The sequence below is a fragment of the Gigantopelta aegis genome, chromosome 11 (assembly GCF_016097555.1).
Source record: "Gigantopelta aegis isolate Gae_Host chromosome 11, Gae_host_genome, whole genome shotgun sequence".
NCBI lineage: Eukaryota > Metazoa > Mollusca > Gastropoda > Neomphalida > Peltospiridae > Gigantopelta > Gigantopelta aegis.
The window spans coordinates 13245315-13317403 of NC_054709.1; the positions used below are offsets into that span (position 1 = coordinate 13245315).

Sequence of the window (72089 nt, forward strand, 5' to 3'; positions counted from 1 at the left end):
CTGTACTTGTTTCCAGGCACATTTCCAAAGTCAGAACGTTGGTCACAACTGGTGCATGTGTGTAACGTCACGTGTGCGTTCAGATTTGGCAGAAAGTCAAAATCAGATTATGGTATGTAGTCTAAATCAGATTACGATACCTACAGTCAATATCAGATTATGATACATAAGAAATATAATCTTCCAGAATGCCACCATCGTGTACAGCGTGATTTTGTGCATGTTCTTTGGCACATTTCCAAAGTCTGAATCGTTGATCACAACTGATGCATCTGTAGGGTTTGTGTGATGTCACGTGTGCGTCCAGATTGGGCAGGTAGTCGAACTCCTTCCCACACACATTGCACAAGCAGAACGCCCTCTCCCTATGTCCCAGCATGTGGTTGGAAAACGTCTCCAAATAGGAGAAGGTTTTCCAACAAAGACCACATCTATACAGCTTATCGTTGTCCGACACTTCGTCATTTCCAGCAGAGCTCAATGACGTTTTGGTCGGATTTTCTTGCTGAGCAACATCTCTGCTCTCCTCTTTTGATTGAAACTGCACAGCGATATAAGGTTTTGGACTAGGTAACAGCTGCGCAGGAGCGGAAGTGTTAACGGCAGTACTTAACGTTTGATTGGCTGTTGAAAACGGCGCAGACACAACAGTATTTGATGTCTGATTGGATGCTGCCGTAAGCGGTATAGTTTCTTGATAGCCGATTGGTTCCTTAGAATCGTCAATTTTATTACTGGGCCATGTTATGTCATCACAATGTGACATCACCGGCACATTCTGCTGGTACGCCTTCGCAGAGGGTTCATTGTAGCACCAAGTCATTCGGCTAGGTATGAATACATTTGGGTGTGCGGGCTTAGTCGGTTCGGTGAATCTTTTGAAGTATTCCGGATTGTACGGCCAAGAAATATTTTCACTGGAATATCGTACTCCATCTTTGGTTAGGTCTGCCTCTCTTTTAGGTGGTTCCACGTGATAGGTCCAAGTAGGAGAAGATATGTCGCCGATTACTACTTCGTGGGAAACAGTTTGTCCAACAGCCAGGGATTTGTCTGGGACTATTTTTTCTGGAGACTGACGTCTAATGTAAGGGTGGTGTCCTTCGGTTCTTGCTTGCGTTTTGTGCACTCGTTTGGCCTTCTGCTTGTTGTGTGACGCCTTTGCCTTGACTGGAGTCTCATGCATAAGCTGGTGATTCGCTAAAGTTTCCGGAAACGAAAATGTTCGGCTGCAGACACTGCATCGTAACATCTTCTCCTCGTCCTGAGCTGGATCCATGTTAGGCATCAACCTTTAAAGAAAATAACGAAATATGAATTAAGTATATTACTAGGAAGGAAGGAAATGTTTTATTTAACGACGCACTCAACACATTTTAATTACGGTTATATGGCGTCAGACATATGGTTAAGGGCTACACAGATATTGAGAGAGGAAACCCGCTGTCGCCACTTAAAGGGCTACTCTTTTCGATTAGCAGCAAGGGATCTTTTATATGCACCATCACACAAACAGGATAGCACATACCACGGCCTTTGATATACCAGTCGTGGTGCACTGGCTGGAGCGAGAAATAGCCCAATGAGCCCACTGACGGGGATCGATCCCAAACCGACCGTGCATCAAGCGAACGCGTTACCACTGGGCTACGTCCCGCCCCTATATTACTAGGCGCGTATTCAGGACTTTTTTTCAGGCCAATTCTTGAATTGGAGGGGGGGGGGGGGGGGGTCTACATGCAGCTTCTTAAATGGGAATCTTATATTAGCGGTAAAAACTTCCCTTATACGATTTTGATTGTGATAACTAGTTTGTCCACATTTAATATCCACTCCGCCCCAGCATTATGACACCAAAATCAAAAACAACGTACACCATGCAGGGGCGTAGCGGGGTCTAGACATGGGGGTAGGGGGGGGGGGGGGGGGGGGGGGAGATACGAACCTAGCGGAACCTACCATTTTCCCTGGATTCCCTGAAAAGCTTCATTCAAGCACACACACACACACACACACACACACACAACCTACGCCACTATCAATGTTTGTAAACTTTTCGAGGTCTTAAATTCCTCGTCATAGGCGGATTGTTGCCCGGTTTAAACGAAAATGTCATAATTGGGATAACAACCTGTAACACTTTATATTTGTATATAACATTGCTACCAAACAGCTATAGTGTTTCAAACGAATCACCACACATTTTTTACACTGATTACAACTAATATATTACTGCTAGTAAAATTATGGAAATATATGGTGAAATGTTTTTAGGCCAGCTCATTTTGTCTGACCATCTCTATAGTTTTTGCCCAAATGCATTTGCATGCAAAATTTTGCTAATGCACTTGACACCACCACCCCCAACGACCAGTATCGTAAGCTATGTTCTCGTCACTCACCACCAAACTGAATTAAGCTAGATATAGCCCCGACTCCTGGGAATCGATTCGAATTCCGTCATCGATTGTCGGTTATAATCGGTTTTCACTAACCTATGAACGTTAAATTAGACAGTCGGTTTGAATATATATGAACTTAGGAAGGATTTGAATTATTAGAAATAGGCGTACGGTCTTCCATTTTTGTAGGGTGTGGGGGCAGATGGAGGGAGGAAGGCTTATGTTTGCCCGAATTAAACGAAAATGCCCGAATCTGGATAACATTTATTCATATTAGCATTACTGCCAAATAGCTATGTAGGGTTGCAAACAAATCACTACACAGTTTTACATGGATTACAATATTATGTGTAGAATGATGGAAATACAAGTGAAAAGGTTTCCGGCCAGCTCATTTTACCCGAATATCTCTATAATGTTTGCCCAAATTTGAGGATTTGCTGAAGAACATGTGTGTGTGTGTGTGTGGGGGGGGGGGGGGGGGGGGGGTGTTTGCATTTACCTCCAGCCTCTACCCTCTCCGTCTCGTACGAATCATACATTTAATTTCCCTTTATTACCTATTTAAAATTTTAGTGTGTTTTCTTGGTCTACGTTACGCATATATTAAAATAAACCCAACCCCAAACAGATTTTACCTACATTTCTACTCAAAAAAACGACTCAGTGGGTAGGTGTAAGGCCACTATACCCTCTTTTCTCTCACTAACCACTAACAACTAACTCACTGTCCTGGACAGACAGTCCATGTAGCTGAAATATGTGCCCTTGACATCGTGCTTGGACCGTAATTACATAGAAGCACGAAAATAAGTTAAAATGAAAGTAAAGTTTGTTTTATTTAACGACGCCACTAGAGCACATTGATTTTTTTATCTTATCATCGGCTATTGGACGTCAAACATATGGTCATTCTGACACTGTTTTTTTTTAGAGGCAACCCGCTGTCGCCACATAGGCTACTCTTTTACGACAGGCTGCAAGGGATCTTTTATTTGCGCTTCCCACAGGCAGGATAGCACAAACCATGGCCTTTGTTGAACCAGTTATGGATCACTGGTCGGTGCAAGTGGTTTACACCTACCCATTGAGCCTTGCGGAGCACTCACTCGGGGTTTGGAGTCGGTATCTGGATTAAAAATCCCATGCCTCGACTGGGATCCGAACCCAGTACCTACCAGCCTCTAGACCGATGGCCTAACCACGACGCCACCGAGGCCGGTAAGTTGAAATGAAATGAAAGACCTAAATTTCATCATCTAAACTATAAGAAAAATTACAGTTAACACTTCCCACGACGATCGATTATGGATTTTATAATCATTCATCACAATCGATCAATAAAATTGTGAAGTCCTATTCGTACACGCTTGTGTTGAAGTAGGTTCAATGTACATCGATTCTAAGTAACATTACGTCATCCATCACAAATGTTGAGTCATCCAACGTTTGACATCGACAGATCAATACCTCGTAATTCTGAAGAAGAAACTAAAAAAAATAATTAAAAAATGAAAAAAGAAACTAAAAATGGCACTTTATTGGGGCTTTTTTCTGGGGGAAGAGCTCAGTGCCTTCAGGGCTTCTAGAATTTATATAAAATCCACTAGCCATGGGATCAGTGATTTTTTTAATTTACTAGCCATGATTAAAAATTCACTAGCCCTACTTCTTTTTAAGTTAATACAATTTTACTAATTAATAGTAATAATCAAATATGTCACCTAAACAGGAAGATAGTGCTTAAAAACACTAACATTGGGGGGTTGGGGTGGGGCAGAATATTCATATTTACAAAATAAACTTAATTGCAACATTTGACCCAAAATATTCACTAGCCATCGGGCATGGCAACAGTAGTTATTTACTAGCCCAACATTGAATATCACTAGCCATGGGAGTGGGGCTACCATAATCTAGAAGCCCTAGTGCCTTTTACTGCCATCTCTGCAAGGTACGGACCTACATATTTGATATCAATGTGTATGTGTTATATTTGTAACCTACGAAACAAGAAAGAAACCCCTATATCCCATCCCATCTCTCTCTCTCTCTCTCTCTCTCTCTCTCTCTCTCTCTCTCTCTCTCTCTCCCACCCTCTCCCTCCCCACCCTCTCTTCCCCTCCCTCCCTCCCTCCCCTCTCTCTCTCTCTCTCTCTCTCTCTCTCTCCTCTCTCTCTCTCTCTCTCTCTCTCTCTCTCTCTCTCTCTCTCTCTCTCTCTCTCTCTCTCCCTTCTTAGACAATAATCGATCCAACAGCCATTCAAATTAACAGGGGTCAATATGAATCTAGCGCACTCTTGTCTATATTTTCATTTTACCTGGACACCTATGATATAAACAGCCTAATAGTGTGTGTGTGTGTGTGTGTGTGTGTGTGTGTGTGTGTGTGTTGCCTTTGAGCAGTGGAAGGGTTGGGGGATACTCCGAACATCCAGTCCCTAATTAAAATAAATTGAACATACGTAAAACACACACACACACACACACGCACACGCGCACACACGCGCACACGCACACACACACGCACGCGCGCGCGCGCGTATATTTATTGAGTACTTTTTTTTTCTTTTCTTTTTAACCTAAAATTTTATATATACGCATTATGAAGTCGATCCCATTCAATGATGATTAGACAGGCTAGCAATTTATTTTTAGATGAAGGACGGGAAGAACGCGATCAGTAGGCCTCCCACAGATCCATTTCCACCACACCCACTTTATGGTTTCTGACACATTCTGATGTGGATGAATCACCGAAAAAAAAGAGCGTCAAATGTAGTTGTTGATTTTAATATTAAATAAGAACCCAAATAGAGCCCCTCGTAAAAATCGAATTGAGGTCAAATCGGTTTCTGCTGCATATATTTTTTCATAAACATCAATAAATAAAATCAAAGTATAGAAGTGGTAAATTCGCTCTGTACACAACAAACAGAATAACATATATTAAATTATTACCTATTTTATTCCTCAAAAGAAATTCGTTTCTTTCCTCCTCCGACCCTCTGTGCGTAAACTGGTTATCGGTGCATACTCAGGAACGACTAGAAAAATGCGCTACACGGCGGTTTGTAGTAAAGATATCAGTGTGTATAACATTTCGTTGTGTTTCCGGTGTCAAATGTTTGTGCAGCACCGTACCGTGTGCATCGAATTTACCAGTTGAATTGTTTTAATTGACGAATTCTACTCATTAAAAAATAAAGACCAGATGCTATCCCTAAATTAAAATAAGCAGTATGGGCAGCTGCACAATTTTCTACGAATAAAAAGCAACGTCAAGGGCAGCGATGGGTAGGAGGATTCATGATTCAAGTATACACAATACAGTAAACAAAATCAAATCATGAGTAGGCACTAAGGGGCTTTGTCTCGTTCCAGCCAGTGCATCAGAAGTTTGCTTTGTTTAATGACATCACTAGAGCATATTGATTAATTAATCATCGGCTATTGGATGTCAAACATTTGATAATTCTGACTCGTAGTCATCAGAGTAAACCCGCTGCATGTTTTCTATGCAGCAAGGGATCTTTTGTATGTACACTTTCCCACATACAAGAAGACACATACCACGGTCTTTGATCAGTTGGTAGTGCACTGGTTGGAACAAGAAAAAATAATCAGCTGAATAAATCCACCGAGGTGGTTTGATCCTGCGACGCAAGCACCTCAAATGAGCGCTCAACCGCCAGTGCATCACGACCGTGGTATATGCTATCCTGTGGTATGGTGCATATAAAAGATCCCTTGCTACTAATGGAAAAATAGAGTAGGTTTCCTTTCTAAGACTACGTCATAATTACCAAATGTTTGTCATCCAATAGCCAATGGTTAATAAATCAATGTGTTCTAGTGGTGTCGTTAAACAAAACAATAGCCGATTATTAATTAATCAATGTGCTCTAGTCGTGTCGTTAAACAAAACAAACTTTAACTTTAATCAACTATTCAGTCTGAGTTAAGGTGATTCGAACAATTTGGAGATGGTGTTACTATGATGTCTCTATCTTGTCTTGGATGTGTTTGGTGAAGTGTTGCACAATTGTAATGATCTTCATTCATTCATTCATTCATTCATTCATTCATTCATTTCAACTTATTTTCGCGCTTATATCCAATTAAGGTTCAAGCTCGATGTCCTGGGCACACCCTTCAGCTATTGGGTATGTCTGCCGAGGAAAGTGGGTTCGTTGGTTAGTGAGAGAGGAGGGTGTAGTAGTCTTACACCTACTCATTGAGTCGTTAAAACTCACTTTGGGTGGGAGTCGATACCGAGTGCGAACCCTGTACCTACCAGCCTTATGTCCGATGGATTACCCACGACACCACCGAGGCCGGTGATGATCTTCAACAACCGGTGGATCCAAGCCCGTAGCCAGCTGGTACCACAAGCAGTGGCAGATCCAGAAAATCCATTTATGAGGGGCCCAAGTGACATGAGGTGGAATACCAAGGGAACTTTGGGGGAGGTTTGGAGGGGGATCGTAAAAAGAATGAAAATTAATATATAATAAAATTATAACTATCGCCAAATTTAGCCCCCCCCCCCCCCCCCAGATCCGCCTCTGACATGTCTAGATGGATGGTGGGGGAAAAACAAAGGACATGCACGTTATGTAATATATACGATATTGGAGATCATTATCTTTTTATATGTAATAAACTCAAAGAAGCGCGAATGAGAATGCTACAAAATATTACATTGTCACTCCCCGTCGGTGGACCCATTGGGCTATTTCTCGTTCCAGGCAGTGCTCCACAACTGGTGTAACAAAGGCAGTGGTATGTACTATCCTGTCTGGGGGATAGTGCATATAAAAGATCCTTTGCTGCTAATCGAAAAGAGTAGACCATGAAGTGGCGACAGCGAGTTTCCTCTCTCAATATCTGTGTGGTCCTTAACCATATGTCGGACGCCATATAACCGTAAATATAATGTGCTGAGTGCGTCGTTAAATAAAACATTTCCTTCACACAGTTGCCTCGTACACGTGCGTGGGGTGTCATTCTCGATCTTTGGTGGTCATAAAACCTACTGTAATACTGAACTACCGGTTGTAATGTTTGCCCAATTAATTCACTGTTATCATATAACCATTCCCCACAGCTAATATACCTTACAATTTTGGCAATTGTAAATTCTTATTAGAGTTCCTCTACTTTTTTGTGTTACATGTATTACCTCATTCTGGGACCGTCCTCGGTGGCGTCGTGGTTAGGTCATAGGTCTACAGGCTGGTAGGTACTGGGTTCGGATCCCAGTCGAGGCATGGAATTTTTAATCCAGATACTGACCACATTGTCAGCAACATACTGAACAAATTGACCTGTGAAGTCAGGGATGTCCGTGCCATAGGATAAGGCTGCATTTCGTTCAAACTCGCAAATCTCTTGATAAGAACAACAGAATCCATGCTTGTGAAGAGAGTCAATTAAGAAACGAGATGCGAAATGATGGTGTAGCTGCACGCCTAATCCAATCTGCAATGGTGCCAACAGAACACGTGGTCGGGAAGCTTGCATTATTGCTTGTCCAATGGCAGCAACTTTCATCTTGACAGATTTCCCAACAAAACGTCCTTCCAGGAAAACTCTGAGCGTTTCGGGAAGGAACTGGATACAGTCATCTTCAGATTGAAACGTTTCAAATGCCGGGTAGACCTCTGCTGATGTTTCAACCGCTTTGATGTCATCTTTGATGAACTTGACAGTCGTTTGTACCATTTTCAGCTTCTCTGTGTTCAAATCGACTGATTTACTTTGATTGTAAAACTCTTGGATCATAGTGGCAGCTTTAGTCCTGAATGTAACCACATTGGATTTGCCATTAATCTCAGTTTGCATAATCCTGCTTCCAAAGTGTTCATGGAATTTGCTTTTCATGTGCATGTAGGCGTATGCTTCATGTTCGGAATTGGCTAGATTATGTTCCATACGGTTAATTAGATCATTAATAGTGATCTGTTCATCATCGTTTTCTTCCAGGAAACAAGCAACTTCAAGGAAGGCATCTGTCCTTTCATCAGCTTGTGGGCGTCCCACCTTTGCCTTTTTGAGGCATGCTTCACTTGTTTGATGAACTGTTGGTATCTGTTTATTCGTACGGAAATTCACACTACACTCCTGATGGTAGATAGCATCTGCAGCAGGGAGGTCGTGAACATGCAAAATTCTTGCTTCTACAGTCTCTGCCCAAGCATCGCCTCTTCTGCAACATGCTTCAAGGACACTGTTCTTGAATTCAATTGTCCTCACTGATATTACATTATGCTTTCTATTGCTTCCCCCAGGTTGGCCACAAAAGAGACAGTCAGCATCGTAGTGAAACTGATCTTCACTCAACCGAAGAACACGCCTTTTCCTATCTGTATCATAACCATGCTGTTGCTGCTGCTGCCTAATATCTTTAGATATTTGTTGTGGATTGCAGTATTTTCGCCTACATTCTTGGTGTACCTTTTGCCCAGGTATAGAGGAGGTATTACTGTCATTCCGTGCAACACTTGCTTGATTTATGCTCTCACTCCCCTTCTCCCCAAGAATTGCTGCTGTTGAAGTATTTCCATCTAATGTCTCTTTACAAATTACACAAACTTCAGACACATCCATTAGTTAAGACTCAGACTTCTTTTACCATTACCATTCGGACGTGCTTGTTGCTGTCCTAGAAAGTTAAATTAATGTCCTATATCTAAAAATGTTGTTAAATATACTCAATAAAACAAATTAAGGGCCAGCAGATATTGTGTGGGGAAGCTTTCTATCAAATTTCAGAACTCGGCTTTAGGAATCTGGAACCATTATTTTTCAATGCTTATGCAAGTTACTGAAGAGAACCTGATGCCTGTATATGTTTGGAAATTCTTCATTGTTAAACTAATATACAGCTAAATTTATATGTCCAAAATGTCTACTGGCCCTTTCATGAATTTTATTGAGTATAGAATGTGGTTTAGAAAACACTACCGCATGTAAGATAGGTTATTTAGTTAAGTGATAAATTCAATAATGTGTCCCCTTTGGGCTTCCATACATTTTTTTTTGGACGTAATTCTCGTGATGTATTTGTGAACTTACTAATACAAAATATGACATCTCATCGCCTTTCAGTAGTTATAATCAAAGCTTATGTGTGTTACAAAAGCAACGAACGCAATTATCAGCGTTTGATTAGTTTACAAACGTGTATAGCAGCTGATCAGATCACCGCCAGATATGTAAACAAGGTCAAGGTCAACGTTAAAACGTTGATTGGTTGTTTATGTCAGAATATATAATTTTCTCTGTACTTTTATATTATAATTGTTTTGTGTAACTGTTGTATGTGTATATACTTACCAACATGTGTTTCAAATTCAAATTGTAACGACGTTGTATCGATGAATAAATCACGTAATTTAGAAAGTTCTACTGTTGTCGACAGCGTGGTTTATCTCCCTTTGTTTCTATGGAGCGCCATTAGATTGATCGTGCCATTTCGCAAATGTTGCAAACTGTGAGATTAAATTAAACATATAACGCACGCACCGATTAATTAAGACTTTTAATATGATGTTCTAGTGGTATCATAGATACCCTTAACACAGAGAAACCTTCTGTTGCAATTAATGTGAGGTTAAATATTATTCTGCCTGGACTATATTGAGATGGGGCCTCATTCACAAAGTTCTCTTAGGCTCTGCTAGACAACAAATCATCCTCTGTGCAAGTCTTTTTGCATTACACTGCGAGATCGCAAAGTTGCGAGAGTTTAGTGAATTAGGCCCATGGTCTGCTAACGTTGAACAATAACCTAAAGCTACGCACAGTATCGCTAACTCTGCTTGTTAATCCACAGTGGATTTTGTGAATGGGGCGTTTTGAACGGTTGCGTGCCCCTGTAAACAGGTTCCTGCTTGTTTTGTGTCTGGTATTCCTATCTAGCTACCCGGTGAGTGTGTCGCACGCAAGGGATTAACGGCAGATACCCCTTTTTATACTTTTGGCCTTAATATTCAAAATTGACCCTATTTGTTAGGTTATCCCTGTCCCGAGTCAGACCCCCGATCCTATCGGAGGCCGGACTCGGGATAGGCGTGTTCGAAATCCTAGTGGTATATGGACACGTTAAACCAGTTACTAAGTTAAGCTAAAACGGCAGATATATTCCTTCACTATTAGAGCAGTTTATGATCACTGAAATTAAACATTACTGATATTTTATTGTTTATATTATCCATTTTCGTAGAACCGAAGTGTTTCTGGTCATCCTGGTGTTTGTAATAACAGAAATTGCATTTTTTGTTTTTCATATTTTTTAAAACGCACGTGTTTCTGTTCTGTTGTATCCATTCTTGCTAGCTGGAAGTCCTGGCGATGTATTGTAACATGTTCCTGATGAACGTCAACAACCGGTGGATCCACTTGTGGAGGGGGGGGGGGGGGGGGGGGTCGGCATCCAATTAGCTCGAGTGTCTGCTGTGGTCTATCCACAGCTAGTACACACCCGAGCTAACATTCAATATGGCGATACCCCCTCCCCCCCATCATCTTCCCTGCCTAGACAAGCCTGGGTCAATTGTGGTTGCAATTATTTTTCATTCTGTGAGCCTGGAGGATGGATCGTGGTTGTAGCCATGCTTGCTAGCAGGCAGATCCCTTGTCCTGCAGTAAAATTTAAAGTTTGTGTATTAATCATCGGCTATTGGTTATTAAACATTTGGGGCGGATCTATCTCAGTCGGGTGAATGCTCGCTTGAGGTGCTTGCGTCGTATGATCGAACCACCTCGGTGGATCCGTTCAACGGATTGGAGGTTTTCTCGTTCCAACCAGTGCGCCACAACTGTCCAAAGCCCGTGGCATGTGCTATCCTGTCTGTGGGGAAGTGCATATAAAAGATCCCTTGCTGATAATGGAAAAATGTATCGGGGTTTTCTCTGATGACTACGAGTCAAAATCACCAAATGTTTGACGTCCAATAGCTGATAATTAATTAATTAATCAATGTACTCTAGTGGTGTTGTTAAACAAAACAAACTTTTTATTAAACATTTGGTAATTTTGACTAGAAGTTTTAGATAGCAAATCCGCTACTTTTTTCATTAGTAGCAAGGTTCTTTTATATGCAGTATCCAACTGACAGGACAGTACATACCACGGCCTTTGTTACACCAGTCGTGGTGTACTTATAACTGGATTGAACGAGAAATAAGCCAGTGGACCCACCGATGGGGGTCGTTATTCAAAACCCAGCTGTAAGGCGAATTAATACTCAATAAGGTGAAACAAGTATGTGACGTTTAAGCGGGAAAATACCCTCGAAAATAAACTAGAGTAACCCCATAACCGTTACTTTTCAGAGGTACGTGCGATTTTAGAATTAAGAAATAATTAGGCATTTCGTGGTATTGCAAACACCAGGATGTATAGGAAAACAATCAAATGATTTCAATTGTCAAAAACAGATCTAACAGTGAAGAATACGTAGTAGTGTTTAAAAACTATAGTATCTGTCATATTAATATATACCCCCACCCACCACCCCACCCTCCACAGTTTTTGGTATCTCCCGACACCCTGCCAAGAGGTTTCTGTTGCGTATGTTAAAAGCGCAGACCCTAGTTTTAACCCGTAAAAAAATGGACACTAAGTTTAGTTAATTTACAAACCTATAACTCATTAGATAAAGTTACAACAGAGTGAATGAAAAGTATGTGACGTTAAAACAGGAAATATCCTTAAAAATAGACTAGAACTCGAATCAATAAACCACTACTTCTCAGACGCACGTGCGTTTTAAAAATATGAAAAACAAAAATGCAATTTCTGTTATTATAAACATCAGGATGACCAGAAACACTTCGGTTCTACGAATATGGATAATATAAACAATAAAATATAAGTAATGTTTGATTTCAGTGATCATAAACCGCTCTAATAGTAAAAAATATACTGTAGTGTATAAAAACTAGATTCTGTCCCTTTAATTGTTATGATAATATAAAGGGAAGGACTGTATCTGCCGATAATCCTTGCGTGCGACATACTGACCGGGTAGTTAGATAGGTATACCAGACACAAAACGAGCAGGAACCTGATTACAGGGGTACGCAACCGCTCAAAAAGCCCCATTCACAAATATCCACTGTGGATTAACAAGTATAGTGCAATATGTGCATAGGTTCTTGTTATTGTTCAATATTAGTAGACCATTTCAATAGCCAGGTTCTCATATTTCCAGAATGAGGTGATTAATATATATATATATATATATACTTGACATAATGAGTTAAAGTTTGTTTTGTTTAACGACACCACTTTAAAGCTTATTGATTTATTCATCATCGGCTTTTGGTTGTCAAACATTTTGTAATTTCGACATATTGTCTAAGAGAGGAAACCCGCTACATTTTTTCCCCCCCATTATGCTCCATTTCAGACAGGAAAGCACATTCCACGGCTTTTGATACATTAGTCGTGGTGCACTGGTTGGAACAAAAATAGCCCAATAGGACCACTGATGGGGATCGAGCATACACCGACTGCACTTTACTTTACCACTGAAATACGTCTCTTCCCCCACCCCACTTCCGTATTCTAACAATGAGGTATATACAGAAAGAAAACTTGTTTAATGACGACTCGGGACTCAAGATTGCGTCGATCGTAATATACTTCCGTGCTTTTATGCAATTTAGATCGCAGCAAGTCGTCACGGGCATTGACAATACAGATACTGATCAAACGGAAAAACAGACATGCGGAAAAGATCGTCACATAACGGAAGTATGAGAATGATCGTATCCCAAGACGGGATCCTCGTTCATATCCGGACGCTTACAAGTGAACACTGCATTTCATTTAACCCAGACACAGGCGGAGAGGGAGGGAGGGAGAGAGAGATAGATAAAGAGAGAGAGAGAGAGAGACAGACAGACAGAGAGAGAGAGACAGACAGACAGACAGACAGACAGACAGACACAAAGAGAGACAGACACAAAGATACACAGAGAGTTGGAGAGAGAGAGAGAGAGAGAGAGAGAGAGAGAGAGAGAGAGAGAGAGAGAGAGAGAGAGAGATAAAGAGAGATATAAAGAGAGAAGAGAGACATATACACGGGCGTAGGAAGGTGACAGATAGACAGAAAGACAGAGAGACAGAGTGAAAGAGAGACAGAAACATGTATATATAAAGAGAGAGAGACATATACACGGGCGTAGGAAGGGGGGGGGGGGGGGGGGAGCACATGCCCATCTTGCGCCCCGCTTCCTACGCCAGTGATATACAAGACAGAAACAGAGAGACATACAAGAGAGAGGGGGAGTCATAAGCGTATTAGTGCTGGAGCAAATCCTCAAACTTTGGCAATAACGATAGATATTCGGGGGAAATGTGTTAACCTGAGAGAAATATTTTTCAGATATATTTTAATCATTCTACCCGCAAAATTAGTTATAATCCTTTTAACAATGCGCAATGATTCGCTTGCAACCCTGTCTAGCTGTTTGGTAGTAAGGCTAATATAACTGCTAGTCGCAGACGTAAACTTACGATGTTTAGTGAATTTGTCCACTAGGAATAATATCTGAAGGTGTGTGTGTGTGTGTGCGTGCGTGTGCGTGTGCGTGCGTTTGCCTGACTGCGTCTCTCTCTGTGTGTGTGCGTGTATGTGTTACAGACTCTAGTAACCCGGATGTTTCGCTGGGACTACCAGATGTCTAAACCAGGTAGTCCGCCGGGCTATTAGATTTTTATTTTTATTTTTTAATGATTTTTTTTTTTTTTTTTTTTTTACACGTCAGTGTCCAGTTACCCGGCTCAGTTTATTGGTGTCTAAAATTGCACCTCCAATTCTTGGCATCTTCTGACACCTACTAGTATGTTAACAAGGAAGGAAGAATTTTTTTTATTTAACAACTAACTCAACATAATATGGATGTTTATTTACGGTTATATGGCGACGGACAAATGGTTAAGGACCAAACAGATAATTAGAAAGGAAACAACGCCATTGGCTATTCTTTTAGATTAACAGCAGGCAATATTTATATTCACCATCCCAAATACATACCAGGGCCTTTGTTACGTACACAAGCCGTGGAGCGCTCATAAGCGTACGAGACGGGGGGGGGGGGGGGGGGGGGGGGGGCTAGTGCTGGAGCAAAACCTCAAATTCTGGCATAATGATAGAGACTATTCAGGCAAAATGTGCTAACCTGAAACCTTTTTGTATTTCCAGCATTAGCATTCTACCCTCAAAATTAGTCGTAATCCGTGTAACAATGCGTAAGGGTTCGTTTGCAGCCAGCTGTTTTGTAGTAATGCTAATATGAATAAAGGTTGTTATTCAGATTCGGGTATTTTCGTTAACCAACCAAAATGGAAACCTGTACGCCTATGGGAGTACTGGTTGGAATGAAAAATATCCAAATGAAACCATATGTATATAATAAATATGTATAATTAAATAACACGTATAGTATGTATTATTAATCAACATTTATAACACACACACACACACACAAACACACACACACGCACATAAACAAACACACGCACACACATACATAAACACACACACACATAAACAAACACACACACACACATAAACAAACACACACACACACATACATAAACAAACACACACACACACACACACAAACAAACAAACACACACACACACACACATAAACAAACACACACACACATAAACAAACACACACACACACAAACACACACACACAACACACACATAAACAAACACACACACACACACACACATATAAACAAACAAACACACACACATAATCAAAAACACACACACACGTAAACAAACACACACACACACATACATACACAAATATAAACACACACACACATAAACACACACACAAACACGCATAAACACACACACACACAAACACACCCACACATAAACAAACACACACACACACATAAACAAATACACACAAACAAACACACACACAGACACAGACAGACACAGACACACACACACACACTCTCTCTCTCTCTCTCTCTCTCTCTCTCACACACACACATACACACACACATACACACACACATACATACACACACAAACACACACACACAAACACACACATACACACACACATACACACACAAACACACACAAACAAACACACACACACACACACACACACACACACACAGAAACACACACACTTACACAAACACACACACATACATAAACACACACACGCACGCACGCACACACGAAACCACATAAAGACATGCATAATTAAACCACGTGTAATATTTAAAGACATGTATAACAAAAGCTAAAGCTAAGGTTTGTTTTTCTTTAACGACACCACTAGAGCACATTGATTAATTAATCATTAGCTATCGGATGTCAAACATTTGGTAATTCTTATACATAGTCATAAGAGGAAACCCGCTACATTTTTTTTTTAATGCAGCAAAGGACCTTTTATATGCACTTTCCCAACAAACAGGAAAGCACATACCGCGGCCTTTGACCAGTTGTGGTGCACTGGTTGAAACGAGAAAAACCCCAATCAGTTGAATGGATCCAACGAGGTAGTTCGATCCTGCGACGCAAATACATATATATATATATATATATATATATATATATATATATATATATATTGTATATAATTAAACCATATAAAGACATGTATAATTAAACCACACGTATAATATTTAAAGACATGTATAACTAAACCACATGAATAATAAATAGACACATTTATAATGAATGTATAAAAAACATTGTTAATAAAACGGAAGGCAACGAGTACAATTCGTGACTTATTTTTACTGATCACTTTGCATCCCGTTGTTCCTGGTCAGACTGGGTCATCATTGTACCTGGAAATCTCCACAGTGCTTGTCAAGACCAGATAATATACATGTGTAATCATTATATCTACTACCTACACAATAACCTGTTTTAAAAAGGAAGTTCGGTAATTTAGCTTCTACGTGAGGCGCGATAGACCATATAATAGAAGGAAGGAAGGAAATGTTTCATTTAACGACGCACTCAACACATTTTATTTACGGTTATATGGCGTCAGACATATGGTTACGGACCACACAGCTATTGAGAGAGGAAACCCGCTGTCGCCACTTCATGGGCTACTCTTTTCGATTAGCAGCAAGGGGTCTTTTATATGCACCATCCCACATATAGGGTAGTACATACCACGGCCTTTAATATACCAGTCGTGGTGCACTGGCTGGAACGAGAAATAGCTCAATGGGCCCACCGACAGGGATCGATCCCAGACCGACCGCGCCTCGAGCGAGCGCTTTACCACTGGGCTACGTCTCGCCCCCCATATGATAGAAGCCATTGGGAATGTTTCCCAATTCAAATGGTGGAATTTATAAGAGCATAGAACACTGTCGTAGCCAGGATTTTATATGAGGGGGTGGGGGATAGTATAATAAACCCATACACTAGTAAGACCTGTGTTAAGATTGTGACAGGCCAATATATATATGTATATATATACACATGTATATATAATTTAACACGGGCGTAGGAAGGTGCCAAAACATGTGTGTGGGAAGGGTCACACACACACACACACACACACACACACACACACACACACACACACACACACACACAATTGATATCTATCTATCTATCTATCTATCTATATATATATATATATATATATATATATATATATATATATATATATATATATATATATATTAATACATGTTAAAAATATAAAAAACCATCGCTACCGCTACATGTTCCCCGTGTGTGTGTGTGTGTGTGTGTGTGTGTGTGTGTTTGTGTGTGTGTGTGTGTGTGTGTGTACAGAATCTGTGTGTGTGTGTGTGTGTGTGTGTGTTGTGTTACAGAATCTAGTAACCAATTTTTCGCTGGGACTACCAGATGTCTAAACCCGGTAGTCAGCCGGGCTATTAGATTTTTTTTTACACGTCAGCGTTCAGTTACTCGCCTCAATTTATTGGTGTCTACAATTCCACCTCCTGTTCTTGGCATCTTCTTACGCCTTGAGTGTGTCATCAAATAAAACATGTCTTTCTCTTTTTGTTCGTTCATATCACTGACTCTTCACTCCAGCCAGTGCAACACGACTGGTATATCAAAGACTGTGATATGTGCTATCCTGTCTGTGGGATGGTGTATATAAAACACCCCTTGCAACTAATGGGAAAATGTAGCGGGTTTCCTCTCTCTAAGAGTATATGTCAAAATTACCAAATGAGCCGATGATTAATAAATCAGTGTGCTCTAGTGGAGTCGTTAAACAAAACAAACGTCTTTTGACTCTTCAAATTCGCTAATAATTCCAAATTACAGTAAGAAAATCTTTGCAATGTTCGTTTAAAGGGACAGACTCTGGTTTCAGCCGGTGAAAATTAACACTAAGTTTAGTTAAAGGGACAGACTCTAGTTTCAAACCGTGAAAATTAACACTAAGTTTAGTTAAAGGGACAGACCCTAGTTTCCACCGGTGAAAATTAACACTAAGTTTAGTTAAAGGGACAGACTCTAGTTTCAAACCGTGAAAATTAACACTAAGTTTAGTTAAAGGGACAGACTCTAGTTTCAACCCGTGAAAATTAACACTAAGTTTAGTTAAAGGGACAGACTCTAGTTTCAACCCGTGAAAATTAACACTAAGTTTATTTAATCTACAAACCTGTAACACATTTGGATAAAGTTACAACTGAGTGAACCATGAGTATGTGACTTTGAAATGGTGAAATACCCTCTAAAATATATTGAAAGTGTACTCCATACATGTATATATTACTTCTCAGACGCACATGCGTTTTTAAAAATGAGAAATGTATTTCGTCATGTTAAAAACACTAGGATGACCAAAACACTTCGAATGTACAGAAATGGATAATCTAAACAATAAAATCTAAGTAAAGAAAGGCTTCAGTTAACAAAAACGGCTCTAATAGTAAAACACATGCCTTAGTGTTTACAAACTAGGGTATGTCCCTTTAAGTTAAAATTACTCTGGTAGAACCACTCCTGTATCGCATAGTGCTCAATAAACAACTGTTATAGTGACGAAGCAATGTTGCGTAACTAATCAATCAAAACACGTGATCGTACTGATAATAACATACGACTCACGGGACTGTTATTATTAAGTTACCAGGGCCGTAGATAGCAGGGTGGCAAGGAAAAAAAAAATTCGGAAAGCATTATAGAAACTCAGTTGCGCCCCCCCCCCCCCCCCCAACAAAAAATCCTAGCTATGGCCCTAGTTACACACCTTTTTGAAAAACATTCAGTATATTAAAAATGTAAATTTGTAATTATGTTAATAAAAAAAATATTCTACAAAAAAAAAATGTAAAAGAAAAAAAAAGAACATAATTATGTATAAATGTACTGGTACAATACAACACACTACACATGCAACTGTTGTACTGCTCGTATTTTTAACTCCACCCATCTGCCAATCAAACAACGAGAAAATGCTTTCACTTTTAATTTCTACGTCAAACGATTAAAATTATATTTATATTTTTTGTTATTTATCCGGGTTATTAACAAGTATACTAGTACACCAGATTTGATTGGCTGTAAGAAAGGGACGCAACTCTTTCACATGTAAGATACGAATAATTTGGTAATTTTCATTGGCTAAAATTCCTCCAGTCAGGCTACTCCCTTCGCACGAGCTCTTGGCGTGTCACCCTCCATCTTGAAAAGTTCGACAGACTAGAAGGCTAGAGTCGCCGACATCGAACAAAACTATTCATACCATTAGCGCTTTCGCACTGATCTGACAAGTAAGTATACGTAATTAAAAAGTACTTGTTGTTACAGCGGGGCGCCATTAATTGGTTTAAATGCTTAACGGGAACATCGGCCAAGACCAGTCGGCGATGCGTGGATTATCATTATCGGCTTCGCGAGTGTTAAATGGCCAAAGTATTTTAACGATTAACCATCCCAAGCGATTCATGCTGGGTGAATACTGGGGTGTGGTGGATATAGGTTTACTTTTATTAAGAAACTTTTCGTTGTGTTGCATTTGTTGGCGGTGAATTTTGTTGTTTTAGAATGACCTGTTCAGAACTGTACAACTTTATAGTTACATGCGTGTAGACCAGACGAGTCTACACTTCAGTGTTGGTTCTGTATGCCGGCTGAGTCACACGTACGCTGAATCACTTGATACATTCTTAAGAATAACTCTTGTGGAAACAGCCATTTTTTCAATTTTGCCTGATATTTTTATTACCATGTTTATTACTCATTATTTGTTTTATGTATATTTTAAAAGAAATTGTTGAACTTTGTTAAACATGTTTGATATCATATCCTCTCTATTTTACTTCCTGCTAAGATTTAACCCATTTACTAAGTCTAATGTAGCCATTATCATTATGGTGTATATGCATTAGGTTTAACCAGGATTTTATTTGGGGGTGGGGAAGGGGACACTGATTTTGCCATTATTGGAGTTTGGTCATCTATGCTCTTTTATACATGTATGTTACATAGATGGGGAGACTTGGCATTTAATGGAAGATGCCTACCCCTGGCGATACAGTGTATATTATGTATTAGCTGTTTTAATCAATAAAGAAAATCCTTGGTACATCAAATGTACAGTACTTATTACTTTCATGTTTTGAAATTTAGCTTCTTGGGATGTTCTACTCCTAATATTTTTAAACACATCATTCCAATATTTTATAATTGTGAGGATGTGATGTATGTCACAATTGGACAGTTACTTAAATAAATCTGTTTAATAATTAAATTAATATTTAAGAATGAGTTCCATATTTTCCCCACGTTAGTGCACTACTATTTGTGTAACTTTCTTTAAATATAAAGATGATTATTAATTGGGGTATTGCATTAGAGTTATCAACTGAATTTTGCATTACTTACTACAAAGTAGTGTTAGGTCTAGATTTGAACTGCAAACCATTGGTGGGCAGAACGTAGCCCAGTGGTACAGTGCTTGCTCGATGCATTGTCGGTCTGGGATCAATCCCCGTCTGTGGGGTCCATTGGGCTATTTCTCGTCAGTGCACCACAACTGGTATATCAAAGGCCGTAGTATGTACTACCCTGTCTGTGGGATAGTGCATATAAAAGATCCCTTGCAGCTTATCTAAAAGAGTGGTCCATGAAGTGGCGACAGCGGGTTTCCTCTCATTATCTGTGTAGTCCATAACCATATGTCTGACGCCATATAACTGTAAATAAAATTTGTTGAGTGTGTCGTTAAATAAAACATTTCTTTCTTTCTTTCTTTCCAAACCATTGGGACGGTAGTAGAGTTCTTGCTTGAAAATTGATCATTAAACAACCATTATTTTAACACTTATAAAACTCATAGTGGTGACAGAATTAATCATCTATGGAATAAAAGGAACGTTACTTAGTCGCATAATTCCACATCCTGTCCTCTTTGATAAATTTACTCAAAAAGCACCAACAAAAGCACCTACAAAAGCACCTACAAAAGCACCAACAAAAGCACATACAAAAGCACCTACAAAAGCACCTCTTAGAACATTTTACACATTTTAGAAATGTATAAAAATTTTCCTATTATTTTTTTAGTGATATTGGATTAAGAGTTTGCAGTATGTTGGTTTTATAGAACAAAATGTTTTAAAAGCTACAATATCTCTCTAACAAGGGTATCAGAAAGTTAAGATCCAGGTTACTAAAATTGCCATAACTGTGTACTACATTAAGCTAGGAAGGTGATTAAAGTATCACTCTAAAACATTTTAAATGAACAAAAAAGTTCATTGACTTAGATTATGAATAGCGATTTAACACACTGACCACCATTTATAAATACTAAGAAAAGTTTTAAAAGTATTCTTCCTGAATTGGTCTCAGAAGAGTGATGGGGAGTGAGACGTGGCTTCCCTTAAATGACACTCGGGATCTAGTCAGGGAAAATTTTGTTTAGTATCAATTTACAGGGTACAATATTTCAAAATTTCTGGAAACCTGGAGTCAGTTCACATGAGTTTTACTTAGGTAACCGATTGTTCAGTATTGTGAATATAGTTTTCGTAATCGATTAGTCGGGCCTATCTAATCCTAAAACTATGGTTCTGTGCTACGTTGGTGGTTCAAATGTATTTTTTTTTTTAATTTCCTCTTTCATTACTGATATATGAGACTTTTAATTTTAGAATGTAATTGTTCACCACGTAACCGACTGGTGGTTCTCGTGATTTTAAAGTTTTGTAACGTACATGCGAACTGAACAACGGTTCTCATGAAATATTTGCCCTGCAAGTTTCAGAGATCACTATACAATTTTAAAACAGTAACAGGCCTTGGGATTTCACAGTAACGATCATTTCTGGTAGTGTATCGGTAAAATCACGGAACTGAAATTTCGTTTCCCACGATTATTATATCGAGTACAACTATTAAACGAAAATAATATAAACATTTTCCGATGGGTTACCATGATCACAAGGCACGGAACCGAAAGTGTTTCCCATGAAGTTTGAAATCCTATGCTGGCCTCATTAAACAGTTGTTGCTAATCAATTTTTAATTGACTACAAATATGACTAATCAAAATATAGAAAACAATGTTTATGCTAGTTTGTGATAGGCAAAGTTGCTGATCATCAGAGCCAGCCCTGTATATTTATATCATTAAAGAAACACATGTTGCTTTTAGTACATGCATAATTTTATCAATAACTGCAACAGCTTTTGGTATAAAGTGTTTGCAAATCTCCGTTTCACTTGGTGTTAAACTTAATAAATTACTAGATTTCTATTTTACTTTTATAAATTTAACACCAAGATGTTAAGGCTTACAGGTGTTTTATTTGTAATGTCAGTCTGAAGTTTATTTTTAATTTGTTGGCAACAGAAAATGATACATCTGCACATTATGTATTTCGTGAGTGGCAATTTATTGATTGCTGCGTTTGCGGTCACCTGAGATCAAGCAAGGTCATGGTTAAAAGTTTTATGGGCTAATTTAAAAAAAATATTTTTTAAAGTATCCATTGTTTAGTTTATTATCTTGGTTAAAATATTTTGAGTATTGAAACCTTTTGTTTCAAGTGTTTGTACTTTAATCCATTGAGGATATTTGTCTGTAGTTTGATATTTATTTTACTTTATAATTCATTATCTTGAACATCCGCATCCGTAGAGAAAGAAAGGCATGAGTTAGGTTAGTTTTAGCTTTAGGGTTAGTCTTTAGAGCCTTTGATATAGAGGGGTACGGGTTGAACTCTTTCCAAAAGAAATCAATTGTTAAATCATTCTAGCTCCCCATTACTCCCCTTAGACTAGGTCAAGGAGTGACAGTTATCTCCTCATGCATTTATATGGTATCAATATAGTATCTTAAATGGCTTACCATAATCTGTTCGTGAAGCAATTGGCCACTCCCCCTGTTGTTTTTGGGGGGGGAAGCAATTGGCCACTCCCCTTATTTGTATGGCGAGCAATACAAAAGACTTCAATGTTTTGTGTGTGTGTGTGTGTGTGTGTATATATATATATATATATATATATATATATATATATATATATATATATATATATATATATATATATATATATATATATATATAACCACTCATGGGACCAACCCAAAGTGGTCGTTATGGACAGGTGGCCTTTATATAGAGGTCCAAAATACTAAATCGAGACCCTAACATATTACACTATAAAATCTCATTATTAACTGTTGTAACAGTTTGATTCCCTTTGTTAATTCCAATACCCTAATACTTTCTAGCACTTAAACGATCTTTCTCTAACTTCCTGATAACTTCTACTCGTTGTTCTAAAGTTAAGGCAGAAAGATTTTTCGGTGGCATTTTGTTCATAAATAAATAACACAAAATTGAAATTTACTTTTGTTTAATTGGGATTTATTACTGAAGTGACATGTTTAACTCATTATTAGTTTTATGTTGCCGCTAATCCATTGGTACGGTTCTTGCATTGGGATTACGTCGCGAACCGCAAACAAAACAATTTCGGTAACCAAAGCATATGTTTGCCGCTTGGTGCAAACTGCATGTGAACAAGTCATGCCCGATTGACAGTAGGGACTATTCAGGCACCTTTGATAATACTGCAACAATCAGGTACTGTAATATATTCTGCTTTCATAGGCTACAGCCATTGAGAAGTCGCCTTGTTATTGAGTAACAATTCGAGCTGAACTATCGAATGTAAATTATTGATTGCAAACATATTTTATTGTACAAAGAACAAAGAATTGGGCACAAGTTTGACAACTTACGAGGCCCTCTTCTATATTCATACAATATACTTGGCGACCTATATTACATAGCTGTAAATATAAACTACATGTATTAGGGGTGCAACGATACGGTCAAAACCGTATTGCGATATGTTGCGATATAAGAAACTATTGCAATACAGTTGATATTATTTAAATTTAATATTTATGGGTTTTTTTTTTTTTTTAATGAAAACAGAAGGCATAACGTTTTAATGATCTTTATTAGTTTCAGTTGTCAGGCTAAATGTTTTAGGTCATATTTTTATTTTTTAACACAATACTAGTCTACTAGAACACTGGTGTGACGGTGTCAAACTATTTATAAATTGTCACATTCGGAAATCCTTACTATCGGACTTTTCCGTTGCTGCTCGCTTGACACGGAAATGTACGTATTGAGTCGCAATGTTTTAGCAGATCGACCGAAACAGAGCCGAGGTATTTTGAACGATCGACCGAAGTATTCCGAGTTCAGTGAAAAACAGCGAAGTGTGATTCTCATTTGTTGGTTTATTTCTTTGAAGATGATAGCCGTAGTCGTATTCCAACGTAAATGAACAATGAATGATAATGTGTAAGTAACAAACATTTATTTGTAATTATCGTTAACTGGTTATTTTCATTGGACTTTTTAACACGTTTTGTTTAGAAGTTAGAACCAAGTATAACCGACCTATCACTTCGTATGCCAACAAGTAAGCCGACTACTCTTGACGTGATTGTTACATTTTCTGTCATCACCAATTAATAAAATGATGTGTTTTTTGTTTGTTTGTTTGTTTGCCTATTTCAAGACAAATAAGATAAGGAAAAAAAATAGCGTATAAAAATCGCGATACGCAAAACTGTACCGCGGTTCGTATCGAGCTGATCAATTATCGTGGTATACCGGTACACCGGTTTATCGTTGCAGCACTAACATGTATACATGCAAGGATAACCAGTGTAAGGAAATGTATTATATACAAAAGAATGTAAAGGAAAGAAAAACAAATATGATACAAAAGATTACACAAATAGTACATCACGTGCAGTTAAATTCGCTATCACATTTACAAATAATCCTTTTGGTAATTTAAATAATACTTTATTAATCAAAACGATGAGTTTTTTTTAATGTAAATTATACCACTGCCGGAACCAAACAGCTGTTGACATTTACCAAATTAACAAAAGGATTTAAAAAAATGCTTAGTATTAGTAAACATATATTTGTTTACGACAATAAAATCATATGATAACATCAAAATAAGTTGGGTTTTTTTGTCGAGTCGAATCGAATCGCCAAACTTTCCGATCACGTGACAGCAATGGTGACACTGCAGAAAACAATGAGATTTACTGGGAACTAAATCGCTGTTCATATGTGGTGGGAACAATTTGACCTCTTTTTTTTGGAAATAATATTTTGGCTGCTAATGCATGTTCAGACCTTATTTTTGCTGAAAAATAATGGCCGCTGGCCGCGTTGGACAGGTAGCCGTTCTGTAGAGGTCAAAGAAAGCAAGAAATGTGTTGGAGCGATTTCAGGGTGGCCGTTATGGGCAGGTGGCCGTTATATAGAGGCGCCCGTTAGACCACTATATATATATATATATGTCTGATAGAAATGAGCAGAATTTTTCAGTTGTCCACCGGACAAGAACAGAGAGAAATCTACTTGTCCAGCTATATATTCACTTGTCCAAATAAATGTTTTGTTTTATTCAAGTACAAGGACAGTATTTTTGATTGCTCAAAATTAAACTGCATTGGACATTTTTACTTGTCCAAGCAGATTTTCACTTGTCAGAATAAACAGACAAGTGCTTATTTCGAACACTGATATATATATATATATATATATATATATATATATATATATATATATATATATATATATATATATATATATATATATATATATATATATACTCAATAACGAAAGTTTAGCTAATGTTAAAAGAAATGGCATAACATTTATTTATCCTATAACTTACCCATGATATCCATGTCATAAACCCATGTGATAATTTACTTTATTAACCCGGTTAATAATGGTATGCAAATTTACATGGTATCTAGGTAATGTTGCTGTGGATGGGTCATTTGCTTACAAGCCAACAAGACCCGTGTACCTGAGCGTAATGCTTTCAAAGATTTGTTTTAAAATGCGTGACGTCAAACTAATCTGTGCTAATCGTGATGACGTCATATTATCGATGGCGGCGACTTTAATACTGTGATTTACTAAAAAAAATTAGTTAGAATATTATTTTAGAAGTGTTATAGGATAAATAGAATTCGCTACTCGTGTTTTTTAATATGTAAAATATCAACCTCGTCTAGTTAATTGGTATTTGTCTTGGCATATATATATTATGTGTGTTGTAAAATGAAATGCTATATACTATAAAACTGCTTGTGAAACCGCTCATCAGAAAGCATTTTGAGCAACCGTTGCTGCTTTCCCTGTCAAAAATATACCGGCCTCGGTGGCGGCGTGGTTAGGCCATCGGTCTACAGGCTGGTAGGTACTGGGTTCGGATCCCAGTCGAGGCATGGGATTTTTAATCCAAATACTGACTCCAAACCCTGAGTGAGTGCTCCGCAAGGCTCAATGGGTAGGTGTAAACCACTTGCACCGACCAGTGATCCATAACTGGTTCAACAAAGGCCATGGTTTGTGCTATCCTGCCTGTGGAAAGCGCAAATAAAAGATACCTTGCTGCTAATCGGAAAGAGTAGCCCATATAGTGGCGACAGCGAGTTTCCTCTCCAAATCTCTGTGGTCCTTAACCATATGTCTGACGTCATATAACCGTAAATAAAATGTGTTGAGTGCTTCGTTAAATAAAACATTTCTTTCTTTTTCCCTGTCAAATAGATCAGGCTTTTTCCTGGTTGACTCTGATACATACTTGAACTGTTAATAGCTGCTTGTGTAAAGTGTTCAGCTACACAGTACATTTGTATTGTGTACATTCGTGATGAAATTTGTCTTTGGTTTTGGTTTCAGGTTTGTTCTGGATAAAAAAAAGTCGTTTTTTATCCATATCAATGACATTTGGTCTGGAAATAAGCAAAGCTTTTTCAGTGTTTTTTTTAAAAATAATTATATATATCTAAATTTTAATGAGTTTGTGTGTGGATTGAACGTTCGCTTTTATGTAGACAAGACTTTTGGTGTATATTAGCCATTAATTAATAAAGAAAATGATAGCGCACCAAATACACAGTATCATTACCTGTAGGTGTGTGTTAAAATCAATTCAAGGAATGTGCTGTTTTTAAAAACTGCAATCCAATATTTTGAATAGTTGTAAGGGACACATTGCACAAGTCCTGAAACAACTGAAATGTTTAAAAAATAACAAGACATTCGGTTTGTTTAATAGGTGGTGGTGTGCCACATACCATAACTAGGTCACTGTGACCTATTATTCAAGCATTACTACACATGAAAGAAAATCTTTATCCTGGCTGTGTCTTCCATATCAATTCACGTAGGATCATCAAACATTGAAGTTTGTTGTTTTTAACAACTAGCACATTGATTTATTAATCAGCAGTTATTGGATGATAAACGTATGGTCCTTTTGACAGTCATAGAGAGGAGACCTGCTACATTTTTCCATTAGTAGCAAGGGATCTTTTATATGTACCTTTCCACAGACAGGATAGCACATACCACAGCCTTTAATATACCAGTCGTGGTGCACTGGCTGGGACAAGACATCAAACATTGAATGCAAGTACAACTTAGCCCAAGTCGTAGGATGGCAGGGTGTTGCATACCATAACTAGGTCATCGCGACCTACTTTTCACCAAGCTACTGACATGCATGTCGTGTACCTTACCAGTACTTGTGTTTTCGTGGGTTTGTTTTAAATCTGTTCATGTTGATTACAAATTTTAAGTCATGTTTACTTTGTGGCCAGATGTTGGTTTTATGGCCATTCCCAATAAGTGTGTTTTTCTGACTACAGTCCTTAACGTTTGAAAATATCAGACTGATAAATTAACCTCCTTGTAAGTTCCAGGCGAGTGATTTGCATTACATAGGAAATATGTTGAAGGAAGCTTGTACATTTTGACACACAAAAGATTTGAATAGCACTGAGGCAATATAATTAGGTTGCGCTTGGGCGCGCAAGTGCAATCCTCAGATGCTAAAGACTGTGACTGGAATATATTTTTGAAACTTATGATTCATATCTCAGTATTTTCATTATTGGTAAAATCGTCAAATTTATTATCAAATAGCTACCAATTCCGCCATTGTTGTCAAGTGAAAATACTCGTAGAAAAACTCCAGTTTTTTCTCATGAAGAAACAAAACTAAAGCCGCCATTGTCTTGATTAGTCTCGATTGGTGTTTCATTATTATTTTCTGTCGGTTCTAAATGGTGGGAAATATGAATGCATGTACTGTCTATTTTTTTCATCTGGTACCACTGTCAAGTAGCCTTGTTCTGAAAACATGTATGGAGTGTGTGTAATATTTTATAAAAGTACAATTTTGCATGAAACGAGTGTTGTAAAAACATCTGGTTATATCGAAAATGAACAATGAAAGATACCATTTTCTTCAGGTTAATGCTTTGAGGAAGGACATATATTGCATTTATTTATATATATATATATATATATATATATTGTGTGTGTGTGTGTGTGTGTGTGTGTTTTTAAACATAAATGTTAACATTGTCGCCTATGGTATTTTATATAGTATAGTGCAACCTATGAATGAGGATCATTATTTAGTGCTAGAACCATCCCCTGCACTTAAGAAAATGTCCATGGCAAAAAAACGTGCCACTGAAACAAAAAACCCTGGATAATAATAGTCCCACGGCAAAAAGTGCTGTGGAGAACTATCATCTCCACGGCATTGCTGATTGCCATGGGCAATTGCAGGGGTTGTAGAACTGGAAAGAATAACTCTGCTCAGTGTTTCACTATCTGTGTGTTAAAGGTTGAAAAGCTGTGCCCTCTTGTTAAGTGCTGTGTGTGTATCTAGTGCTCCGGTTAGGGTTGCTGTTTATCCTCATTCACAACTTCCTTATTTGAGCACAATTGATTTGACTCACTCTGTGCAGGGGGCAAATATGATCAGAGATTGTTTAGTTGGTTCAGTTTACTCTTCCTAGCTGCCCCTAATGGTGGCACAAAATGGTGCCATATTTCATTTCGTTTAGAAAAAACCAATTTATGATTGCATCTGACATGATTTTGATGACACAAATGTTGTCGGGGTCATACTGGAAATAATTTTGTATTAAACTACTTTTTGCATATTTAGAGTATTGGTTAACACTGGAAATAATTTAGTTTTTGGAAATTTTTGTACCGTATATCTTCGCCTATAAGTCGAATTTTTTTCACCCAAAAATTATTTTATAACTTGGGGGGTCGACTTATAAGAGGGTAAAAAAATTTCACCAAAAAATATTAGTTTTGGGGATTATTTTACAAGTTTTATTGTTGAAGTATGCCATGTATTTATACTCAAATATGTTAATTTGACACATTTATTTTTAATAACCTTTTTTTTTTTGGCATTAGAACGGTTTTGGTTATGCGAAAAGGCGTACGATCTCACTCACATGCCAAGACAACAGTCCACTTAGTTAAATTAACAGTCATCACTAATAGTAAAAATGTAAACAATACTAACTACCTGTTGCCTGAGTTTATTTTGAAATCTGGTCACTGGCATTAATGGTTGTTCAAACAATGTTTTGGCGGTGATTAACTTCATGAATATTACTGAGCTTTCCCTTAAAATAGACTGATCTCTGCAGTTCACTATCTAGAGCAATAGGGACACACATCATTTGGTACAAAAACCAGTGTACTCTCCTTACATGTATTAATATGGCGGCAAAACGTGATACTTTCAGTTTTATCGTAGTGATCTGTTGGCAGTGTTTATAAATAAAGTTGTTGTCTGTGCACAAAACCATCTGTACAGTACCATACAGTAACAGTCAAACAGGTTTCACTCTCTACTAAGGGAATATTTCGTTTTGATGCTATGTAATAATGATAGTTTGATTGGAATAGTCTGATTATATTGCGATGTACAAAACGTGAAAAACAAAGTTTGTAAAATAATTTTCTTTTGTTCAAATATTGTACATTATTGTTTTCATGTGCTGAAAATAAGAAATACTTCAATATTTATAAGTTGTTTTTCATGGGTCGACTTATAAACGGGTCAATAAAAAAATACGTTTTCAGGGCTTGAAATTAGGGACTCGACTTATAGCCGAGATCGACTTACAGGCGAAGATATACGGTATATTTAGAGTATTGAGTGGCTAATTTAAAAATACATTTTATTAGCCAAATACTAAAATATTGTAGACACTATATATATATATGTATATGTATAGATAGATATAGATATATAAAAATAGGAATTAGCTAATTTGATAATGGGCTCTGGTTGTATGCATGTGCACCTTATATTACAGGGCATGAGAAATGATCTGACTAGAGTTCACAAACAGCTAGGTTTAAAACCCCCCATATAACCATAAATAAATTGTGTTGAGTGTGTCATTAAATAAATTGTGTTGAGTGTGTCATTAAATAAATTGTGTTGAGTGTGTCATTAAATAAACATTTCCTTCCTTGTCGTGGGATAATGCGTATAAAAGATATCTTGCTACTAATGGGACAAAATTTAGCAGGTTTTCCTGTCAAAATTACCAAATGTTTGACATCCAATAGCCGATGCTTATTAAATCGTTATGCTTTAGTGGTGTCGTAAAAATAAGTTTAATATATACACGGCCTGGTGTGATTTAACATTCTTTGTTTCTGCGTTATCTCTTGATCGTGATTCTCGCTTTACACATCAGGAAGTTACTCATGGAAGGGAACATGTAGTGGACATCAAACGTGTCATCAGTAGTGCATGAAACAATGCATATTGTCATTACTGATACAGCATTTTGTGACAGACGTTAAATTGCCAGGCCCTTGGATTCATTCAACTGCACAGTATTCAGTACAAACGCTGTACCTTGTCGTAAATTGTTGTGACTTTCATGTGCCTTCCATGTTAGACACTATAATGCTAGTACATGTACATATTGTTGTTAAAAAATAATAGGGCTGTTTACTGTACCTGTGTGTGTGTGTGTGTGTAATATAGGTCACCAACTGTCTGATTAATGTGTGTGGATGACTCCCATCCATTATTAGAATGTACATGTACATGTGGAATGTCTTCCAAGCAACAGCTGTACAATTTCAGCCAATAATACTCCCATATTTCAGAAAGTGGGGCCTGTTTAAGGTGGTATTATTTATATTTTGGATGGGACTTATTTAGAAGTGTAATAAGAGCTATTTGGCCCCTCCACCTAAATCCACACAGGTCTGATGATTAAATCGCTATCTAAATTTGTACCTGATCAATGAGCGCCCCCTAAATCTGCACCTGTTTGTTAAACTCCCCTCCCTAAAATCTGCACCTGATGATTGAGCTGCATCTGGCTTGTTAAAGCCAGTACAGATGACTGGCCACATGTCTTGTTAGCTGTGAGATTAAAATCTTCCTCCATGGATACTGGGCTTCTGCCTGATGTTGTCTTGGAATGAGAAAATCTGACCTGACAGTTTAGTTTTTGACAGCCAGGCCATGTTGCTACTCGGCTCCATTAACTGGCCAGCTGCCTTGGCTATTAGTGTGACCTGTGCAGCCAGACACGAGTATTACCCAACTTCAGACTTAATTAATATGGCTACATCTGTGGGGTAATTATTATTATGGCTATGTAGTCAAGTGTAGCATCGTGGTGGTGGGGGGGGGGGGGGGGGGTGGTGTCAGACTGAGCAGCCCCCAGTGATGGAAATGATCCGATCCGAATTTTTTTTACATGCTCATGTACCATGAAGATTTCGAGCATGGTGGAAATGAGCAGAATTTTTTTTCTAGACCACTGGGAAAAATGTATCTACAAATCTACTTGTCTGCCATTATTTTCACTTGTTGAAATAAAATGTTATTACTTATATTAAGACAGTGTTCGAGATTAAAAAAATTGAGCCATATCCCAGTTGGATACTAACATTTCAAAATCTGGTATCCCACCTGAGAATTTAGTATCCCACTTAAATGAAATTCATAAGTAACATCGTAACAAACTTTGACGACACTGTTACTTAACTTTCGACTTTCATTGTTTCAGCAAAAAATAAAAACGCAAGATTAAAAAAACCCCACACAATATTATATGGTATCTTGATGGGATACTGGGTTATTGAAGTTTAATATCCAAAATTAAATTCTGGTATCCGCGAGATGTCGGGATACTGTTAATCTCGAACACTGTATGGTATCCCCTAGATGTCGGGATACTGTTAATCTCGAACACTGTATGGTATCCCCTAGATGTCGGGATACTGTTAATCTCGAACACTGTATGGTATCCCCTAGATGTCGGGATACTGTTAATCTCGAACACTGTATGGTATCCCCGAGATGTCGGGATACTGTTAATCTCGAACACTGTATGGTATCCCCGAGATGTCGGGATACTGTTAATCTCGAACACTGTAAGAGTACAAGGATGGTGTTTGTGATTGCTCAAACTGAAACTGCGTTGAACGTTGTTATTTATCCAGTATACAATCACCGTGATATATTTTGTTTATCCGAGCCGATTTTCACTTGTCGGAACAGACGGACAAGTGCTTATTTCGAACGCTGCATGAATATATACATACCGGTACACGTGAGAAATGATTTTTTAACTGGGTATGAGTGTTTTTGGGATGATGTGTGTTTATACTTTGTTAAATTACAATATATCCCCTAGTTTCTCGGTACTGGTATTCCTATCCCTTTTATAGCTGCCTCCTCCACAAAGAAAATGGGTTACATTTAGGGTTAGGCTTAAGAAAATCATACAATAATGATAAGTCATTAATTTTGTCAAAATGTTAACTTAAAACAAATACAAATTTAGGTATGGCACCATACCCATTTTACCCTCTGGCAGAAACCCTGACTACTGGTACTAAATGAATTTAAAATGCTTTCAAATTGAAGTTGTAATAATAAAAATGTTACGGGTATCCTTATCCCCTTTCTAGCAGCCATTAAGTAAAAAAAAGAAAGAATTTAAAATGCTTTTAATCAAATAGTCACTTGTAATAATACAAATGTTACGGGTAGCTATGTTACAGAGCAGGTAAATATATAAACATACATTGTTACATTGCAATATATATTTCAGGAAGTTGTATTGAGGAAATAAATTATTTAATTGTATCTCTTGTGGGGCAATGTGCCAATCAAATTACAAATTTCGAGTATTGAAAGAACATAGGAAGAGACCAGTCATTCTTTGTAAAGACGTAAATGGGTGTGAATAATAGCTTGTGTGTGGAAACAAATAATTAAAAGTTGATCTTTGGTTAAACTCTAACGTTGCTTTAAAAGAATCTAAAAGTAAAAATTGTAGAGTAAGAGTTCAACAAATGTCTGTAGCTAATCCAGACTGACAATGGAGTTTGACACTCAACCCATCTACCCTCGAGTGAAAATTAATAGTTTAGTCCTTGGTGGGAGTCGTTTGACAAACAGGAAGTTGTATATCAGGAATTTTGCCTAGGGCTGTTGTGTAAGGCTGGACTTTACGCAGTTCAGAGGTCAGGTAAGATATAATTAATTACAATCCTGGTTGCATTGGCAGGCTTTCTGAAAGAAAATTTTAGGGTACGTAATTAAAAACCCCAACAACCAACAGCAATAAAAACCCCAGACCATGAGTGGGGTGAACATGTCATTTTAATGTTTTAAATTGTGCATGATGAGATAATTTTTGCACATTTTAAAAATTTAACATGATTTCATGTTTCTAAAAATCCCAGTTTTTGGTTTGGTCCTGTACAACACAATATATAGGTTATTAATATCTACTACAGAATTCATATGCCAAAATAAGTTTTTCCCCAAAACCCACTTTTGGGATAATTGCTACAGGTGAATGTAACAAATAGTCTGTGTACAAAGAACTTTTAACTTATTTGAGGTGGGACGTATCCCAGTGGTCCGGGAACCATTCCCATTGTAGGCCTGTTAGGCCATTTCTTTTTTCAACCAGTGCACCATGACAGTTAAATCAAAGTCCATGGTATGTGCTATTCTGTCTATGGGATGGGTCATATAAAAAAAAGAATCCCTTGGTACTAATAGAAAAAATGCAGCTGGTTTCCTTTCTAAGACTGTCAAAATTACCAAATGTTTGACATCCAATAGCTGATGATTAATAAATCAATGTGCTCCAGTGGTGGTGGTAAACAAAATTCCCTTCTGTGGAGACTCTTTATTTTTAGTATGGGTGAAAACTGACTTTTTTTTTTTATTGATGAAAAATGAATATTATGAATTTGACCTGTCACCAGAGCCAGGAAGTATTTCATTTCTTAATTTATTGATAAAATATTGATAAAGTATGATGTCATTGGTGTGCCTCAGCTTAACAAAAATTGTAAGGTGTGCGACTATTGACTAATCTAGTGTGTACACAAGGTGTGTGTATATATATATGTATGTGTATGTATGTATGTGTGTGTATATATATATATATATATATATATATATATGACATAATTAGGATTACAAGATCTGTACATACACACACACACATGGATGCCTCAATAGGTCAGTGCATCATGGTTAGTCTTACAATTTGCGGGTGTTTCAGTGCCACAGGTTTCGAGTCCCAGCAACGGCATGGGACAATTTGTGAGGCCAGAAAGGATTTAATTATCCCCTGCGCCAGTGCGTTAGTATCCATGTATGTAACAGTCAACCTTGACATACATACAGTATATAGATTCATACATCAATACATACATTCATGTATTTTGAATAATGCATGTCACAAATATTTTATTTTCTCTGACATGTGATACAAAATTGTTTTAATACAACTCGAAGAATTGCGTCTCAACTAAAATGTGTATTCACAACTGGAAGTGATCTTATCGAACGTGCTTCAGGGCTTGTATTTGATTTGTTACCTAGATAGGGGCGGGGCGTAGCTCAGTGGTACAGCACTCGACTGATGCGCGATCAATCTACGATTTGATTCCTGTCGGTGGGCCCATTGGGCTATTTCTCGTTCCAGCCAGTGCTCCACAACTGCAACTGGTGTAACAAAGGCCGTAGTATGTACTATCCTGTCTGTGAGATGGTGCATATAAAAGATTCCTTTGCTGCTAATTGAAAAGAGTAGCCCATAAGTGGCAACAAGAGGGTTTCTCCTCTCAATATCTTTGTGGTTAATAATCATATGTCTGGCACCATATAACCCTAAATAAAATGTGATGAGTGCATCATTAAATAAAACATTTCCTTCCTTCCTTCCTTGTTACCTAGATGGCAGTTTTAAAATGTTTTTTTTTTTCCATAAAAGACAATGCTCACCTATGGTAATTTTGAGTTTGTATTTTTTAACCACCAACATTTGCAACAAATAAATATAACATTAAAAGTAAATTATCCACTCAACCGAAAGCAACAGGTTTTATACAGCAATAAACCGCTGCCATCGCAGGGCTCGAAACAGACGTGAAATATGGCCTGCTGTTATTGTTTTTATAAAATAGCAGACCAAAAGAAATGTCCTGTTGAGAAAAATTATGCCCTGGTGAAAATAAAGAGGTGATCAGAGAATTTTAGACAACATACTGGAAATTCTAACATCTGAGATTTATTTTAAAGCATTATAAAAAAAAAAAAATAACAGATACACAAGCTGAATAGCAGATAAGATAATTGTACATTCACCTATCTCTTGGAAAAAGACCTGTGAATTTTTGGTAATTTTAGCTAGATCTGAAATAAATAAAAATGGACAGCCATTTTGAGCCCTGCTTCGGTAAATCCCCTTACATACAGTAATTCGTATTGCTACTGCATACAACAATTTTCGTCCGTATAATCATTAAGTTGTAATGCTGTGCTTTTGCAATTTGTTCATTTACAATTTGTGCCATGTTTAGGGCTCGAAACGGCCTGTGGCCAGGTCGCCAAATGCGACCAATGTCCCATTTGGGCGACTTAAATATTAAAAAATAATGGTGGATAATCACCCAAATAATATTATTTGGCGATCTTTTTTTGAGCTATAACACATGAGCCACTATTAATATTTGTATTGCATATATTTATTCCACATTAAAATCTTGCTCGTTGTTCATGGTTCGCTTACCATAATTTGCCAACATCCATTGTTTTTTGGGCCACCATATTTTTGGGCAAGTTTTGAGCCCTGTATGTTACTTGATGCTAAAAAGACTAAAATAGTGAAAGGGATCAAACCACCTCGGTGGATCCATTCATTTGGCTTTTTTCTTCTTCCAACCAGTGCACCACAACTGGTCAGAGGCTGTGGTATGTGCTTTCCTGTCTGTTGGAAAGTGCATATAAAAGATCCCTTGCTACTAATGGAAAAATGTAGTTGGTTTCTTCCGACTACGTGTCAAAATTACCAAATGTTTGCCATACATGTACAATAGTTGATATATCAATGTGCTCTAGTGGTATCATTAAACAAAACAAAACTTTTTTAAATAGTGAAAGATTTATTGCTGACCTACTTGAGTTGTATGTATACATGTGCACTTCAAACACAGTTTGTATAAAATCTGTCGCAAAGGAAAATTAATACTGGTTCCTTTTTCAAATAGTATAGTGTCTTTGACCTTAGTTATGCATGTCCTATTATATATTTGTAGTAAACCATAATGGAATTACAACAACAAAATGTTCCTTTTTGTACTGGTGGTTATAATACTTTTGATTCCTAGATATATGATTACATGCATGGCTGACCATGCGGAATATTCAAAGTGAAGATTTCACAAGTATTTCTATTATCTGGGGTTTTTTTCCCCTTTACTTAATATGATCATATGTAGAATAGCCATCTAAGCAAGGGTTGCTATTTTGTGTATTAATTTATGATGTACACACATGTACAGATTATTATTATTTTTATTTTTATTTTTTTTACATACTGGTTTTCATATATGTTGAGTTATGTGAACTTTTAAAGCATTCTGCTTTAAGCTTGTGACTACTAAACGTATTCAAAGCAGAATAATAAAAAGTTGGTTCTATTCCTAGTTTACATAACTAACAATGCCAACAGAAATATATATATATATATATATATATATATATATATACATATACATTTTACTTCAGACCTGCATATTCCCCCCTTTTCTTTCTCAGTGTTTGGTTTCTTAAAGCATTCCTCTATTCCATTTATTCTTTCTTTGATATTTGAAGGGTCCATAAAATGTGAATACAGCTTGCTCAATTCTTCACTAAACATTGCTTTAACTAAAGGGGTTGGACAAATATATTAACAGTAATCCAGTTGTATATATATATATATATATATATATATATATTAATATAAATTGTAAAGTCTACTTGAATAGTTACCTCAAAGGCAGTTCTTATAGTTGTCATCTTATAGTTCTGTATTTTTAAGTACACGTTATCTGTGTATTTCACCAATAGTTTCTTTTAGCAGAATTGTTTTAGACCCCCCCCCCCCCCCCCTTCAAAACTACACCTCTGGTTTATGTTAATGACACACAAGTACATGTACTAAAAATGTGTCCCAGTAGTGAAATAAATTAGTGCTTCCTGGTGTATACATGTATATAGACAGAATAACATAGCAGTTGTTTTGCCATGTTATTTATTGCACAAGTGTATGGTGGCCAAGAATATTAATTTATACCACGAAACTGCATAGCAGTCAAGTGGTATAAATCTTGCGCACTATAAACAATTGCAATAAATAACATGACAAAACAACTGGTATCTGGTTCTGTATTTATTACATAGCACCTTTCTGTATTACGATTAACAAAAGTTGAGTTAAAGAACACAATTTACTTCGTCTGTAAAGTTGGTTGAATTTTATGAAATTGATAGAATGTTGAGCATTCCCAGCTAGGGACATGATGTCATTCGGATGAACATTTGCTATGCATGCTAGATTTTGTATCACACATGTTTGATAAAATATTTGTTTTATTGCACAGTCAGAATTGTCTTTATTAATTACTATTGTAAGATTAAATGGGTATGTAATACAAATTCAGCACTTTGGAGAAAACCGATTGTTAGCCAATTATGCCATTAAGAATGTAAACAGATAATAAAGAGAGATATAGCTGACTATTGTCGTGACAATGTGACAATGCTTTAAAAATGTAATATTAAGTGTCATAGGTAATAAAATGCAATGGATGAGATTTTTAAGAAGATGCAAAGTTGAAAACGTCCAAGGTAAAACATTGATAATTTTTAGCATGGTGTTAAGAAGGAATGAGATTTTAGAGCTAAACACTAACAACCGAATAACTACCTGTAGCTCTCGTTTGATTAACGGCATTGTGAATGTACCTGTTTTGAGTTTGACTTTGAAATGAAGATTGTCTTGTTTTGGGTGGTTTTTGGGGTGTGTTTTTTTGTTCTTAAAGGCTGTTTGAAAAATAGGATGTGCTCATGAGTGCATACATGTTCATATGTTATAAATCATTTGTGGTGTGTATATTCAATTTTATAACACACTGATTTCTCATGTTAAAATGTAACACTGTACAAGTATGTTACTGATCACAAATTTATAGTGTGTGATTATTAGCTGTTATGCATGTACTATTAATTCTAGAGTTTTGAAGCATTAATACTACTTAATCTTTACATGTATGTAGGCAACAGGGGTAAAGTGCTCACCTGATGCACAGTCGGTCTGGGATCAATCCCTGTCAGTGGCTGACCGATGGCTGGTAGGTACTGGTAGGCTGGTAGGTACTGGGTTCGGATCCCAGTCGAGGCATGGGATTTTTAATCCAGATACCGACTCCAAACCATGAGCGAGTGTTCCGCAAGGCTCAATGGGTAGGTGTAAACCACTTGCACCGACCAGTGATCCATAACTGGTTCAACAAAGGCCATGGTTTGTGCTATCCTGCATGTGGGAAGCTCAAATAAAAGATCCCTTGCTGCCTGTCATAAAAGAGTAGCCTATGTGGCGACAGTGGGTTTCCTCTAAAAAAAGTGTCAGAATAACCATATGTTTGACGTCCAAAAGCCGATGATAAGATAAAAAATCAATGTGCGCTAGTGGCGTCGTTAAATAAAACAAACGTCTTCTTCTGTCATTGGGCCTGTTGAGTTATTTCTCGATCCAGCCAATGCACTATATCTCGTATATATCAAAGGTGGTGGTATGTACTGTTGTGCTACTAATAGAAAAATGTAGCAGGTTTCCTCTCTAAGACTGTCAGAATGACCAAATGTTTGACATGTAGGCAACAGTTGGCAGTATTTTTGCCTTGTACCTCGAACACCTCATAGAAAATGTAGCTGCCTTACTTACCTCATACAGTTTTGTACTATCAAAACATGATAGACATGCTGATATGATTTGTTGTTTTTTTTTAAGAAGAAAAGGCTATAGCTCTCGATGAATTAGGTGGAACCAACATTAGTGTCATTTAAATTTTAAGAGCGATTTGATGTTGATAGTAGTCCTAACAGCATGCAGTAGTTGTGTCCATTGCTGCGTATAGGTATTTTAAAAGAATATATTTACATTTGTGTTCAAAGGTAAATGCAGCTGGGCTTTCAGGTGCTGTTTTGCATGAACTGAATGTAAAAGATGAAATTTATGTTCTCAGAACTGGGGAAAACAAAAAGCTATTCAAGAACTGAAGAACAAAAATAGCAAATAACAGAAGCATCTAACCATATTTGTTTTCTTGTTTTTTCCCCTCACAAATGCGCCTTTTATTTCTGGGCTATATAAAGTCTCTTACCATATACGTGATTGTTATTTTTATATAAACATTCAGGCCTAGGGCTAATTATGGCACTCTCCAAATTCATCAGTTGCGAATTTAACCATCGGTTAGCCAAATTTATTTTTATTTTGCAAAATAATTTCATGAAATAATAGATAATCTATTTTGTCGGAAAATATCTGGGGCCTAATTCACAAAGGTCTCTTAGGCTCTGCTAGACAAAGCATCCTCTTTGCAAGTCCTTTAGCCATGTACTGTGAGATCGCAAAGTTGTGAGAGAGTTTAATGAATTAGGCCCTTTTTTTTTTTTTTTTTTTTTTTTTTTTTTTTTTTTTTTTTTAAAGTTTACCTACAGGTAGCTCTGGACATTTGTATTTTAGTAAATGTCTAAATGTTTGATGTTCAAGGGACGGGATTTAGCTCAGTTGGTAGTGTGCTCGCCTGAGTCGCATTGGTATAGAATCAAAGCCCAAAGTAGACCTGTGCTTCTCTCTCCCTCTCTCCCCCCCCCCCCCCCCCCCCCCTCCCCAAAGTCTCAACCAGTGCCCCATGACTGGTGTAATAAAGGCTGTGATCAATGTGCTGTCCTGTTTGTGAGAAGTGCATATAATTTTAAAAGATATGTTACTGCTGGTGAAAAATTAAGCAGTGGTTTTCTTAGAATCACAATTACCAAATGTGTGACATAAATCAGTGTGCTCTAGTGGTGTTGTTAAGAAACACTTTAAAGGGACATACCCTAGTTTTTAAACACTAAGGCATATTTTTTACTATTATAGCCGGTTTTGATAACTAAAATCATACTTTACTTAAATTTTATGGTTTATATTATCAATTTCCATACATTCGAAGTGTTTTTGGTCATCCTGGTGTTTTTAATATCACTAAATACATTTCTCATGTTTTTAAAAATGCACGTGCGTCTGAGAAGTAACAGTTATGGAGTCGAGTTTTAGTCTATTTTTAGAGGGTATTTCACCATTTCAAAGTTAGACTTATGTTTCACTCAATTGTAACTTTATCCAAATGTGTTACAGGTTTGTAGATTAATTAAAACTTAGTGTTAATTTTCACGGGTTGAAACTAGGGTCTGTCCCTTTAACTAAACTTAGTGTTAATTTTCACGGGTTGAAACTAGGGTATGTCCCTTAACTAAACTTAGTGTTAATTTTCACGGGTTGAAACTAGGGTCTGTCCCTTTAATTTCAATGCTCAAATAATAAATGTGTTATGTCAAACAAGACTTGTGCAAGCTGCAAGCAAACTAACCGATTGTTCATGCTATTGTGTTCATGCTATTGTGATAGGTCTGATCTTGTCCAGACTTGTAATTAGAACAGTATTGTCTGACGACTTTAATATTATGGGAAAGGTGACAGATCAGTAAACAAACTGATACTAGATAATGACAAAACAAATATTGACACACACACACACACACACACACACTGGGGAAAATGGCTGGTCAAGATAACACATTTGTGTCATCAGTGTTTCTACAAGGAAGTAATATTTGGGTATGCTGCTATGGAATTGAATGCAACCACAGTCAACGGGGTATATTTGGGGGGAAGGGGGGGGGGGGCCTCCCCCTGAAAGAAAATGGGTTAAGTTTTGGGTTAGGGTTAAGAAAATCAGTCATGATAAGAGTAATTAATTTTATCAAAAGGTTAACTTAAAAAATTAAATCTGCAAATTTTTTGGGGTATGCTGTCATACCCGTTTTACCCTCTGGCAGAAATCCTGGTCATGCAGGGTTGAAACATTTAATTAGCACTGTATCATCTATTTCCCTGATCTGATACATGTACTATGGGCTCAAAGCAGGAAGTAAATTATGGCCTGCTTGATCTAATACAGAGCAGGGTAAGGGAGAGTTTGGGATTTGGTGTGGGGAAACTGGTCCCCTTGACATCTTTCAGAGCATTATCGAATAAAAATATATTAAAGAATCACAAACTAAATAGCTGAGATCATCTTCTGTACATCTCTCTTAAACAATTACATGTAATCTTAAAAAATTACTTGTAATTTTTTTGGTGGCTTTAGTAAGTAAATTTCTATTTCACCTGTAACTTAAGATTTACAAAAAGGACTTATTTTTCAATTTTCACTGACCAATGTTTCAAGCCCTGGTACATGTATGCATATATATTTAGGTGGTTGTGGGTAAAAATCACACGAGTCATTTACTGGTTGCCTAAGATTTTGAGAGATTGTACCCTGGTGGACTACCTTTGCAAAATTGATAGTCACCTTTAGTTGATAAAAGGCTGCCTCATAATTTTTTAAGCCAGACCATTTCTGGGAAGTGAGGTAGGTGTGAGTAGGAAGAACTTGGTGTAGAGCTCTTGCCTAAATTGTAGGAGAAGGGGGGGTCATAAGATAGTTTCTCTCTCTCTCTCTCTCTCTCTCTCTCTCTCTCTCTCTCTCTCTCTCTCTCTCTCTCTCTCTCTCTCTCTCTCTCTCCCCCTCTCTCTCTTCCCCCCCCCCCCCTTCCCCCCCCCCTGTTCCAACCAGTGAACTAAGATGTCTGGAAAAAAAACAGAGTGCCTGCCCCTCGGCACCTTCCCTGGATTTGTGCCTTACTACCTTCCAAACTATTTTATGTTCTCTTACAAATGTATTTCAACTGATATAGATAGTTAGCATGGTTTTAGTTTGAGTTTTACTTAGCTGTTCTAAAGTGAAAGTGTAAATAACAAGTGCCATAATATATTGCCATGTACAGTTTACTTAATTTTTAACACATGTTGATGTGTGTATTGTGTTTTGGAATGTTGTACTAAAGTGTTTCCTGTTTGTAGATTTGTATACTCGCACTCAAAAAAAAAAAGAGCACTGCTTTATTAAAACGTTACAATGCTTATGGTTTGAAAAATGATGTTGAGCGATAAACTGCTCTCTTGAAATTATGCAGGAAAACAATTGCTCTGTCAAATTCACTTAGGATTAAGCTGGACACAAAAAATTAATAACAATTTGGCCAAAAAATTTGATTAAAAAAGCTGTAGACAAATTCAAGTAACATTTAGCTAAACATAATTGTTTTTCAGAATAGCTATACACTTATAACAATTTTCGAATTAACTTTCTGGCGAATTGGAAATGACATTTTCCAAATTCAGCTTTAAATCAATTTGGTGAAACACAACTTAAACCTGCATGTAATTGAGAAATAAATTAGCGATGTCGGCATGTTATGAGACCAGCAGTTTTTCGCCTATGTGAAAATAATTTTGTGGAAGCACGTGCAAGCAAGAGAACTGGTCGTGTCAAACCATAATGACTTAAATTATTATATGTATATTAGAAGTCAACAGCAATTAAGGAATTAACTGGAAATAACAAAATTTTGCAGTATTGTTTGTCCATATAGTATGCTTAGTAAAATTTAGTTTTTATTTTGTGTGCGAGTTGTCAAGTCTCAGTTTAACAGTTTAGTAATTTGTTCTTGTAGTTTTCTTACTTTCTACTGCAGATATTGTGAATTATTACTGTGCATTAATTTATATACACCCAATAGCTGATGTGTATACCAGTATTTGTGTTTGGGCGTTAAGCATTCATTCATTCTTCTTTCGTTCGTTCATTTTATTCATTCGTTCATTGATTAATTCATATGTACAAGGACATATAATACCTGGATTAATTCTACAGTATCCCACCCAACCATGGCTCGAAACGGCCTGTGGCCAGATCGCCAAATGCAACCAATATCCTCTCTGGGCGACTTTTAATATTAAAAAAATAATGTGTTAAGTTGCCCAAATAATAAATATCATCTTTAGAGCTATAACACATGAGCCACTATTAATATTTGTATTCCACATTAAAATCTTGCTCGTGGTTCGCTTACCATAATTTGCCAACATGCATTGTTATTTTTTGGGCCACCATATGTTTTTGCTAGTTTCGAACCCTGCCCAGCAATAAAGTCCTCTGCTACTGAAATTGCCCAACATTAGGACCTTCAGACAGTTGGTTCATCAGTGTTGCTTTTATACTTTATTCTTATAACACAGATTCTTGATGAGCCCTAAATTTAAAGAAAAAAATTCCCATAAATTCCCAGAAGCCTTGGTGTGTTAATTTCTATCACACTTCATTTCAAAGGCTGTGGTATGTGCTATCCTGTATATGGAATGGCACATCCCTTGCTACTAATGGAAAAATGTAGTGAGTTTCCTCTCTTAAGACTATATACGTCAGAATTACCAACTGATTGACATCCAATAACCGATGATTAATAAATGAATGAATCTAGTGGTGGTGTTAAATAAAACAAACTTTTTGATTATTGATCAGCTGTAAATGTAAAAAAAAACCCGAAACAAACAAAAAACCCTTGTATTTTAATGTTCGTTAATTGTTATTGCACTGTTTTATACCTTAGATTCTTGATCAGCTCTAAATTAAAAAACAATAATAACAAACTCTTGGACTATTTTAACGTTTGTTAATTGTTATTAATCTTGTCTATTTCAGAAGAATGGGAAGCTCCTGGAATGATTACGTTGAGACCTTGAAAGGTGGCGGCTGTCAATTAGCAGGCATTTTTGGAATGGACGGCAATGTATGGGGATCAAACTTCACGCCCACGCCCGACGAAGTCAAGAATATAGTTGGTCTAATGAAAGGCACGTACAAAGTGCCTGACGAGGGACCAGGAATCACACTGGAGGGCAAAAAATACACAGTATTGCAAATTGATAAGGATGACATGTTGAAACTGAAACGCAAAGCCGACGAAACGGATGATTCAAAGAAGTACCTTTTTGTCTTTAACCTGGCGAACACGTCGGTAGTATGTGGCGCAGCCTGTGGCAGTGCGGAGAGGAGTATCGCTAACGCCGTCGGGAACCTGCGAGATTATTTGATTAAAAACAATTTTTGACACTGTGACAGCTTGCATTATCTCTTACTCCATTACGATTGATAACTCTGTGAAAGGACGGAACTGTATAGGCCGAAATGTGATACTGCTCACCACTTCCAGTGCTAATATATAAAACTGTTTGTCTTCTTTTTTTTCCCTTTTTTTTTTTTTTTTAATTCTTTCTTTTTTTTGTCTTTCACTTTTTGGCTCATCTAGTAGATAACGGCAAAGAACTGAACTAATGTAATGAAGAACAATTTGCAAAGTTGCACCATGTGAGAATTTTGGTGCATATAATATATATTTTGCTAGTGTCTCTTTCATATTTGTGCTTTTTGCCTCCCTTTTTTTCCACGGTTTTGATAGTAATATAATGTAATTTTGACATTAAATCAGATGTGTAAATTGTTTTGACAGAAGCCAAGACAGTTTTGCAACCAAACAAAAGGAAAAAGAAATAACGTCTATAAATTTATAAAGAATTTAAATTTGTACACTGCAAGAAAATGTTTACGTTTTACCCATTTTCTTAATTGACAATTATAATTTCTTAACAAAAATAGTTTTGCAATAACATATCTTGACTTTATAAGTTTTACATTTATAAATTTGTAAAAAAAAAAAAACACCCAAAATAATAAACTTTATACTAAGGGGAGTGTTTAATTGTTTTCCTAACATTACCAAACTTTCTCATAATTGATTTTTAACTCTCTTTTTTTGTAAATATGTCGCTTTTGTACCTCAAGTAGAACTTGAATGGTATTGGGTATTGGAGGAAGGGGGGGGGATTTGAATCCACACTCATTTCTGTACAGCTAAAATATTATTGTAACATCTAGGACACTGTTTGGTCATAGATTGCAAACATATTGCTAATTGTTCATAATGGTTGAAGGGTTTCAGGTGGTTGGGCCAAAACGAATCCCAAGTGTTCATCTCATTTACGAAGTTCAGAGCGGATTAACAACAATACCCAAGACTTAAGGTTATGGAAGAATGAGGTCACCCATTTTTTGCTGAGTTTAAAACGTAGGAAAGGCTTTACCTGTCGTTTTCTTGATTAGCATGCTTTCTGTGACCCATACATTATCACACCACCTGCTTTTCAAAACCAATTTTCATCTTTAGAAGAAAAACAAAATCATGAATTGTGTTTTATTAGCTAAAGACAATATATATTTTAAAAATTTGAATTCCGTGTTACTTTTTGTTGCTTCACTAATTTTTATTACTTTTTTTTTTTTTTTAACTAGCCCAAAATCATGTCTGGATTGGTATATATATTGGCCATTACACACTGAAGTAGGTGTACTGGATATTGATGTTCTTTTGGAAGATTCAAAGTTTGTCTTCCCTTCAAAAACTATTTTTGACCCTCAAACTCCCTGATTGTGTATGGTCATGGTGCAGCCATCAACATTGTTTCTTTATGCCAAGCAGTTACTTCTAATACATTTATACCTACTAGAGTGAATTTTCTTTTACTAGTATTTGAAGCACATTGCTGGCGACTAGTTTTGTATGGCTAAGACCATGCAAGAGATTTTTGCTAAATTATGTGACCATTTTCTCCCCCAGTGCCCATACGCCGACTAATAACTAATAAAGAGTTTCATTTTCTAGTAATACTGGAAGGTAAACCAACTGAATGTGACGAGAGTATTTACTTGAAAAGAAAATGACAGAATCGGTAGTATTAAATAATCACGGTTCAATCTAGTGACCAGGATGATTCCATTGAAATGGTGATCTGGTGCCACTAAACTTGCAGGGACCAAGATGCAGGTATGCAGCTGCATACCACCAGAGAGGACAAATATTTTTATTTTATTAAAATCTATTATGTAAATGTGTGTATATTTATGCGTTTTATTCCATCGCCAAAAAAAAAAGTATGTGTACCACCAGAAAATCCCAAGTTAGGTCTCTGACCTTTTCCATGTTTAAGCATGCACGCACACACGAAGTGAAACTGGGGGATTTAAAATGATTACATCTTGGTTGTTTGATTAGTGCATGTTTCTGGCTTGATGGTGTAGCAGTTTCACGACATGGTTTTTATGGCCAGTACCAGTCTTCTCTCTTTGGCTTACTGATTACTTCGTAAAGACCAAGCATTTCATGTATGCCCACAATATCATGTTTGCATCTCAGTTGGAAGTGAGCATGAAATGTAGATGTATGTAGAATTTTTTTTTTTTGCCAGAATCAGGAGTTCCATTTCACTAAAAGTGTCATGGTGACTTACATTTTCAAGATTTTTTCTTTGTTTTTTTGTTTCGTTTTTTATTCTGGAAACCTTGAGAGTATTTGACTATGCAATAGTAAGTGAGGATAGTAACAATTCAGAAAGACCTACACAAATCATGTAATCTTGACTGTGATGGAGTCTTAACCACTTGTCCAGATACTGCTTCAGATGTATCTTCTTTTTTTTTTCTTTTTTTTAATTGTTTCATATTTTGGTATATTGAGTCCAACGGTTATTGATTGAAGTTGTGCATTTGCTTCAAATATTTAGATAAAAGATTATATACACGTAATCACAAGTGGCATGCTAAACTGGCAGTTATTTGTTATGGGATTTTGGTGAAGATGTCATCAGTCTGTCATGCAAATTCATGAAGTAGATGCAAATCTTCTAAAGTTGACAAAAATACGCAATAATGGATGTGGTCATTTTCCTTGCACCTTGTTAGCATTTTTTGGGTGTACAGAATCGATAAAATATGCAACGATTCTTGCCTTATAATTGCCTAGGAATTGCCTGGTGAAAATTTACAGATAATGTATTGGTGTAATACCATAATGATCTGGCACATTGAATAGTGGGAATACCATCTACAGTGTGTACTAATGCTCCAGTCTACACACTGAAAAATTCAGTCATATGTGGACATGCACATAAAATTGTAGGCGAATAGCTCTTTTTATGATGTTATCGAAAACCTGAGATGACTAACATTTTAGTGTCTGTTATTCACTATTCTGCCATGTGTCGAAAATATTTATAGACTATTAAACAGTTGTACCAAAATCCAGGGTTTGAAAAATCCACCAGTTGTAGGTCCTGGCTAGTGATTTTCCTGTCTGGACTAGTGGAAATTGTCAGCTGTATTACTATAATACATAAGGCACTAGCTAAGGCATCAGAGATGGCTAGCGACTTTGTCAAACACTGCTAAATCGATATTACAAATTTATAATTGTTTTAACTTCGTGTGATTTTATGCCAGTGTCAGACTACCATCTGTCACTACGAAGTTGGCCAAATTGATGGTTGCGTTGTAATTTCCTTCACTTCCGACTTAAGACTCACTTCCGACTTAAGACGGGTATGCTCAGATTAACAACTAATTGGTTGTAGTCGTATACGACGAGAATCGGAATAGGAGAACAAGAGCACTCCGACTAACCAACTGGACAGTCGAAATAGTAAGAGCGGCGAGTTGGCCAACTGTCGTGACAATTGGTAGTCTGAGCTTAGGATTACACGACCCGTTATTGTTGTCCCATGCTTCAGACATTGGGGGAAGGGTGGAATTGTTGTTGCTTAGCTTTTATTATTGTACAAATCATTATTAGCCATGTCTGTATTTCTTTGTATGGGTTTTTTCTTTCTGATACTCTTAGTATTTATATAAAAAAAATAATGGACATGTAATTGGCCAAAACGTTTTGATAAATTTGCAGGCATCAAATCCGAACTACTTTGTTTTTGTTGTTGATACCCTAGTACATGTATATGGGTAGGTGGGGGTTTAAAGCTGCCTCCTCGAATATCATAAATTCACTGGCGTAGGAAACCGGGGGGATATTTTGCTTTATATTTGCTTTATAATAGGGTAAAAGTGTAAATATAAAAGTGTGCCCCCACCCCACACACACATACACTTTGGCACTTACGCTCGTGTGACCATCCTCGGTGGCGTGGTTAGGCCATCGGCCTACAGGCTGGTAGGTACTGGGTTCGGATCCCAGTCGAGGCATGGGATTTTTAATCCAGATACCGACTCCAAACCCTGAGAGTGCTCTGCAAGGCTCAATGGGTATGTGTAAACCACTTGCACCGACCAGTGATCCATAACTGGTTCAACAAAGGCCATGGTTTGTGCTATCCTGCCTGTTGGAAGCGCAAATAAAAGATCCCTTGCTGCCTGTCGTAAAAGAGTAGCCTGTGTGGCGACAGCGGGTTTCCTTTAAAAACAGTGTCAGAATGACCATATGTTTGAAGTCCAATAGCCGATGATAAGATAAAAAAACTGCAGGGTTAAATGTGAAGTTTTACATGAACACTTGTCTTGTAAACAATTTAAAAAGGTCATAATCAACTGGTCGTATTACTAATAACATGGACAATTATGCCCTACTTTTGTGAACTGCCTATAAACGGTAAGAGGGTGGGGTCAACACATACCCTGATGGTTCAGCTTCTTTGTGTGCCCAGGGTAGCGAGTTTGAACCTAATTGAATAACTACAAAAATAACTTTATGAATGAATTCATCATAGTCTCTGTCCGGTATCCCGACGCCATATAACCATAAATAAAATGTGTTTTAGAGTGCGTCGTTTTAAATAAAACCTTACCTCCACCTGTCTGGTATCGTTCCGAATCCAAATGCGTTTCAGTATGCTTAACGTTGTCGAATATTATATATGGCGGAATTTATGGCGGAATTATGTTGATAGGTAGAATGAAACGTCATTTGGATGGGATTCGGGGCGTAGCGCACTGGTAAAGTCTCACCTGATGCGTAGCCTGTCTAGGATCGATCCCAGATGGTGGGCCCATTTCGTTCCAGCCAGTGCACGACAACTGGTGTATCGAAGTCCGTGGTATGTTTTGCCCGGTCAGGAATGGTGAATATAAAACTTGATACTAATGAGAAAAAGGGGTTTTCTGTTGGTCTCGGTGATCGTTTGCATACCAAGGGTAAGGTCTCACTACACGGATGTCATCTGCCATTGAAACCCATGTTAAACTGCCCAACTTCAAGCGAAGATTGCCCATAGAACGGGTTCTCGTTGGCACTAACAACATACACCATTGCGAACATACATTATATAAGCATTTATATTCACTCCAAAATTGTGAACATTTCCGTCTCAGTTTTTTGCTATATGACCGCATCTGGCTGTAGTACCGGTCCGAACAGGTGGATCATTAACCGATTCACTCCGGCTGTCACTTGCGCTATATACCCATGTCCCAAAAGGTCGATGCACAATATTACAAAATAACATGGGCAAAATACAGCCAGAAGGCTTACCATTAAACATACATATTGTTTTAATTCTTCACCATTTCCTAGAAGTGAATATATGAACCATAACATGTGCCACAATTAGGAACTATAGTGGACCGTGATCAATGAACTCTCACCCGGAAGTGATCTGTGTAGTGAGACCCAAGTTCAAGAGAACGAGCGATCGCTGCCGCTCATGAGACTGTTTTGTTTTTGCGCCTAACTTTAGATGCGTGTTGTGTGACAGAAGATGATGGTACCTGTCTAATTGTTCGTGAACACTTTCTCCCCTAACAGGCGGGACGTAGCCCTGTGGTAAAGCGGTCGGTCTGGGATCGATCTCCGTTAGTGGGTCCATTGGGCTATTTCTCGCTCCAGCCAGTGCACCACGACTGGTATATCAAAGGCCGTGGTATGTGTTATCCTGTCTATGGGATGGTGCATACAAAAGATCCCTTGCTGCTAATGGAAAAGAATAGCCCATGAAGTGGGTTTCCACTCTCAATATCTGTGTGGTCCTTAACCATATGTCCGACGCCATATAACCGTAAATAAAATGTGTTGAGTGCGTCGTTAAATAAAACATTTCTTTCTTTAAAATAACATCACTTCTAAAGTATTGGAATGCGAATCTTCAAACTTTCCAGGATAATTGCCAAATACGCTGGCTTTAACTTGAGGCCCAACACCTGCATAATATGCGCCTGTTTGTGGCGGGATTTAGCTCAAGTCGGTTGAGTGCTCGCCTGAGGTGCTTGCGTCGCAGGATCGAACCACCTCGGTGGATCCATTCATCTGCTTGGGTTTTTTCTCGTTCCAACCAGTGCACTACAATTGGTCAAAGGCCGTGGTATGTGATTTCCTGTCTGTAGGAAAGTCCATATAAAAGATACCTTGCTGCATTAAGATAAAATGAAGTTTGACAGCGGGTTTCCTCTTTCAATATCTGTGTGGTGCTCAACCGTATGTCTGACGCCATATAACCGTAAATAAATTGTGTTGAGTGCGTTGTTGAATAAAAACATTTCCTTCCAAACATTTGAGAACTTTTTTTTCCATTTATAGCAAGGGATATTTTACATGCACTCAGACAGGATAGCACATACCACACAGCATAACACACACACCGTGGCCTTTGATATAAAAGTAGTACACTGGTTAAAATGAAAAATTAGCTCACCGACTGCGATCGATCCGAGAGTAACCGTGCATCAGGCGAGCGCTTTGCCACTGGGCAACGTTCCGCTGTTTGTATTTGTAATGCAATGGTCATAATTAGGCCTGTACATTGTGCTAATAAATTTCCATGATTCACCCTCGCCTACGGGTCTATGCAAATGACGTATTTTTGAGCTCTTCATTTAGTTTTGTCAGTTGTGATTATTTTTAGAAAAGCTGTTTAGTTGACTGGATGCAGCTCAGTAGTAGAGTGTCCGTATGAGGTGAGATGGGTAGCAGGATCAATAGTCCGACCTCTCCCATTTTATTTGAACCAGTGTCTTATGAGTCACTGGCGGAGGGGTGGGGGTGGGGGGCAGGTACCCCCCTCTTTTCAGATATCTTTCTTTATATTTGCTTTATAATAGTGTAAATATAAAAGTATGCCCCCTTTTGGCATCTTCCTACGCCACTGCGAGTGGTAGGTACATATAACATTTACTGAAATATCTTAAAATATCAGCGAAATAAAAGTGTCATCAGTCACTCAGTGACGATCACATTTTAGAGTGAAAATTCCACTCTAAAATGTGTTATCGTCACTGTTGAAAGTGTTGTCTTCACTGTAAGAAAGCCGGAACTATTTTTCTGCTGGCATTTTAAAAATAAATGTAAATTGAAAAACATGAAATAGCCTCTATTCATTAACTGTGCTGTTTTGGGTAAAAGGAATATAAAATATTCCTTGGTGTATTTAGGGGCTGGACGTAATCCAGTGGTAAAGCGCTCGCTTGATGCGCGGTCAGTTTGGGACCGATCCTCGTCGGTGGGCCCATTGGGCTATTTCTCGTTCCAGCCAGTGCACCACGACTTGTATATCAAATGCCATGGCATGTGCTATCATGTCTGTGGAATGGTGCATATAAATTATCTCTTCTAATTTAAACATGTAGCTGGTTTCCTCTCTAAGGTCTCACTACACAGATGTCATCTGCCATTGAAACCCATGTTAAATTGCCCAACTTCAATCGAAGATTGCCCATAGAACGGGTTCTCGTTGGCACTAACAACACACACCATTGCGAACATACATTATATACTCTTCAAAAGAAGAAACGCAAAACCACATTGTCGTAACATTTGGAGAATTGATTTAATTATTGAATGGTGAGTCCCGATAATTACCAAATGTTGCAGGATTGTTCACAATTCACTCTAGTCCATTGTGAGTAAGTGATAGGACACACCACCAAGGTCAAGGTCATCTGGAGTCAATACTGGGTGTGGCCTCCGCGTGTGTTGACAACTGCCTGGCACCGCCTGCCCATTGAAGCAACCAGAGTACGGATGACGTCCCGGGGGATGGTGGCCCACTCGGCCTGCAAGGCTGCTGCCAGCTCGGGCAGGGTCTGGGGCTGTGGTTGTCGCTGTCGGAGGCGTCGGTCCAACTCGTCCCATAGATGCTCAATTGGGTTCAAATCCGGTGATATCGATGGCCAAGGAAGGACATTAATGTTGTTGTTCTGTAGGAAAGCCGTTGTGAGACGTGCTGTGTGAGGCCTGGCGTTGTCATGTTGGAACACTGCGTTGGCGTTGGCCATAACTGGAACGATGTGGCCGGAGGATCTGGTCAATGTAGCCCTGTGCATTCAGGTTGCCCTGCACGTGGACCAGGTCAGTTCTGCCAGTGTGTGAGATGGCTGCCCACACCATGACACTACCCCCGCCGAATCTGTCCACTTCCTGCACGCAGTTTGCCGCATAACGTTCACCACGACGCCTATACACGCGACATCTTCCATCATGACGTCGGAGCAGAAATCGGGACTCGTCACTGAACCACACCCGTCTCCATCGCAGTTGAGGCCATTGTCGATGAATCTGGCACCACTGCAGTCGGAGTCGACGGTGTTGTGGTGTTAAGATGACACCTCGAACTGGACGTCTGGCACGAATTCCTACCTCACGTAGGCGATTCCGTACGGTCTGGTCGGATATCCTGCGCAAACCTGGTATTGCTGCGGCTGTGGAGGTGGCAGTAGTCAATCGTTCCCGAAGGTGGCGTACCCGGATGTAGCGGTCCTGCCCGGGGGTAGTGACCCGTGGTCGACCGGATCTAGGGAGGTCACGTGTTGATCCATGTTGCTGGTAACGGTCCCACAGTCTGGAGATGGTGCTTGGGGACACATGGAATGCCCTGGCAACGGCCGTTCTGGATTCGCCTGCGTCTAGTCGGCCGATGGCATTGTTTCTCTGCGGTTCACTGAGACGTGGCATGTCCTGGATTGTCAACTGTCGGCCAGATACAGAGGCCAGGCAAGCGAACACCCTGCACTTTTATACTGTCGGTGTTCATGTTGCACGTGCAGACAACGCACGTGCAGTGGTGACATGGTTTGCACGTGGCTGCGTTTTTGCGAATATTCACATTTTGGAACTTTATTGTACAGTAGCTGCGTTTTATCGAATGTAACCGTGGGAATGTGTTTGGGACATGCAATGACCTTATATTCACAAAGCATGAACCGGTAGGAAACATAAAATCGGAGTTATAACCCATTTGTACCCTTTTGCGTTTCCTTTTTTGAAGAGTATATAAGCATTTATATTCACTCCAAAATTGTGAACATTTCCGTCTCAGTTTTTTGCTATATGACCGCATCTGGCTGTAGCACCGGTCCGAACAGGTGGTTCATTAACCGATTCACTTCGGCTGTCACTTGCGCTATATACCCATGTCCCAAAAGGTCGATGCACAATATTACAAAATAACATGGGCAAAATACAGCCAGAAGGCTTACCATTAAACATACATATTGTTTTAATTCTTCACCATTTCCTAGAAGTGAATATGTGAACCATAACGTGTGCCACAATTAGGAACTATAGTGGACCGTGATCAATGAACTCTCACCTGGAAGTGATCTGTGTAGTGAGACCTAAGACTATTCGTCAAAAGTACCATGTGTTTGACATCAAATAGCGATGATTAATACATCAATGTGCTCTAGTGATATCGTTAAACAAAACAAAGGTCAAAAGTGCACATGGACTAGCTCGTGAAAAGGACAACCAAAGATGTTTGGGTTTTTTAAAAGCTAGAAAAAAAGACGCGCACCCTGTATTCGCCTCTTGAAACACATTTTAAAGCGGAATTATTTGCATGGTACAACATTATAGAAAGAAAGAAAGAAATGTTTTATTTAACGACGCACTCAACACATTTTATTTTTACGGTTATATGGCATCAGACATATTGTTAAGGACCACACAGATTTTGAGAGGAAACCCGCTGTCGCCACTACATGGGCTACTCTTCCGATTAGCAGCAAGGGATCTTTTATTTGCGCTTCCCACAGGCAGGATAGCACAAACCATGGCCTTTGTTGAACCAGTTATGGATCACTGGTCGGTGCAAGTGGTTTACACCTACCCATTGAGCCTTGCGGAGCACTCACCCAGGGTTTGGAGTCGGTATCTGGAATAAAAATCCCATGCCTCGACTGGGATCCGAACCCAGTACCTACCAGCCTGTAGACCGATGGCCTAACCACGACGCCACCGAGGCCGGTCAACATTATAGGGTAAAGTCCATGTAGGACAGCGAGTGAGATATCACAGAAACTATAGTTGATGAATGTCTATTTTAGCTTCAACTTAAGTAGGACCTGGAACTTAATCATAAGCGTACGAGACTGCAGTCGCTATATAGCTGTTTGGCAGTAGCGGCGGGACGTAGCCAAGTGGTATTTAACGCTCGCCTGTCTGTGGGATGGTGCATATAAACGATCCCTTACTACTAATGGACAAATATAGCGGGTTTCGTCTCTAAGACTGCACGTCAAAATAACCCTAATATTTGGCTTCCAATAGCCGATGCTTAATGAATCATTGTGCTCTAGTGGTGTCGTTAAACAGTAGTTAGAGGATATGTACAAACAAAAAATCTGTGCCCAATTTCACAAAACATCGTAAGCCTAGTTTTTCACGTACATGTAAATCAACGACTAAACCACAATTTGTATTACTATTATAGTACATCAAATATAGTTAGAAAAACACATATTTCATTTTCTTTTGTCTTTAAAATGCTCCATCTTTCGTAATGATGTAATTTTTTTGCGTGAAATAGACGCCAAACACGCGTAAGCGCACGATCGGTATAGCTGCTAGTAACAGACGTAAACTCGAGGGTCACACTTGACCCGGACCCGAGTACCCGACATAAACTCTAGATAATAATGAGACTAAGGAATAAAGTAAAATAGTATTATGCATCCTAATTCCAGCACTGAACATGGATGCTAAAACATGCCATCGTATTGCATTCAGAAACCAGTGGATATGTTCAGTCTTGTGACAGACGGCCAAATTAAAAGAGAAACTAGCGCATTACTCGCATAATTATTGTGTAACTTTTATTGTTGATTATCTACTGCTGAAATTATTGGCCTACATTGTCAATTGTATTATAGTTAATCATTGTATTCCACCGTGTACAGGTACTCGAGTCCTGTGAACGGACTCGAGTCTTGCGAGACTCGACTCTTGCCCGAGTACTCGTGGAAACCCACAGACAGGATAGCACATACCACGGCCTTTGTTACACCAATTGTGGAGCACTGACTGGAACGAGAAATAGCCCAGTGGGGCTACCGATGAGGATTGATCCTAGACCAACCGCGCATCAAGCGAGCGCTTTAACACTGGGCTACGCCCCCCCCCCCTCCCCAAAAGATATAGAGTGCTGATCAAAAAGGGATTACACACCTCTTGTATCCACTTATAAGAAAACAATTTCTTTCTGGCCCGCAGTACTCGGCCCCGTTCCACGAAGCGATCTTAGCCCTAAGATCAACTTAAATGCATAGGGTAGCTATGCGCTTAGGGTAATCTTAGGGCTAAGATCGCTTCGTGGAACGGGGCCCTGGTCATTTGATATCCACGGTTATAACTTTACCATAATTCACAAACTGACATGCAGTTAAACACGTCCAGGGATATTGCTGTCATAGGCTGGAAAAATACACCAAGTCGTTCAAGTGATAAAAAAAGATAACATTCCGCCGTCATGTCATATAATATATGGAGTGGTTGTTAGATACACTTATTTGACGAGTTGGTTCAGACCGTACCATATCTATCTAGAGTTTGTTTTGTTTAACACTGGCGTAGGAAGTGAAAGGGGGGGGGGGGAGGGGTCATGTGCCCCCCCCCTTTCAGATATGTTGCTTTATATTTGCTTTATAATAGTGTAAAAGTGTGTAAATATAAAAGTGTGCCCCCCCCCCCCCACCACCACCACCACCACACACACTTTTTGGCACCTTCCTACGCCACTGTTTAACGACACCATCAGAGAACATTGATTAATTAATCATCGGCTATTGGATGTCAAACATTTGGCAATTCCGACTCGGTAGTTATCAGAGGAAACCCGCTACATTTTTCCTAATGCGTATCTAAAGAGCAAAAGCGATACTGACTTGTTTTAAACGAGTTGTTAACTATACATGTAAATGGTATCTAATGGACACAAGTATTAAGCAGACCCTTAGGAAAGATATCTTGAGTTGAGGGGGCACAACTTCTAGTGCGAGGGCTACAGTCTCTAGTGGGGCGGCGCAAACCAGATTTTTATCATTATTTTTACAAACAAATAAAAATAAAAATAAAAAATAAAAAAAATAAACCCACCCAAAAACCATGTACATTTTCGTCTCCGAGTGGCAGTCAAGCACGGATTTACCAACACTCAACACCCCCGCTATTTTGTTCAAGTAACTTTCCCTTTGTGCATGTAAAGTGGTAAGTCAGGTTTATCAACACCACCGAATACCATTACAGTAATGTTACGCCCTCCCCAGGACAAAATCCTAGATGCATTTTAGAAGTAAAACATATTTACAGCATTGCACTGTTAACTATTAAAGGCCCTGTAAAAACTTATAAATAATAATTAAGTTACTATATATACACTTTTTGAAGACAAGACACGAATTTATTGACACTCGGGCCGTTGCACAACGGCATAGGAGGAACATACAGGCTCGTAGGAACGACTTGGGGGAGGGGGGGGGGGGGCACTGACGGAATGGGTACAAACTATATCAGATTTTGGTTATAATGGCAAACATTAATGCGATAAAAAAGGCTCACAAGTGGGGGACACATGCCCCCCCCCCCCCCCCCCGGTTCCTACGGGCCTGATATATACATATACAATTTATAACATTCACGTGACAAGATGGTTGATAATAAACATATACAAAGACCAATAAATAAAATTCTATAAGAACATAAGAAATGCTTTCCAATGGTCTTTTTTTTTCAACCTAGGCCTGTAAGTTTAATGCTATAATAATATGTCTACGGAAGAAAAAAAACCAAAACAAAAACTCCACGACAATCAATCGACCAATTAACCATTTAACAAGTGCTTACATCCACCGAAGGTTCAAGCACGTCTGTCTTGGGAACATTCTCCGAATTTCCCGCCGGATGTGTCCCAGACAGGACCACGGCATTTCTGACTGTCGTGGACAATAGCAGGGGTTGTAATATGACTAGGAGTTACTCAGTATTGTCTTTTTTTCCTTTTTTGTTCTTTTGATGTGTTTTTAATTTTACAGTTTCCTTTCCAATGTCCTGGCAAGCGTACATAGACAAGCTGGTAGCCGGTAAAGCCGAATGCTCCGCCATTCACGGCATCAATGGCGAACAGTGGGCCTGCTCCTCCGGAATGCACATACAGCCTGACGAAGTGTCCCTACTAGTATCCGCCCTGGCTAAGGACGACCAGGGCATCTACCAAACTGGGGTGATCGTTAACGGCCAGCACTGGACAGTTGTTAGGATGGAACCCGATATAGGACTGCTGGTCTTGAAGGGTAAAGAAACCTCGAGAGACCTTGACAACCGCCACCAGCATTTGATCGTCGCAGTGTCCAGTCGCGCAGTGATTTTTGGCGCCAATAAGGATGAACATGTGAACGCGGGAACGATCAGAAACACGGTCGAGTCGCTTCGGGATTATCTCAAACAGTGCGGATACTGATGACATTTGTAGGAAGGACACATTAAAGTTGTTATTGTTTTTAAATTCTTTTCTTCTTTTTCTTTTCTTTCTTTTTTTCATTTTTTTCTTCTTTTTTTTGAAGCGCTGCTGAACATTAATGTCAACTTGTTCATTATTGTGTGTTTCGTTATACATGTGCCTTTTTTTAAGTACTTAATTGGTTTAAATTCAAAATTTGTTCAACTCTAAACAATTAAAATTGCTTCGTTTTTATTATTATTATTATTATTATTTTTTGTAAAAAAAATTTTGCATATTACATGTCTTATTATATGTTAACTGGCACCTTGAAATACAGTTTTAAGAAGAAAATTATAATTTTATTTTTTATTTTTATTATTATTTTAGATGTATGAATTTATATTTTAAAATTCTTTTTAAAAGGTCCATTCTGTCTTTGTAATTAAGTATTCAGTAGCAGTGAGTCAACTGGCTACGCAATCTAACATCCTGTGAATCTATTAACACACACCGGCCTCGGTGGCGTCGTGGTAGGCCATCGGTCTACAGGCTGGTAGGTACTGGGTTCGGATCCCAGTCGAGGCATGGAATTTTTAATCCAGATACCGACTCCAAACCCTGAGTGAGTGCTCCGCAAGGCTCAATGGGTAGGTGTAAACCACTGGCACCGACCAGTGATCCATAACTGGTTCAACAAAGGCCATGGTTTGTGCTATCCTGCCTTTGGGAAGCGCAAATAAAAGATCCCTTGCTGCTAATCGGAAGAGTAGCCCATGCAGTGGCGACAGCGGGTTTCCTCTCAAAATCTGTGTGGTCCTTAACCATATGTCTGACGCCATATAACCGTAAATAAAATGTGTTGAGTGCGTCGTTAAATAAAACATTTCTTTCTTTCTATTAACACACCGTAAATCCTTAAATAGACGTCTAGGCTTAGATTATTTTTGTTCGTGGCCTATTTCGTTTTTGTTTCGTTTGGTAATTCGGACTAGTAGTCATCAGAGGAAACCCGCTAAAAAAAATTCTAATGCAGCAAGGGATCTGTTATAGGCACTTTCCCACAGACAGGAAAACACATACCACGGCATTTGTCCAGCCGTGGTGCACTGGTTGTAACGAGAATAAAATCGCAACTACATGTAGTTGAATGGAACCACCGAGCACTCAACCGACTGAGCTAAACCCCTCCCGTTTGCTATGTATGTTACAGATTTTCAGGGCCGTAGTTCTTTTTTTTTTTTTTCTTTTTTTTTTTCAAGCGCTGCTGAGCATTAATGTCAACTTGTTCATTATTGTGTGTTTCGTTATACATGTGCCTTTTTTTCTCTTTCTTCATTTTTGATTTAGTTAAGTACTTAATTGGTTTAAATTCAAAAAAAATTCAACTCTAAACAATTAAAATTGCTTCGTTATTATTATTATTTTTTTTTTTTTTGCATATTACATAGGTCTTATTATATGTTAACTGGCACCTTGAAATACAGTTTTAAGAAGAAAATTATAATTTTATTTATTATTTTTATTATTATTTTAGATGTATGAATTTATATTTTTAAATTCTTTTTAAAAGGTCCATTCTGTCTTTGTAATTAAGTATTCAGTAGCAGTGAGTAAACTGGCTACGCTATCTAACAGCCTGTGAATCTATTAACACACCGTAAATCCTTAAATAGACGTCTAGGCTTAGATTATTTTTGTTCGTGGCCTATTTCGTTTTTGTTTCGTTTTATTTTAAATTTTTTTATTTTAGGCAGTGGGTAGGTGCCCTCTTAGCCCACGGCTAGGTATAGCCATACTGTTTTTAATTATATGTACACCTGTGTGCCAACAACAACAACCACAACAACAACACTAACAACAACGAAGCAGTAATTAGGCCAAATAATAAAAAAAAAAAAAAAGAGTTGGTGATCATCCCCGCCCGTACCTGAAAAATGCGCACGCCCCTGAATTTATTTTATTTTTTATTTTGTTAAAAACTGTTAAAAATGCGTCGAGATAGCAGCAATTCAACTTTCGGGTTAAACCATCACCAGGTCCATCTGGCGGCCAGTGAAGAGACTACAACATCCAAGCGCATGCGCTGTTGGCTGCTATTCCCGCAAACAAAATGGTCTCCAGGGTTTTATAAAGTTTTTCACAGAAAATAAATAAATAAAAACCGCCCACCCTGATTTGTGTGATCAAAAGGTCGATCACCAACTCTTTTTTTTTTATTTGGCCTTATAACAAAACCACATAGATAAAATCCAGGGGATGAAACCTTTAAGAACTAGGGCCTCGATTTTAGCCTTCTCTATATACTGTTATAAACAAAATGATTGGGTACATGTTGTCCAATGAACTGCTTTGAAACAACTTTAACCAGACGTCTTGCCATTTCAGTATTCATGTTTTTAGCCAATGCAGATTTTAAAGAGACATTTTTTTATATTTAATTTTTTTCTTCTTTATATAGTTTTAGTAGTGTGTAGTATCACGAAATGATCGCAGTACGAATTCCTCTAGGGTTCTAACATGAAGCTTCAGTGTAATTGTTCAGGTTAGTGTCGTGATGACTTAAAGGGGCATTATCGGTTTTAGTTAATGTGTGACAAATTAACGATATGGGGCTTGTTTTCACTTTCGTTAAAGTCGCATACCTTAATTTTAACCCGGAAAAATGGACACTAGGTTTGGTTAATCTACAAGGTTACACAAAAGTGAAATAAAGTCTGAGACAATGAAACAGGGAACATACTCCCTAAACACCGACTAGAGCTCGACCCCATAACGTTACTTCTCAGACATACATGCGTTAGAATGATAAAAAAAAAAAAAAATGCATTTCGTGGTATTACAAATACCAGGATAACCAGAAACACTTTGGTTGTATGGAAATGGATAATTTAAATAATAAAATACAAGTAATCTCTAATTTCAATTTTCAAAAAGGACTCTAATGCGTATTGGTGTTTAAAAACTAGGGTCTGTCGCTTTAATAGTAATATGTTGCGAATTTATTTTGCCTGGAACCACAGAAAACGACTTTTGTGTTATCATCATTCATATTCTCATAATGCTAGGCTCAGACTGTCAACTGTCGCGACGATGCTGGCCAACTCGACGGTTGCGTTGTAATTTCCCCACTCCCAACTTACGACGGGAGCGCTAAGATTAGCAACTAATGAAGGTTATACAACGAAAATCGAGTTGTAAGAGCGCTCAGACTAGCAAATGGACAGTCGTATAAGTCATGACAGCAGAAAGTTGGCCAACGTTCTGCTGGCAGTTGGTAGTCTGTACTTGGACTCACACAATCTATTGCGATTTTTGATACATGCACAGGCAAGGGTGATAAATAATGTTTTTCAAAACTATAATATATTTTTTATATTATTGCAGTGCCTCCGGTATATAAATTATTTATTACTAGTCATTTTTGATAATAATTTTATAACTATGAGATTTTTAAAATTAAAAACACATATACATCTCAAATTGATTGTGCCCCTTTATTTTTGAGTATTTGTTTTGCTTTGTGAATCCGTCCATATGTATTTCGGTTTTGTACAAATCATGTTAAATGTCAGATGTCATAGAAGCATAAACTTTAATGTATGTTTGCTAGTTTGTTCTTTTGTTTGCTAAAATGACGAGAACCCCCCACCCCATTTACAAGATGCCTTAATATAGGGTTTTAAATGCTGCTATTGGACCATTTGGAATGCCCGTGAACGAAGGAGCCACATGCACGTGGCTACTCAAGTATGGTACGTGAGTATGGCCACCCTTCTGCTGAGTACGTGACGTCATAAACATGGCGGATAGGGACGTTTGTGTTGTGAACACCTCAACACATTTAATCTAACATATTTCTGATTGTGTGGACACTTGGTCGACAGGCCAGAGAGAGAAAGAGAGAGAGAGAGAGAGAGAGAGAGAGAGAGAGAGAGAGAGAGAGAGAGAGAGAGAGAGAGAGAGAGAGAGAGAGAGAGAGAGAGAGAGAGAGAGAGAGAGAGAGAGAGCGAGAGACAGAGACAGAGACAGACAGACAGAGGCCGACACATAGAGATGGGTGGGTGGAGACAGAGAGGGAGAGAGAGGGAGGAACCCCGTTGCCATATATGTTGAATATACTAGAACCCGTACCATAGGCAAGACTCAATGCTCTAGAAAAGTCGTGTCCATCTTGTTGTCAGGAAAATACTATATTGCCATTCCTCGAGTGAATTATATTTATGTCTAGAAATCTCGAGTATATTGTAATTATTTTACTGTAGAATAGATCATTCACATTAACACACACACACACACACACACACACACACACGGTCTCTCCCCCCCCCCCTATTTCACTCTTACTCTGTCTCTCTCTCTCTCTCTCTCTCTCTCTCTCTCGCTCTCATCCTTAAAGGGACATTCCTGAGTTTGCTGCAATTTTAAAGATGTTATCGACTAACAGAGACTTCTTAACGATTGTAATTACATATCAAATATAAATTTCATTTTATTTCCTAAAAAATGCTTTGTTTTTGAACGTACGAAAATATTTGAAGACAAAATCCAGATTGGGCATCTTACAAATATTAAGCCACTGATATTTTAAACAAGAAAATATATTTAACATGTAAGTTTAATCGTAGAAATATTTTATTAGTAGGAAACATCTTAAAATGCAGCAAACTCAGAAATGTCCCTTTAATGTCATTTAGCGTAAACGATAATCTAGGTCACATGAAATTTGTAGTATTACATTGTTCAAAAGGCGATTCACTTGACCCAGAACAGGCACAAGTGGTTGTTCAGCAATCACTTAACTCCAACGTGCATGCTAGTTTTCCACGTCTCAAGATGACATGTAGGCCTAAGTCACACACAAAATCGCCGTAATGACACATTATGTAGGCGCTTGTGAAGAGGGTGGGTTTCGGGGGTCGAAACCCCCTCCTGCTTAGTCAGTTTTGTTTTTCAATACTTTTTCCGAGGGAGCATATCTCGACTCATTAACTTCGTTCACTACATTCTAGATACCCCACCCCTGTTAATTCATAAGCGTACAAGACAAGAGGGCGGGGTGGTGTGTGTGTGTAGGCGGGTAGGGGAGACACAGAGAGAGAGAGAGAGAGAGAGAGAGAGAGAGAGAGAGAGAGAGAGAGAGAGAGAGAGAGAGAGAGAGAGAGAGAGAGAGGAGAGGGAGGGGAGACAGACAGAGAGAGAGAGAGAGAGAGAGAGAGAGAGAGACAGAGACAGACAGAGACAGAGACAGAGAGAGAGAGAGCACCCAATTCAATCGAAGGCAATCGATCATGCGACCCATCACACAACCCAGTCAAATGAAGCATACTACTAGTATGATATAAGTTAGTATTCAATAACTCGCCATTAGTATAACACCGCAAACAGGTCAGCGCTTGCACTATTATATTTTCACTTACGAGGTAAGATTATACGACCCGTGTTGTTTACACCTGAAAACAAACAAACAAACAAACAAAAGAGGCTCTAGCAAACACGAACGCCGTTACAATTTGCAATGGTTGTGTGTTTCTCTGGATATTTTCTGGAGACGGGGGGTTTTGTGGTAACACAAAAGCTGCGTGCACTAAACAGCGGCGAATCCTACTGCCCGGCTTTCCGCAGGTGTCTTCAAATGTTTGGCTTTATCCTGTATGTAAATGGAAGATTTACACGTTTGCGGTTTGTTTGTTCGAGCGCGCAAGTCGCAGGTAGAAAACAACTATTTCACCTTGACTTAAGCGTCTCCGATGACCTTGCATACCCCAACCAGCTAAAAAGCTGTCCTGTCCTGGTGAGGCCATGGATTACAAGATAAAAGCAACATATGCACTTATACGCACAGCAGACTCGATCTCACCACCCACCACCCCATTTTTTTTAAAAATAGAATTTTAAAATATTAAAAAAACTAAACAAAAACAACCCCAGACCAAAAAAAAAAAAAAAAAAAAAAGAAAGAAGGAACACCTACATAAACAAATCCCCCTTCTTTTAACATACTTAATTTTATAAAATTTTCCCCCGAGTAACGCAAATAAAACTGCTACTTTTCCGACAATGCGTCGATTTCAATACCTGTAGATAAAGTTATTTCAAGTACACGTAGGCGTTTAACTTACACGCATGATCTATATTGTCTGGTGGGTGGTTTTTTGTAATACAAGATATGTTAACTAATAATGAGCTTTTTGTTAACGGCTACAATTAATACACTTCCTTCTTTAGAATATCAGTGTCTGTATAATTGAAATGCGCAGTAAAATCTGTATACCACAAGAAGTTTGTTTTGTTTAACGACACCACTAGAGCACATTGATTTATTAATCATCGGCTATTGGATGTCAAACATTTTGGTAATTTTTACATATAGTCTTACAGAGGAAACCCGCTACATTTTCCCATTAGTAGCATGGGCTATTTTATATGCACCATCCAATAGACAGGACAGCACATACCACCGCCTATGATATACCGTTCGTGATGCACTGGCTCGAATGACAAATAGTCCAATGGGCCCACCGACGAGGATCGATCCCAAACCGACCGCGCATCAAGCGAGGGCTTTACGACTGGGCTCCGTCCCTCCCCAACCGGTTTACCGGTACACCTCAATATGAATTTTAAACAATACGTACCACGATATTTTTCTAGCGAACCGGTATATTGGCCGTATATATTTTGTACGTGTGTTAGTCACACGTATTGTATTTGTAAACAAAAAACTTCCAGTTTAAGAAAAGAAACAATCATGATTTGATAGACTGTTGTATACTTTTATTTAGTTGTACAAAATGTACATAAAATTAGAGCACATTGAGCACATTGATTATAAATTCTAATAATTGAAAACTAGTCTTCGCAATATATCGTGGTACGTATCGCAATTCAGGTTCATGTATCGCAATATATCGTGGTACGTATCGCAATTCAGGGTCATGTATCGCAATATATCGTGGTACGTATCGCAATTCAGGTTCTTGTATCGCAAGATATCGTGGTACGTATCGCAATTCAGGTTCATGTATCGCAATATATCACAATTCAGGTTCTCGTATCTCAATATATCGCGGTACGTATCGCAATATATCGCAAGTCAGTTTCCTGTATCGCAATATATCGTGGTACGTATCGCAATTCAGGTTCATGTATCGCAATATATCGTGGTACGTATCGCAATTCAGGTTCATGTATCGCAATATATCGTGGTATGTATCGCAATTCAGGTTCTTGTATCGCAAGATATCGTGGTACGTATCGCAATTCAGGTTCATGTATCGCAATATATCGCAATTCAGGTTCGCGTATCTCAATATATCGCGGTACGTATCGCAATATATCGCAATTCAGGTTCCTGTATCGCAATATATCGTGGTACGTATCGCAATTCAGGTTCCTGTATCGCGGTACGTATCGCAATTCAGGTTCCTGTATCGCAATATATCGCAATTCACGTTCCTGTGTCGCAATATACCGTGGTACGTATCGCAATTCCGGTTCCTGTATCGCAATATACCGTGGTACGTATCGCAATTCAGGTTCCTGTATCGCAATATATCGCAATACGAATATTTTGGAAATACCCAGCACTACTGCATGTATATACATACAGGGGCGGGATTAAGCTCAGTCGGTTAAGTACTCGCTTGAGGTGCTTGCGTCGCAGGATCGAACCACCTCGGTGAATTCACTCAGCTGATAATTTTTTCTTGTTCCAACCAGTGCACCACAACTGGACAAAGGCCCTAGTATGTGCTTTCCTGTCTGTGCGAAAGTGCATGTAAATAATCCATTGCTGCATCGGGAAAAAATTAGCGGGTTTCGATTGATGACTACGTTTCAGAATTATTAAATGTTTGACATCCAATAGACAATTATTAGTCAATGTGCTCTAGTGGTGTCGGTAAACAAATCAAACTTTAACTTTACTGTATATACAATGTGTTTCTGGGGTCTAATTCACTAAACTCTCGCTACTTTGCGATCTCGCAGTGCAATGCTAAAAGACTTGCGCAGAGTATGCTTTGTTGTCTAGCTGAACTTAAGAGATCTTTGTGAATGAGGCCCCTAATCTTCTTAATGTTTGCAATATCCCAAACTGAATTTTATCTTCCAATAATTTCGTAAATAGGCCTGGGTTACTAATAATCTGAACGATTAAAGGGGCCCAGCAGTGGTAAAGCGCTCGCTTGATGCGCGGTCAGTTTAGGATCGATTTCCGTCGGTGGCCCCGTTGGGCTATTTCTCGTTCCAGCCAGTGCTCAACAACTGGTGCAACAAAGGCCATGGTATGTGCTATCCTGTCTGTGGGATGGTGCATATAAAAGATCCCTCGCTGCTAATCGAAAAGAGCTGCCCATGAAGTGGCGACAGCGGGTTTCCTCTCTCAATATCTGTGTGGTCCTTAACCATATGTCCGACGCCATATAACCGTAAATAAAATGTGTTGAGTGCGTCAGACATATGGTTAAGGACCACACAGATTTTGAGAGGAAACCCGCTGTCGCCACTATATGGGCTACTCTTCCGATTAGCAGCAAGGGATCTTTTATTTGCACTTCCCACAGGCAGGATAACACAAACCATGGCTTTTATTGAACCAGTTATGGATCAATGGTCGGTGCAAGTGGTTTACACCTACCCATTCAGCCTTGCGGAGCACTCACTCAGGATTTGGAATTGGTATCTGGATTAAAAGTTCCATGCCTCGACTGGGATCCGAACCCGGTACCTACCAGCCTGTAGACCAATGGCCTAACCACGACGCCACCGAGGCCGGTCACGCACATACGAAGTAACAGTCATGGAGACGATCTCCAGTCTATTTTTAAAGGATAACATTTCCTGTTTGAACGTTAGACTCTTGTTTCACTTTATTGTAACTTTATAACTGTTTCAGGGTTGTAGATCAACAAAACTTGGTGTTTATTTCCACAGACTGAAATTAAGGACTGCGATTTTAAAATACAGAAACGGACATAGGCTACGTGCAATTTAAACGCCTACGTGTACTTGAACTAACTTTATGTGCGGTTATTAAAATCGACGCATTATTGTGAAAATTATCAGTTTAATTTGCGTGAATAACTGCGAATTATTGTCTGTAGTCGATTTAAGACTAGTCACTGGCAGATGGAGCATTTTTCTAAGGGATGCAATATTAAAAAAGAGCATTCATAGGGCTAATGTTCGGAGAATTCAAAACTCCACTAACAATTATTACATATATGGTGATCTCCCTCCCTCTCGCCACCTCCCCAAAAAACCCAACAGTATAAAAAGACTCAAAAGAGAGAGAGAGAGAGAGAGAGAGAGAGAGAGAGAGAGAGAGAGAGAGAGAGAGAGAGAGAGAGAGAGAGAGACAAGGACAGGGGTAGGGGAGAGAGGAGAGAGAGCTAGAAGGCTAGAGAGAGAGAGAGCTAGAGGGCTAGAGAGAGAGAGAGGTATAGCGCTTGGGAGAGAAAAGGAGAGAGAGAGAGCGAAAGGGAGTGAGGGCTAGAGAGAGAGAGCTATAGAGAGAGAGAGGAGAGAGAGAGAGGGGGGGGGGGGAGAGGGAGTGAGGGCTAGAGAGAGAGAAGAGAGGGGGCTAGAGAGAGAGAGAGAGCTAGAAGGCTAGAGAGAGAGAGAGAGAGAGAGAGAGAGAGAGAGAGAGAGAGAGAGAGAGAGAGAGAGAGAGAAGGCTAGAGAGAGAGAGCCAGAGGGCTAGAGAGAGAAAAGGAGAGAGAGAGAGAGAGAGAGAGAGAGAGAGAGAGAGAGAGAGGAGAGAGGGGAGTGAGGGATCTAGAGAGAGAGAGGGCTAGAGAGAGAGAGAGAGAGAGAGAGAGAGAGAGACAGCTAGAGGGCTAGAGAGAGAGAGAGAGAGAGAGAGAGAGAGAGAGAGAGAGAGAGAGAGAGAGAGAGAGAGAGAGGGAGGGAGATTACACACACGCGTGTACCCCTTTAAAAACTCATTGCATTAACCTGTTAAACACCTTTTTTTTTTATAACATTGCGCACCCCAACACCTTCCCCTAGATCCGCGCCTGCCAATAATCGTGATCTGACCTAGAGTACATTGATTTATTAATCATCAACTGTTGGATTATCAAATATTTGGTCATTTTTGACATAAAGTGTTCGATAAAATCAGTTATTTTCCATTAGCAGCAAAGGATCTTTGATAGCCTTTGATAGCCTACACTAGATAGTCGTGTGGCACTGACTGCGACGGTTTCAAATGAGATACTTATATATTTAAACGAATATAATAAGGCATACACAGACACATTTAAATTTTATGTAACTTTTTATATTCTTTCTTTCTTAAAAGTTTAAATAATGTTTGTTGCAATTATACCTAATATGTATTACAATATTGGATATTAAAAAAATATAAATAAATAAATAAATAAATAGGCCTAAATTAAAAACAATATATCGACTTCATACGATATAATTGCAACGTTTACTTAATCGTCCGTTAGGCTATAAGCAAGGGGTTATTAATTTAATAATAAGTGTTTGCTATGTAAAAGTTAAAGTTAGTTTGTTTTATTTAAAGACATCACTGGAGCACATTGATTAATTAATCATCGGCTATTGGATGTCAAACATTTGGTAATTCTGACTAGTCATCAGAGGAAACCCGCTACATTTTTTTCTAATGCAGAAAGTGATCTTTTATAGGCACTTTCCCACAGACAGGAAAACACATACCACGGCATTTGTCCAGCCGTGGTGCACTGGTTGTAACAAGAAGAAAACCGCAACTACATGTAGTTGAATGGAACCACCGAGCACTCAACCGACTGAGCTAAACCCCTCCCGTTTGCTATGTATGTTACAGATTTTCAGATCCGTAGTTAAATTAACATGACAGTTTGCTAGTTATTGATATTGAATATTGACTTTTTAAGTATGTAAACCTCCTTGAAATGGCTGCAAAATGGTATTTCAGAGCCTCTAGATTTCAATATTTCCGGGGGTGGGGTGGGGTGGAGCCATGCACCGGGACCACCTAGTCTCTGGCGATTTAATGCTCGTTCGTTTCAAGAATTCATCTGCCCCCCCCCCCCCCCCCCCCCAAACAAAAAATCCAAGCTACGGCCCTGGTTCTTGTGTGTTACATGTAAATGTAACTTTTGCCACATATGATATATAGTCTCAAAAGTAGGGTTTCCGTGGAAATCAGTGCACCTTAAAACAATTCAGGTCAAATTCACCCCCCCCCCCCCCCCCCCCCCCCCCCCCCACGCGTAAAGTATCATCCCATACGTCTATGCTATTATATTTAGAACAGACCAGACAGGAACCTTTGCGAGTCTCTGATTAGGAGGTGCACTGAGATAAATGAGAACAGCAAGAAGAGTCTATATTTGAATCATTGAGTCTATGTTTAGACTCCATTCCACTCGTCACTCAACACAAGTGGTAGAACCATCAAAAGAGGCCTTGCTCGGGTTACTGCACAAATGATACTATATATCTGTAGCCAATTTAGGTGCCTACCACAGAGGCCTAAAATGGGCTGCGTTCTGAAAGTTAAAGTGGGTTGAATGTTCGCTAGACTGGTTTATGCGTTTCGTGTTAAACCCAACCACAGTGGCGTAGGAAGGTGCCAAAAAGTGTGTGTATATTATAAAGCAAATATAAAGCAAAATATCCCGCTTCCTACGCCAGTGTACTATATGAACCCAACGACCAATCAAATAGTTCGCGAAAGTTAATGTCGCTCGCTGTCGTTCGAACGAAGATGGCCTCAGACCACAATTAATTTCGCTATATGTTTCTATATAGCCTTAGTGGCTATAACATTTTTATTAATATCAGCAGGCCCGTGAAGTTTTGTATGTACCTTTGCCTGCATGGGGGACACATACCCTGAAAAGGACAACCCCTGTTGTCCAGCTCTTTCTCCCAGCATATTGGTTTAAACAGACACACCCTCTAAACCAGGCCGGAGTACACCCATTTTACACAAAAAGCACTACTTTTGCATGGGCCGGAATTACCACAAACAAGTCTCCAATGTCAGCAAGTTACACATGTTTACAAACTACATGCTATCCCCTGTCACTTCAGTCAAACAGTTGCCACTTCATAGCTGTCTGCCATGAAATAATCAGTCAAACAGCAGACTACTTGCGCGGTCAAACTTCCGGATTTTCGACAACCAAATGGGAAGATAACTGTAATCTGAGGCCAGATGGTTATTAAATAAAGCATGTCCGTGTTCAGCGACAACGAGCGCCGCTAACGTTCGCGGACTAACCTAGTTGACTGGTCGCTGAATGTGATCATTTGGTCTCAGACCCTAGTTTCAGCCCGTGGAAATGGACACTTAAGGTTACTTAATCTACAGATCTGCAACACACATTTGGATACGGTTATGACAGAGCGTAGCCAAAGTTTATGATGTTTAAACAGGAAAATGCCATCAAAACATAAATAGAGCTGGTCTAGATAACCATTACTTTCCAGACGAACGTGCGTGATTATGCCGAAATGGCTAAACTCGGCCCTGGAGTAATGAGTAGACCTATATTGAAATTTCGTCAAAATAAACTATCCAATTATTCAATTCAAGCGAGTGCGCAGGAATTTATGCAGAGGGTCTAAACCGTGTTTCTAGGTGTGTGTTTGTGTCTGTCTGTATGTGTGTGTCCGTCTGTCTGTGTGTTTGTCTCTCTGTGTGTGTGTGTGTCTGTATGTGTACGTATGTGTGTGTATCGGTCTGTATGCGCGTGTCTGTGTATATCTGTATGTGTGTGTGTCTGTACGTGTCTGTGTGTCGGTCTCTGTCCGTATGTGTGTCTGTGTGTGAGATAAAGGATCTCGAAGATCAAGAAGCGAATGTACCACAACGCAAATGTTTCAATGTGTGAGATTCCACCTAAAGACGGTTGAAGTTTTTGTTTAACGATACCCCTAGAGCACATCGATTCATTAATCATCGGCTATTGGTAATTTGGACAGTCTTAGAGCAGAAACCCGCTACATTTTTTTTTCATTAGTAGCAAGGGACCTTTTATATGCTTCATCCTACAGACAGGATATCACATACCACGACCGTTGATATACCAGTTGTGGTGTACTCGCTGGAAGGAGAAATAGTTTTTAAATAAGGAAAGGCTACACTTTGCAATGTTTTTGAGGGGAGGTTTATATTTTACTCCCTTATTAGTATTTATCGACTAAATGTTAAAGTAACTATACGCAACCTATACCAAATAGCTAGTTTAAAATGTGCTGAGGTGTCGTTAAAACATTATTTCCGTTTTTGGTCTTCTTTTCTTGCCTTCTGTTTTTTTTGTATGGTTGTGTGTGTGTGTGCAGTGGCAGATCCAAAAAATCCATTTAAGGGGGCCCCAATGACATGAGGCGGAATGGAATGCCAATGGAACTTTGGGGGAGGATTGGAGAGGATCATAAAAAAAGAAGAAAATTAATAGATAATAAAATTATAACTGTTGCAAAATTTAGGGAGGGGGGCGGGCCCTTGCACCCCTAGATCCGCCTCTGGTGTGTGTGTATGGAGTAATTCAGGCTTGCACGCGTATTTTTAAAAATACTTTTAAACACGTAAAATTAGACACCGAGAACAAACGATGACCGACATCTCTTTATAATTTATTCACAACAGCAGACGATAAGTTGAGTGATTACAAGAAACACACCGACAATGTCTTTATGACATGTCCGCCGATTGGCTGCTGTTTTGCGGTACATGAGTGGCCAGATCATAAAATACGAGATGTCCACCGACGCAATGATTGCAATCGTAAAACAAAACTGACCCTCCCTTTTCAGCATTTTCACGAAGAGTACCTGGTAGAAAATGATTTGTACATAGAATGTTGTCATTGTAGATTTATATTTGTACTTATTCCTACTCGAGATATAAGGAAGCTGTTCAGAGTCATAAGAAGTTTGTTTTAATTAATGACACCAATATAGCATATTGATTTATTAATCGTCTGCGATTTTCTGGGCCATAAGCATGAAAAGGGGCTTTTCAACAGAGGGAGGGGAAATGCATAATCTTCAATAGTGGGTGGGTGGGGGAAGATACACTGTTCTGGGCCATAAGCAAAATCACACATACAACCAACTAGGGATGGGCAGTAGCATATTAATTTTGTTTTTAAACTTGGGGTGGGTGGGGATGGTCATTGCATAATCTTCAATCCTGGGGTGGGGGTGGGGGGTGGGTGTGTGTGTGTGTGGCAAGGCTGCAATGCTTTTCTGCCCTCTTCCTCAACA

The 72089-nt window shown here is 38.6% G+C and overlaps 3 protein-coding genes across 5 annotated transcripts in view; 1 reads left to right on the forward strand and 2 right to left on the reverse strand.

The window, feature by feature from the left end:
* LOC121385316 (zinc finger protein 184-like) overlaps positions 1-5459 on the reverse strand; it is a 5530-nt gene extending 71 nt beyond the window's left edge. Inside the window, exons 1-2 of one of the 2 annotated variants that reach the window (XM_041515949.1) lie at positions 5364-5459; positions 1-1292 (exon numbers count right to left, since the gene is read on the reverse strand). The exon at positions 1-1292 is cut by the window's left edge and continues 71 nt beyond it. In XM_041515949.1, the coding sequence (XP_041371883.1) occupies positions 158-1288 (1131 nt within the window). In that variant the 5' untranslated portion in view covers positions 1289-1292; positions 5364-5459 and the 3' untranslated portion in view covers positions 1-157. Of the gene's footprint in view, positions 1293-3768; positions 3982-5363 lie in introns of those variants that run through there. The other variant, XM_041515950.1, reaches the window with a different exon arrangement.
* Positions 5460-18336: 12877 nt separating this feature from the next.
* On the forward strand, positions 18337-57914 carry LOC121385224 (profilin-like). Of its 2 annotated transcripts, none has more exons than XR_005959511.1 (2): positions 18337-19197; positions 44014-48114. XR_005959511.1 is itself a non-coding variant. In XM_041515808.1 (2 exons), the coding sequence occupies exon 2, from the start codon at positions 57456-57458 to the stop codon at positions 57867-57869; it is 414 nt and encodes a 137-aa protein (XP_041371742.1). In that variant the 5' UTR covers positions 18337-19197; positions 57445-57455; the 3' UTR covers positions 57870-57914. The 2 variants fall into 2 exon arrangements, 1 of the variants encoding a protein (XP_041371742.1); XM_041515808.1 differs by lacking the exon at positions 44014-48114 and adding an exon at positions 57445-57914.
* Positions 57915-71440: 13526 nt separating this feature from the next.
* The window catches only part of LOC121385225 (proteasome subunit alpha type-2-like), a 17560-nt gene continuing 16911 nt past the window's right edge, over positions 71441-72089 (reverse strand). The window contains exon 7 of the mRNA XM_041515809.1: positions 71441-72089. This exon is cut by the window's right edge and continues 780 nt beyond it. The gene's annotated coding sequence lies outside the window, so the exon portion shown is untranslated.

Coding starts and splice junctions, on each gene's coding strand:
- LOC121385224 (XM_041515808.1), top strand. CDS start 57,456: ATGTCCTGGCAAGCGTACATAGACAAGCTGGTAGCCGGTAAAGCCGAA.